General features: G+C 32.7%; 3 protein-coding genes across 4 annotated transcripts; 1 reads left to right on the forward strand and 2 right to left on the reverse strand.

Moving 5' to 3' along the window:
* Positions 1 to 4,576: 4,576 nt before the first annotated feature.
* LOC148598727 (eosinophil peroxidase-like) lies at positions 4,577 to 19,125 on the reverse strand. Its single transcript, XM_088560914.1, has 12 exons — positions 18,955 to 19,125; positions 16,550 to 16,714; positions 15,981 to 16,151; positions 15,243 to 15,282; positions 13,944 to 14,047; positions 13,647 to 13,748; positions 12,401 to 12,481; positions 11,525 to 12,017; positions 9,912 to 10,115; positions 9,323 to 9,489; positions 6,125 to 6,233; positions 4,577 to 4,733 (listed from the first exon to the last, which is right to left on the reverse strand). The coding sequence occupies exons 1-12, from the start codon at positions 19,019 to 19,021 to the stop codon at positions 4,631 to 4,633; spliced, it is 1,806 nt and encodes a 601-aa protein (XP_088417040.1). The 5' UTR covers positions 19,022 to 19,125; the 3' UTR covers positions 4,577 to 4,630.
* A 6,813-nt stretch (positions 19,126 to 25,938) lies between these two features.
* LOC148598728 (protein dhs-3-like) lies at positions 25,939 to 39,523 on the forward strand. Of its 2 annotated transcripts, XM_088560654.1 has the most exons (7): positions 25,939 to 26,159; positions 30,612 to 30,796; positions 31,546 to 31,677; positions 32,853 to 33,094; positions 33,957 to 34,082; positions 36,451 to 36,564; positions 38,921 to 39,523. In XM_088560654.1, exons 1-6 carry the CDS (start codon positions 26,009 to 26,011, stop codon positions 36,545 to 36,547), a joined length of 933 nt encoding a protein of 310 aa, XP_088416780.1. In that variant the 5' UTR covers positions 25,939 to 26,008; the 3' UTR covers positions 36,548 to 36,564; positions 38,921 to 39,523. The 2 variants fall into 2 exon arrangements, with proteins under 2 accessions (XP_088416780.1, XP_088416781.1); XM_088560655.1 differs by lacking the exon at positions 36,451 to 36,564 and having other exon boundaries at positions 38,921 to 39,153.
* Positions 39,524 to 45,200: 5,677 nt separating this feature from the next.
* LOC148598729 (very-long-chain (3R)-3-hydroxyacyl-CoA dehydratase 2-like) lies at positions 45,201 to 55,555 on the reverse strand. Its single transcript, XM_088561435.1, has 7 exons — positions 55,411 to 55,555; positions 51,863 to 51,980; positions 49,382 to 49,489; positions 48,768 to 48,889; positions 48,086 to 48,125; positions 46,344 to 46,482; positions 45,201 to 45,321 (listed from the first exon to the last, which is right to left on the reverse strand). The coding sequence occupies exons 1-7, from the start codon at positions 55,512 to 55,514 to the stop codon at positions 45,248 to 45,250; spliced, it is 705 nt and encodes a 234-aa protein (XP_088417561.1). The 5' UTR covers positions 55,515 to 55,555; the 3' UTR covers positions 45,201 to 45,247.
* Positions 55,556 to 72,089: the final 16,534 nt, after the last annotated feature.

The raw sequence follows: 72,089 nt of genomic DNA on the forward strand, positions 1-72,089 counted from the left end.
TTTGATTACCGCTATAACCTTAGTTCCCTTGATTACTCTTCCATATTGATTCATTTATTTAAAGCTGATGGTAGTTTTGATTTGTTGACAAACGTTAATCTGTTAAATGTTATCATGTTTGTTGCATTTATATCAATTTAAAATACTCCCAACTGATATTGCTATATTGGTATGATGGAAATATTAGTCAGTTTCCTATGCACATTTTCAAAACAATACACATAAAAACTGGGCTAAAATTTAATTACAATCGATATTTCTTGAGTGAAGAAGTGTCCTTTTTGGGCCAACATACATTTTTTCTCAACTAAGATGAATATGACATTCTCAATAGCTTACATATAATATTTGATTTTTTATATATATTTTGTATATTTTTCAAAATAGATTGCAGTAAATATCTTTGATAAGAATATAAAAGGTCATATTTTTGTTTGCGTTGATGTCATCTTTTTTGTAAAAAAAAAGATAATAGAGTTATCCTTCTTTATATGCATATGTATCCCTTAACTGTATGTTCACTAATTGTTTGTTGCCTTGAATGGAAAGGATATATATAGCTTTAAACTTTCTATTAAAAATCAAAATCATTTCATCTTATTTAATAAAATATGTTTAAAACCAAAACAATGTTTATAAGCTGCACACTAGTAACATGTGTTTCATTCCTAAATTTAATATGGATCTGTTGATTATAAAATAGTCTCAAGTTTCCCATTCACACCAGATGATTTTAGCATAAAAATACCTTCAGAGATACTCTAAAGGTAGTGTACGTTCAATTCGCTTGAATTAATCGTGAAATATACACTACAAAAATGAGGAAAAACATTAGATGCCAAGCACGTACATAATGTTTTGTCTTTCGTAAATACTTCTCTGTCTAAAACTGTGATAAAATGTGTATAAGTTTTGGCACATGAATAAAAAACCATAAAGATTTTATAGCCTTATCTAAGTAATTATACCTTATATCTTTGAGAAATAACCATCAAACTGTTTGTAAAATTTGCTTTTTCAAGATATTTTTGTAAATAATTATATTCTGTATGGATTGGAAACAATTACTTAAACAAGAAAGTGTATTTGTTCTGAATAAACATGACATTGCAATTATTCATGTAATATAAAATTACTAAAAGGCATCATTAGGCTATCCTTTTTGTTAGATCGTATTAATTTTCTTCGTCAACTCTTTGAAATATACACAATTTGTATGGATTGGACATAACGCCCTGAACAAGAAAGTGTATTTATATTGTAGAAAAGCATTCAGTTTCTCAATCCTGTCTACTCAACTGAGTTATACAATACTGTACAATGAATACTCGGCGTTGATGACGTCTGAAAGTGTATTACTTAAAGCATGCACAAAAAAGGACTTTTTCATTTATTTATTTTTATTTTGATGTTGTTGTTCTTATTGTTGGTGCTTTTTTGTTTGTTGTTTGTTTGTTTGTTTGGTTGTTTTGTTTTTGTTTTTGTTTCTTGTTTTCTTGTTTTTTGCTTTCATTATTTTAGTTTGTGTGTGTGTGTCATTAAGTCATTTTTATGCAACACATCAAGAAAGTTCATTTCTGTAAATTAAACTAAACATATTCTTGAGATATCATATTTTATGGTTTTCGTCGGTTTTGCAACCACGAAATTTTGTTTCAAATTTCATATTCATTTGTATTGATGGTATCCTAAAATCCACGAATATATGTTTATCAAAAGAGACAAACAGAAGTAACACCTACAAAATACAGTATTGTTTAACTGTATAATGTTCCCTGATTGGTAGTAGATTTTGTGGACTCGGATAAAACATTTCTATGAAAAAATATATTTTGGAAGTAACATGATGTGTTCATGTAAACTAACGAAGCCTATAAATCACCTACTTCTAGTTGTGTGCCCTATGGCAGATATTTCATGATTTCATTACTAGAGCGTTTAATCAATCGTGTCGACTCGGCTTTGTTCTAGCCCGACAAACTGAGCAAAACAGGTGTCACTCCTTTCATACAGTTTAGTGTAGAATTGGGGACTATAAATTTAGAAGTCTTTGGTTCCAGTCGGCCATGGATCAACAAACCAACAATTGAATAGGACTGATAACTCTTGGCATATCAATTTGCTGCATTCAAGCCATAAAATATGTTAAATTTAACAAACGACCTTCGGCACTCGAAGTGGGTAGGCTACCGAGACACCACGAAAGAGGTGGTTCTGTGAATGAATACATCTTTCACCCATAAATACAAAGAGTAATCAAGGGAACCAATGTTATAGCGGTAATCAAAGGAATGTAATCAAGGGACAAAGACCAGACATGGAAAACAGACATACACAACAAAGAACATAAAGTAACTAAAATCATACATACAAAGTAACAAAAGCAAATGAGCGACTCGGACTCCACTAAAAGCTGGGAGCATGGACCAGGTGCACCGGTAGGGTAAGCGTCTTCTGCTTTTCTAGAAACACCCGCCGAGTTGCTCATAAAATGTCAAGTCCGGGGTAGACAAACGAGGAAAGGAAAACTATGACCCGTTGAATAAATCAGTTTTCATGGTGCAGATGGATACCCCATAACGATCCACGAGTTCATGATGACGACCATAAAAGTTCTGTAGTGATGACTTCAATCTTGTAGCAACATAACCCTGTTCTAGAAGCTTATTTGTTAGAGTTCTAGTGTGATACAAAAAGTCTGCGTAGTTTCGGCAAGCTCTGGTATAACGTATGAGTTGGGATATGAATACTCCATACGCATGTGCTGAAGGGATGTTGCCACAGATGAAAGGAAAGTTGACATTTCTGAATGAAAAGTCATCACGTTTGTCGTAAGGTTTGGTCAATAGTTTTCTTTACCATCGATTTCTAAGTATAGGTCAAGATATGACGCTGATTTCACAGTATCTGTAGTATCCCTTATCTCAAGTTCTTTTGGGTAGATGCGATGTATCAAATCCCCGAAATTAGGATTGTTTAAAGAGAATACGTCATCTATATAGCGGAAACTGAGATTGAAGGATCTAGCCAAACGATATTCTTTCTTTCTGATCAGATCAGCTATAAAGTCAGCCTCATAAGAGTGAAGGAATAGGTCAGAAAGTAAAGGAGCACAATTTGTTCCCAATGGAATGCCGACCGTTTGTTGAAAAATTCATCCACCACACTGGACAAATGTTTTTTTTTTTCTTTTTTGTTTGTATAAACATTTTCCTGTGTATTTTCGTAAGATGATTTGGAATTATTTTTTACAAAGTATGATGAATCTCTACCAAGAACTATATATTTGTAACTAGATGTTTCATCTTTTTTTTTTTTGGGGGGGGGGGAACAACGAGGTATAATGTTATTAAGTCGGGATATAGTGTTGAACAAATCATAGGTTTTTAATGCTATTATATTCAGATAATAGTCTTCAACTAATTGTTTCCACAAGATCTATCGAATTTTTCAGGATCCACATTGAATTAATACCACTACGGGAGTAACAAGTGTTGTGGTAGGACTGTAGACCCTAATTGACAGTTGTGAGTATAGAAGTTTGCAGATCCAGCTATGAAACGTTGTTTTTATGGATTCTTGTGGAGTTTAGGAATCCAGTACATAAGCGGTAAATCACAATCATCGTCCTTGGAAGAGAGACCAAAAGAGGATAGCACAGATTTATGGTTTTCCACAATCTCTTTTTTGGAGAGTGTGGTAGCAGTATAGGTCTTATCACTGCTATTAATTTCTACGTCTACCTCTGATAATAAACATTGGATGTAAAACGTTTTGCAGACAAAAACATTGTTATTTTGGGCTTTGTCTGCTGGTACGACAACATATTTGTCATGTATAGTAGACAGTGTTTTTGCTACATCGGGGTCTTTAAAAACTGATGTAGCCTTGGCATTCATTGATCTACGTGCAACTTTCATTTGTTTCAAAATTAAAGACGTCACGGCCTTTAATCACTCTGACAGAGAATCAATGTCTTCTTGTTCTCGTTTTATCCATTTTCTTGCATAGTCCTCGACGGCATCCATAAGAACTTTAAAGTTATAATTCCAATTTATGGATCGTGGTTCACGGTACTTGGGACCTTTAGAAAGGATATTACACAGAGATTCGTTTTCGATAATGGTTAAATCTCCCGTAACGACGTCACCAGAAGGACCATATTTGAATGGAGAGGTTTTGCAAGAACAGTCAGGTGGTTTAGCCTTGAAGTCCTCAATCTCGAGGTTCTGCAATAGCCTTTTATAATTGAGAATTTTGAATGCAATGGGTGAAGTATAGGAATATGAAATAATTTGTATGGATTTGTCTTTGAAATATGTGGGAATTTTGTTGGTAACGTTTTTGTGATGGAGGATGTTAGCCAAATTAATTGCATCTATACCTTTGTTGACAAACGGTAGTGGAAGAAATGATCGTTTTTCTTCATCTTGACTTTTCACACAAACTGGTTTAAAGAGTCTGCGAAAACCAATATCCAAAATGATGGCAACAAGTCTGTATAATGACGAGGTGGGATCAGAAACAGGAGTGTCAAGACTTGTTTTGTAAAGGGAGTGTAGTGAACAATTACACATTGAAAAGAACTTATATTTTCTTTATTTATCTACTAAAAAAAAACTTCTTTATTTTATTTAGTCCAAAACTTGTTCATGTAGTAGTGATATTTTGATTCTGTTTCTTTCCAAAGCGATAAATCAATATCCGGCAGGTCGTCACAATTAACGATGCGGCTGAAAAATGAAAAATAATTTTCATTGATATAACCAATATTCATTTGGTCTTCACGATTTGTGATGCAGCTAAAAGAGTGACAATCTTGAGTAGTTTTCATTAAACAATATCCGGCAGCGTGGCACAATTTACTATGCAGTTAAATACGTAAACTCGTGCTCAACATTAAGTTAATCTCCGCCAGATTGTCACAAATATAAAATACATGCAGCATATCAAAATTCGTAATATATTGAAGATTGTTTTTGATTTTAGTTTTTTGTTTTTGTTTTTGTTTTGTTTTTGTTTTTTGTTTTTGTTTTATCGTCACCATTCTCGATTCGGCTTGAAGATTTACGTAATAGATTTTGGAGGCTATACATTTTTAATTTCCATAAAGTTGCTTTATAGGTTGTTAATTTCAATCTGCCTCCTCTTATGAGACATTCCCCATTGAAAATCCAACATCCTCTATTTAAGTGTCATGTACAGAATTATCTTCCTGAATTTTTAATTATCATTTTTCCTTTATTTTTTATGAAAAGCAAAATGTTAATTTCTGTTTATCGTAAGATTATAATCAAAGTATAAAAAAAATAAAAATATGTATTTTTGCAACAATGAATCAAATTTTTGCTTTACTTAACATCTTGTTCAATGACAAATCTGATAGATCTTCAAAACGTATTATCGGGGTCAACAACAAAGAAATATCAAAAACATTAGAAAACAATACCTACCTTATGCTTCAAATTTAGTCGGAAATTCAATAATGTTAAGATATTTATTTTTGCAGTGTACTAATTTTGCTATAATTTAATTTTTGTACAATTTATTAAAACGCTATGTTATACTAAATATCATTCGTTTTCAAAACTGCAAAAAAGAGAATCAAAAACAAATGTTATTTAAATCTTCGGAGAAAATGTCAAGTGGCTATAATAAGTTGTTGCAGACGAAAATTGGCAACAATAAAATTATGGGCGGACTGGCGGACACCCAGCTGACTTTTTCTGGCATGTGAGAAGATTAACGCATTTGGTTAAGACAACCTTGTCAAGATTATCCTTTACAAACTACTGCGAATTGATTTTTTTTCAGCCATCAATGGTAAAAAATTATACAATATGATAAGCAAGTAATTGCTGAACAACCATGTCCAAATCTATCTATCTATATAATTAATGACAGTTTATATATTTAAAAGTTTATTCTATACAGCTGTACGTCTTACTTTGGTTTTGAAAAATTACCATATTTAACAAACAGTTTTACCTTTGGATTCCGAACCCGATTTGTAGGTTTTGCTCGTTTCTAAGAAGGATCGAACCTTCATATATTAAAATACATACACGTGCGTCTTACTTATTTATATGATAGTACATTCTGTTATATGTAAATATATACTTACTTTCTATTTGAGGGAGTGGTGAAAATATCTTTTTGAATTTTCTTCAAGCCAAAATTCCTGCACCAAATTTTTGACAGTAATGTGTTCGATTTTATCGAATTAAGTTGGTCTGAAATAAAGATGTATATTAAGCTAACGGCAACAATGCGCACTGAACTAGAAGTAATCGAGCACAAAATGAATCGCTTTTGAACGGATGGAACTTAAACAAATATATGTACTAGAAACAATGTACCATTTTGTACCGTAAGAAGGGGAAATGTACTTCATTTTCATACAGAATGAAAAGGGGAGGGTATTCCATTTTCATACAATGTGAATGAGGAAGTAATTCATCAGGTGGGGTATTTTGTATTGGCATGTTCTGTAAGTATTTTTAAAAATCTTCTATTTCATCCCAATGGGCGAATGTGAACCACCTTATTTACAAAAATATGAAATACAAATACACGCTAAAATTTCATAAACACGTATACATGGACTTAAGATACAATTGTTTAAATATATGGTTTTCGAAACTGCAAAAACTTTTAACTGCTGTCACTCCCGTTTTTTTTTGTTGTTTTTTTTTTTTTTTTTTTTTTTTTTGGGGGGGGGGTGGGGGTGGCGTAGAGGGGGGGGGTTGAGGTTGGGGCGGGTTTTAGCTTTTTAGCAGTTAAGTATGCTAGCGCTTTTATTTTTTATGTCTTGTTTTCCAGTGTAGTGGACGCGTTTTTTTTTCAACAAACGGTTGGCATTCCCATGCGAACAAATTGTGACCATTTCCTTTACTCTTATTAGGATGACTTTATAGTTGATCTGATCCGAAAGAAAGAATATCGTTTAGCTAGATCCTTTAATCTCAGTTTGCGCTATATAGATGACTTATTGTCTTTGAACAATTCAGCCTGATATCTTGAACTTCACTTCAATAGGAGAACTATTGATCAAACTTTACGACAAACGTTATGACCTTCCAATTAGAATTGCCAACTTTCCTATCATCTGTGGCAATATCCCTTCAGTGCCTGTGTTTGGAGTTTTCATATCACAACTCATACGTTATGCCAGAGCTTGCGGTAACTAGGTAACTATGGAGATTTTTGTATCCGCTAGACGTCTTACAATTAGACTTCTGGAACAGAGTTATGTTGCTACAAGATTGACGTCATCACTACAGAAGTTTTATGGTTGTCATCATTAACTCGTGGATTGTTATGGTGTATCTATCTGCACCATAAAAAACATAGGACGCTAACCCTGCCGTTGCAGCTTTTTGTGGAGTCCCAGTTCATTTACTTTTGTTACTTTGTATGTATTATTTCAGTTACTTTATGTTCTTTGTCTGTTTTCCGTGTCTGCCCTTCGTCCCTGGATTACATTCTTCCGATTTCCTCTAGATTTTTGGTTCCATTGATTACCCCTCCTCATCTTCAGTTTTTATTTTAATTTTATGTTACGTTTGTAAGCAGATCATTTCTGTTTCTTGTTTTCAAGTTTAAATTGACGACGTGGATATGAAGTGGACACATGACGAAGAAGAACTAAACAATTTTATCGCTCGTGCCAACAATCAACATCTTTCAATTAAGTTCACTCACGAAACATCTGCTATTAACATCTCATTCCTCGATACCTCCAGCACCTTATCGGGGGGAGGGGGGCAGCTGACACACTGACACACATCAATATCTAAGAGTTGTCATCCATCTCACCTGACTAAGAGTATACCATTCAGTCCAGCTCTTAGGCTAAGACGCATTTGTTCAAATGATGAATCCTTAAAAAACGTCTAGGTCAACTGAAGCACAATTTAAGAAGAAGGGGATATAGATACAAGCCCATCAAAGAAGGGTTCCAAAAAAATTAATAATATCCCAATTAGTAGTCTGTTACAATACAAGGCAAGGAAAAATGTAAAAAAAACCCTTGAGTTCTAACATATCACCCCTGCTTTAAAAACAGCCACAACACCATTCGTGAGCACAGGGCCTCTGTCGAGAGAAACTCAACATTATCCAAAGTCTTTCCCGAACCACCTATGATTGCTTTCAGACAGCCAGACAGTTTGCGTAGTCTGCTTGTGAGGGCTGAAATATCTAAGCCCAACTTGACTCCGGTGAAAGTCGCTCCTGTGGTGACAAAAGTTGTGAATGTTGCAACCAAATGCACCACTCGTCATCATTCACCAGCACAGTCACGGGGAAACGCTGCAATGTTTTGCAACGTGCACTGCAAGAGTGCTAATGTAATGTATTTGCTCCACTGTCCCATCTGTGGCCTTCAATATGTTGGTGAATCTAAACAGCCTTTTTCACAAGCGCTTGAACGGACACAGGAGCAATCTAACAAAAAAGCCTTTACTCCCAGTGAGTCAACACTTCGGATTACCTAACCACTGCCTCGATGATTTTAACAAAACGAAAATCTTCATTGTGGAACAAAACACGATCTGGAGTGATCTACAGAGAGTGAAGCGGGAGGGATTTTGGATAAAAAAAACTCCGTGTTTTACACCCACACGGAATTAACAAAAAAACATTAAGTTCTTCTTATTTTGTATACTTTCTTATAATAGTGTTCGTAAATATTTTTAGTTTTATAATTCAGTATTCAAGATCAACACACAATGTATGTCTATAACACAATGTTCAAGATCTTTGTTACTGTCGATAAAATTTTATACGTCACAGGTATTCACAATCATTGTCTCTCTTTTCTGAAAATTATACTGATCGAAAAAATAACGAAATGACAAGGAAGACTAGATCTAGTAAATTCGTTTTTTTTTTTTTTTTTTTTTTTTTTTTTTAATCATCCTAGCGGCTTGCTGTGATATTGTAATATAAATTCTATATATCAGTAAAGCTTCAATTTATCCGCATTATTGCTTTAGTTTTAATTTTTTTTAATTTGGCAGTTCGTTCTTTTATTTTTTTGGTCGCAAATGACACATAAATAAGCTTTAGATTGGAAACAGATACAATTAGGAACCTGGTGAGCGGTTATTATTCGTGAAAGTAAAACAACTGAGGAGTTTGGAATGGTGAAAAACATAAGTTTTAAACGTTTGATCTATCAATCGTTATTATGTCAGGTCGGCTAGAAAAAAATGTGTTTTTATGTCTCTGGAGCTTTTTGATTGCTTTTATTTGTTGCTGATATTAATTTGATTTTTGTAGGAATGAGGGTGGAGGGTTTTTTGTTATATTGTGTTACCTTCAGTAAATGCGATGTGGTAATCATTTGTTTCGTACCAATATCGATCTCCCTCTTTCAGCGATGCGAATTGTTTTGCTATTAAACATGAAAAGGTTGGTCCAACAGATCCACGATTACCACATTCTAGAAGGCCTCCGACAAACAAGTCGACGTCTTCGATACTCCTGAAACACGGAAAATAGGCTTGCTTAAACTTTAATTCAAATTCAACTGTTCAATTATAAATATGGACTCATACATGTATGTATGAGAGGATTCGAATAACATCAAAATTTCTAATTATTAATAAACATAGAAAAGGGAAAAATTACACCTAAATTTATGATGGAGTATTTTTGTTTTATTTGGATTCGTAATCGAGTCTTACCTTTACTTATATGTTGATCGTTTGGTTTTAGGGAGCATATTTATACAATGCATACCTGTGAAGGTATGGTATTCGGGATTACCGATTTAACTGGTGACCAGTTACTTATCGAGCTCTAATTTTAACATGGGAGCCTTAGTTTGGCTGTACCTTCAGAAACATGTACATGATTTTATTAACTGATATTTGTATAATCAAAATATTAAACATGGAGCATACCTATAAAGTTTTCTTAGTTTGCGTTCAGCAGGATATCCGAACTGACGAAATCGTCTGAATGGTTTTAGACCACAAAAACGGCGCCATTTGTTGAAGCCCGGAATACCTTGGTCCCTTCCTCGGTTAATGTTTGTTGCATATAGATCTGCTCCAGGTGGTTTGTTTTTAAAGAAAAGCTTACTTCTGATTCCCTCTACTACAGTACTAGAAAAGATTTTGATTACATAGGAGAAGAGGTCAAGAAAGGTCAAAGTTATTTGTTATATGTTGAAGAACTGTCCTGTTGTTTAGGTTCATGTATCCAACAATCGGAATATTGACTACCTCCCAGAACCCGCTCTGTGACTGCTTTTAAAGTACAAATAATCACTTTCGAATTACGTACGTCATTTCTGAAATCTATACGTGTTTAAGACCACTCATCAAAATAAAGCAAACCTCGTTCCGATAATTAAATGGTAGCTAGTACAAAGTTTAACTTAAGGCAGTTTTAATATCGATGAAAATTTGTCCTAACAAATAGCAATGAAATAGTTCTTAAAGAATGTAACTAATGTCTGAATATATTATCTTGTATACAGATCTTAGGTTCGATTTACACAGAATAAACCGCGAAGTGTATATGTTATGCAGAAATCGAACCAGAGTTCTTTATACAAGATAATTAATTCAGGTGTTAGTTATTTTTTATATAATTTGGTAAATTCATACATGTATTAATTTATTCCAATACACGCTTTTTTTCATACAGATTTTGTCATTGGTAAAAAATAGTCCGGTTAAAAGGGGCATGGTTTAAAGTTCATGACCTTGTTTATTGGTTGTTTAGTGATTGGAAATTTTGTAAGCAAGATAAAATAAAAACGAAGACATTATTTCATACAGTTAAAATGATCATATTAAACTATTGTGCATTGGATCTGGTTAGGTGTACAAGGTCTTTGAATAGCAGTACTGACATCATCGTTTGACTCAAATAAGACTACATGTATATTGTAAAATATTGTAAATGTATTCGTTTGACTCTTTGGAGACCAAAAGAGGGACAAATTAAAGCAAATAATGTCGATGCTCTTAATTCATGTTTAATGAAACATGGATAAAGAAGTATGGCTGTCAAACATTCATTTGCTGAAGGCTTAGAGAAATTTAGACGGAAACAAATGAACAGAATCACGAATATTACACTGCAAGTGTTTATATGTATAGCAAAACAACATTTTCATTTATGCCTGATTAATGTAAAATAAACTCAAATTATTTCAAGCCATGGTTTAAAATAACATTTGTGAGGCCATCAATGGTATGTTCGAGTGGTACGTTATCTTGCAAAGTGTTTTGCATGTTTTTTACAATAACTGATCAATGAATTGTATGATTTTGCAATAATAGATATTCGGTGATTTAATAGATACTTTTTGGTAAATTGTGCAGTTGGTCATCAAATTTTCCCAAACAACACATTTAAACATGAAATTTTTGAAAGTCTGTGCGGTGAAAATTTAAGAACCCGGGAATTTTGTGCGAATTAAAGTAGAGTTTTCCTAATGTGGTGTATATGCAAACACTTAAACATGTCAAAGTAAATAAATTTTGATTTTGAAAATATATACCTGTCAATTCTGCAAGCTTTTGATGTCGCTAAAAATCTAGATAGTCCTTCATTCTTCTTTCCACAATTGTCTTGATATAATGAAGGATCAAAAAATTGGTCCTCTAAAAGATGAACCTTTTTGGTTTTAAAATCAGATTCAAGTTCGGACTGTTCTGGCACGATCTGAGAATGACCATAACGGAAGGCAGCTGCACCGAATACGTTCCGTACGCTAGGATTGACGGTATCGTCATAGACGTTCTCATAACCTCGCTTCTTTGAATATAAACCGTATCTGCGCATTGTGTGCCAGTCTAACGTCAGCGGAAGAAAATGGTTATATGTTATATGTTGCATTTGGGCAATGATAATTCGTCGTGTTTCTTGAAATACTTTTTCGTTGCTCCAGTGTGGATTTATTTTATGGAGTTCGGTCGATATGTAGTTATGCTCCCGAAGGTAACAATGATGATTAAGGGTCAGATTTGGAACTTCTTGTGCCCTTGGATCTCCTACAATTAACAAAGTTTTTGAGTCCATAAAAGTGAAAAATGTCTTCTCCATTTTCGGAATATCTAAGATTTAGTTTCGACATGTTTTATGGTATTATTGAGACTTTAGTTAAAACGTGAACTTTACTGATATATACAGCTTTAATTGATGACTGGATGCTTTTATGCTTCACTGTGTAGTAGGACTTTTTTCTCCGCCTTCCACTGTCTTTTTTATTTGTGTAATAGGTTTTGTATGCATTTAACGCTGACGTCCTCATTTTTCGAGTTTTCTGTCAACTACAAATGTCGAAGGGAATATTTCAAAATCATTGATAGCTGTCCAAAAAAAATGTGCTATATCGCTTGAGCTACCATATTTCATTCAATATCACTATACTTACCACCAAAGGGACACTTATTCGTTTTAAAACATCCCTTTTCTTTTGTCGGCAACAAGTTACATGCAGTAGTCTTCAATAAGTCTATAAAAACAATTATAGAAAAGAAATGAAACACCTTGAAAAAAGAACAAAGACACACACACACACACACACACACACATTCGAATGCACGAACAAATAAACTTATAAGAGTAAGTGTTTGAACTGAAAGGAGCCAGTAAAGCATTTCTAGTACCATCGGTGTTCAGAACGAACAAGTATTTCAATTGCAAAAAATAAAATGACAAAATACCGACAATAAACATTTTATACTCATAATTTGCTTGGGGTACGCATGAGATCCACAATCACTACTTTCAATAGTTAAACAGCGAGTCAGACACTCTCCCTCAAAACAATGGCGGACACTGACCGGTGCATAGAAACAAGTAATTTTTTTTTCAAAAAGCATCTGCCAAATACTATCAGATCAGGTATAAAAGTGAAGAAGGAAGAAAAAGATGAATGTAAAACCTAGAATATTGTACACTTAATAAATGTCACAATTGCATAAGCCAGCAATAAAACACCAGAACCACTTGCACTGTCAGCCGATGCAACCCGTAGCCCAACTTAGAGCTCCTTGCATTTAAATCCCTTTGATTCAATCTTTCCAAGACAGTTCAGGTTCAAGTAAAGATTTTTTTTTTCAATTCAATGCTACAGAGCCTAAATCGCGCACCTAGAAACATCTGTACGCATTTGATTAAACTAAAATGATTTGTAAACCATGTTATGATGATTATCTCATTCACTTTTTCCCTGCGCATTCTGTATGTTTTTGAGTAGTATCGAAAATGGAAGTTGCATCCCATGTTTTATTACTTCTAAATGAAAGGTAAAAAGAACAAAACTATTCTGCGTCTTTTTTAAAGATACTGTTTGTTTTATATCATTTACGTACATACAGCTTCAACCCAATTACGATTTTTTGTTTGTCTACACTTCATTTTTATTATTTAAAATAAAAGTATGAAAAGCAAAACATAAACGTTATTCTATCCTTTCAACATAATAACTTTTAATGTTGAACATTTATATAAAAATACAATTGAACTACAACTTCAAATACATTTCCGTTTCTGCTTTCTCCATGCTTCAAATACATATCGACAATGGTTTCATCCGAATCAAGGACTGTAACAAATCAACAAGTTTGTCAAGTAAATCATAACACCTATGCACATATATATGCGGTAATACTCACAATGTTTATTAACTCTAACTTTTGATTCTGTTTCTGAGTCAGAACCATAAACATGTGAAGCATCTATGAAAGCGGTAATTTTGTTGATATTTTCACGATAACCTGCAAAATAGTTCAATATAAGGTTACATTTTGTGATATTTAAGCAGTTGATAATATTGAATTTCCCTTAAGGACCATGATCATTATACTTTGTCAACAAAGTTTTGTTGTCTAAATGGGAAATGTTCCTAATGTAAAATCCCTGGATACCTAAAATGGTAGTTTTATGTTATAAAGAATACTAGTACCACATACCTCGGTGTCTGTTGTCTGGGGCTTTTGCTGATCTTACAAAATTCAAGCAGCCATGTGGAAGACTGTCATGAGCCGGGGCTGACATGGGAAAACATACATCAATGCTGAAAAGGATGGCAGATAAATTCTTTCTTGTTATGAATATAAACATAAACAGCCTATGTTGGTAATCAAAGATCATGAAATTGTATTGTCTCTACTCTATTGTTGTTGCTGTTCCTTTGATTTTTTTTTAAGTGTATTTCTTTTTATGCAAGTTTCTTTTAGATTTTCTAAATTCAAAATCGAAGAAAGGCCAATTTCAGTTAAATACTACATTGTTCTCATTTTCATTGTTCTACAAAATCATGTATTACCGGTAATTATGTGAGATAGGACATATATTTCCTCATTGGCAAACCGCAATTTCTTGAAAATGGTAAGACTTCAAAGAAATTAATCAATTTGCTGAATTAGATTGATTGATTGATTATTGGGGCTTAACGCCCGAGCAGCAATATTTCAGCTATTTTTAGGCGATGAACGTGAAAGTGATGATAAAATGAACATGAAATGATGATGATGAAATGAAAAATAGGGATGGGACACAAGGATGATAGGGTCGTTATATTTTGATTGCCACTGGACATAGGGGGAGGTGGGTAGGGTCGGGCAATTTAGCAGCCTCCTGTGGCGGAGCGCAAAGGTTCCTACTCCTATCGAATACCACATCAGGGTTCTTTAACGTGCGAGGAACGTGGCATTTTTCCCAACACGGTGCACGACTATGGTTTGCTGTTATGTTTTCCGTATTAAAGCCTGACAACCCCAGCATGTAACACGCCAGGGTTACCCCATTCAACCACCTGGGACACACATCCCAGTTGCTCTGTGGGCAGAGCGCCTAGCCCCCGGCTAGGTTTCTGAGCAATATTTAGTCGCCATTTACGACAAGCTTAGCGCTGCTGCAGGCCTATTCTTTTAACATCTGGACCTGCACGGGGCTGCTGAATTAGAAGCCGCCACATTCAATAATTATTTTAATTTTTTTATGTTATTAATATTTAGAGTCTGACCTTTACATTCTTTTGATTTCCGATAGAATTTTGGTTCCCTTGATTACTCTTTGAAATAGTTTCGTCGTTTTCTTTTGCTTTTAATTGGTGTACAGTTTGGTTTGTTTTTGATGTATGCTTATTTTATTCTGTTTATTTCATATTTGTAAATTCATTTTAATGTGGATGAATAAAATACAAAAAAAATATTGTTATAAAACGTCAAGCTAAAATATCAATGATTAAAATCTAAAGTTTAACTTACTTAGAGCTATTTTTGTCTTTACGATTGCAACAGTCAATGTCTGCAAGAACATGAAGTAAAATGCGAAACCAATAAAACCACTGCCTCACATGTAGTCTTGACGTTTAAGAAAAACTACTGTGTTGCATTTTTTTCGACCCAATATAAATTTGGCTGGTTCTTGTACTTTTTTGTTTTTTTAACGGATTGGATTTAAAAGGATTTGTAAGATATTCCAATTTGATTGCAGTATGTAAGTTTCATGAATGTGTATTATTCAATTGGGATATACTAGTAGTACTTTTGTTCAACATTTAGTACAGGAAATATTGGTCTACAATCAGACTAACATGGCGATGGATCGTAACAGATGCAGAGCATTACAAAAAAAGAAATAAATGAATAAACATTTTAAAATGTTCAACGTTACCAAAATATACTGTTAAAATAAACATTATTCATTCCTTGTAATGCACATTGTGGAACCTCTCGTTGTGTGGGTTTTATATCTGTAACTTCATTTTATACAATGAAAATAAGAGCGTTATATTCTAAATGGATATAGCTAATCATTTAACTTGTAAACATGACATGCGCACGTGCATTAAAAGTAATTGTTCGACGCATAGAAAATAAAATAAAATTAGTACAAACTTTTACGTTTTATTCCTACATAAAAGCTTCGGCCTTGTACAAGCTGTATAGCCACTACGAGACATGTTTACACGTCTGTACATTTGCTATCGTTTTGTAATTTACCTGCAGAAACCATGGGTGTTAAAACAATGTCATGTGACAGAAATTGACCCCAAGCCATATGTTGTGCTGTCCTTTTGTAATCGAATATGTCGTGGCCGTGTGCATTACTAAGTTGATTGCTTATTATTCTCGGATTTGGAAGTTGATGATATCCTCGAGGCACGTTACAATCTGAATTTTAAAAAGCAAAACCACTAAGAGATTTTCTACGAACTTTGTCACTAAAAATTTACATACAGTTTCTTGTAATACTATGTGGTGAAGCCGTATTATGTACGTTTCTCATTCAATATCAATTGACTCAGAGCATGAGTACCTTGATTTGACGTGCAAAGGATGGGGCGTGCTTTTTTATAGGTTTTATCTTTTAACTACGTGGATCTTCTTCAGTCTTTCTACAATGTGAACTAATTGAGATCTTTTAAAGAGTGCTTAGTATCGTCTGTCTCTCCTTTCAGAACATCTGCGGAGAAATAAAACATAAAACGAAAAATAATACTTTAAGATGGTTTTCGATAGTATTATGTCACTATAAAATATTTGATATTCAACTACGATATATACTTTACCATCATCAAACTCCACCATTGGCCGACCACGTTTGTCCTTAAATCTTGTTTGAGGTGTTCCGGTCTGTCCCCATTCCGGATGATTCAAGTTGTTACAGTGTCCGTTTATAGTTCGGTATTTTTCATTTATATATTGTCCACACCTGCGATGGTGCCAACAGTGTACTAGAATATAATCGCAGAATATATGTACAGTTTACATAATTGGACTAATCATTTAATTTTGAACGTAAATCAAACGGAAACAAGAAGTCACTTATGGAGAGGATCATAACCATTTGCCCATGAATCAATTGTTATAATCACATAATCATCCATTACATGTACTTCCTTAGTAATTACATAAAGCTCTAGATGATCAAATAATTATAAAGCGTTTTGTAAAGTAATCACATAGTACCTACAACAACAGTAAAGTAGTCATTAATCAAATTCTACATGTAACCCCATATGAATGAGTCATCAAAGGAGCCAAGAATCTAGCGGAAATCAAAAGAACATAACACAGGGACAAAGGCTAGACATGGAAAACAGACACACACAACAAAGAACATAAAATAATGCATACATGCTAACAAAAGTAAATGAGCAACTCGAACTAAGTACAGGGTAGACGGTAGAGGATAAGCTAGCCATTGTTATTAATATAAAAAAGAGAAATGAACGTGTTGATAAGAAAAACAAGGGACTACAAAACTGAGATTTTGTGAAATCAATCAACGAGCAGCGTATATCATGATTTTGTAAATAGTCAAGATACTTATGGCCAAGACTTTTTATGTATATTTGTATCAGAAAATGCAAAGAAAAAGATTGGATATGCCGTGGGCTTCTTAATTTGTACATGATCAAAGGACGGAAAGTTCATTAAACAAATGGCAACATAAAGACAAAATCCACAAAGTTGGAAACAGACGCAATGGTTCTTACTCAGTACAAATAAATTCTATGGAAACATTATTTCTCCCGCTTCCATTACTGTAACTAATAAATAAAGGCGTTGTATTGCAATTGAAACAGGCAGCACAAAATCCTACCGGCCAGTAGTCAAAAAGGACACAAGATTTATTGATGAAATCATGGGTATACGTATGTAAGCGAAATGCTTTGAAAGATCAATCGAACTTACAGCAATGTATTTATTACTAACCCAAGGCATTCAACAATTTTCGACTTGCATTGTGACAGCCTAAACCATCTCTGAATGCTAAACATATGGTGAAATTGCATTAATACAAATATGAGGAATGAACGACACGCACTTAAATCTTAGAAGTACAGGACCAGACAGACAGTGACACTGTCTTGTCTCTTGTTTACCTTTTCAAAAGTAATCAAGGTTATAGCGGCAATCAAAAGAACGCAATCCAGGGACAAAGGCAAGACATGGAAAACAGACATAGACAACAAAGAACATTGTTTTGCCAATGTTTTATTGACTAACAATAGAGTTTTATCCTAATTATGATAAACAATTCCAGTACAATACAATATACAAAAGTGCGCCAATACGTGATTTAGCCGACGTCTATAATACGATTTTTACCCGTCCAATACATCATATTGGCCTGGTTAAAATCCGTATTACCCTGGGCCAATATGCCTATTGGACTAATTAGTCAAAAAGGTATAATATCGCTCACATGAAATAATTTCTAAGTGAAAGGTTACTGTGTTGGTCATATTGATATGCTTAACGTTAAATGTCTTTTAAGTATAAATACATTTATGGGCTTCAAAGGTTATTGTATTAAAATATACATACACATTGGAAACAACCTGTATAAAACGAACCCTGCATAATCCCAAAACCTGACTAAACCAGACAATTTTAAAGCCTATTACATTAATGTATTTTGAACCTTTGTGAATTGAACTCTGTCTTAAGCAAACCAATTTCAAAGTCCAAAATGGGTTTAGTTAAGACATATTTCTCTATACAGTTTTAGCAAAATGCACTGCACTTTTCTGAAGGAGAACACATTAACGCATATGGCGAGTGAGAAAAAGAAGTAACCGTAACGAAAAGACATTCAAAAACTGCTAATCAAAAAATGTAGATGTTCAAAGTCTACAGTTTATGTAGCAATAAGGCCTAAAAAAACTGATCAATTTACAGTAACAGTTGACTTGGGAACATATTTTGTTTATTTTTAAATTATTCTTTCATACATCATAGTTGTTTAAGCCATATCACTTGTTATTTTCAAAACAACGCAAAGGTTACAAAAATAGCACGAAAATTGTCCAAGGCCTGTTTTCGTTTAGAATCGCATATTAAAGGTTTCCTAAAAGAGGATTTAAAAAAAATTGAGATTGTTTATCAAACCTATGCCAGAGTGTATATAATTATCCTTTAAAACTAAAATGAAAGTATCGATACTTGCACAAATGTAAAGACTTACCACATATTAAAAAGGTAATATAGATGATACAAATGGGGAGAAATTCATATTTCATCATCCTTTTCATAAGTCCATTTAATTAAAACGCTATACCATTGGCAACAGAACTGACTTAAAATCCTCAGTTTTATTATTTATACATCTGTATAACCACTGTTTAACCTATTATTTTTCATAATTTTTGTATCTAGTTCAAATTAATTTATACGCATATTTTAATTAACATGGCATTTGCATGTATCGAGTAATTTATTTTTTGCACCTGTTGTCAAACGAACTCCTTGTAGGCGCTTCGTGTACTAAAATGTAAAAATATTAAATTATACGAACTTCATATATCATATTGCATATGATGTGTAGAATTGGATCTTTCTAAAATATATTTGAGGCCGTCCCTAAAATCAGATACACGTGTTGATGCAGTCTCTTTGAAAACATTCAATAGCAAGTTTTTTTTCTTCCTTCTCGTGTTTTAGTCTATTCCTAACCTAGAAACAGTTATAAGCCGTATAACCAGCGAGGTTTATCATTCGGTTGTTGTAGTTTTAATTAAACAGAGATAAATTAATTGTGTATGAAACTGACACTCACTGAAAGTTATCTCACTTAATTGTGTATGAAGCTGACACTCAATGAAGGTTATCTTACTTAATTGTGTATTAAACTGACACTCACTGAAAGTTTACGTATCTCACTTGATTGTGTGTGAAACTGACACTCAATGAAAGTTATCTCACTTGATTGTGCATGAAACTGACACTCAATGAAAGTGATCTCTCTTGATTGTGTATAAAACTGACACTTAATGAAAGTAATCTCACTTGATTGCGTATGAAATTGACACTCTATGAAAGTTATCTCACTTGATTCTGTATGAAACTGACGCTCAATGAAAGTTATATTCCTTGATTGTGTATGAAACTGACACTCTGTGAAAGTTATCTTACTTGATTTGATTCATATAAATGAGAGATGTGTGCAACTTAAGTTTGTTTTTTTCCAAAGTACACGTTTCTATGCGTAAATAGAATATTCATGGATTTGTAGTTAAATGAATGCTTAGTAGTTATCAAATAGATTGCAAAAAAAGACCATTATCGTAAAGGTATTTTTATACAAGTCGCTTATGGCCGCCATCTTCTTCTGATTTAACCTAATTGTACTTAATATTTAAGTGTCAGTCTCTGTAAGAATCAGACAGTGGGTGAAACATAGTATGACAGACCTCAACATTTTGAAAGTTTAATTTGACTACAAATGTATTTGCACTATCAGAATCAAGGAAAAAAGACAATATTTTCCATATCATGTTGGTAAATTGAGTTTTAATTTCGTTACAATTTTTCCAACATTCTAATGAAAAAAATTCTGAGTAAAGCCAGTCATGCAGGGATTAAATAATAGCCTTTTCAAGTAGAGAAAATACCCTGGAGTGAGATTATGTTGTTAGATCGGTGGGGTTTTGACATGCATGTTTATGTTTTTCCTATTTTGCCTGATTCTTACAATTAACAATCCAAAATTATAATTAGTTATTAAATCTGAAGTAGCTGTATAACAATCGGAAGAAACTATTAATTTTATCATATCTGAATTGTGTTTTTTCCTTTCCGTCAAGTCGCCATTGTTTTGTCGCGCATCTGTTACTAAAAAAGCAACAAAACAAAATACAGTACTTGAATGTGTTGTCAAATGACCGATCACTTCAATTAGTGTTGTTCGACAATTGTCCACGTTTAGTATATAACAAAATTATCCGATAATGTTTTAGTTCATATTAAAATTCTACTTTTTTTCAAATAAAGATCCCACAGTAAAAACTTAACTTTTAAGAAATACTATATGGGGGCACACGCTTCATTAGTCCTGATTTGGTACAGGTATTTCAAAGTGAAAGGAAGGTTAAACCAGGGTTTTATAGTGCACTAAACCTTCCGCTTTCATTGCTTTTCGTTATTTCAGTATTTTTTAAACAAATGGGCAGTATGAATTTGCCACCAATCAATGCTGAGAACATTTGTATTTGCACTGGTGGATCAAAGATCCGAGTTAAAGATATCTCGACAATATTGTGTATTAAAACTTCGAAGGCAGTCCCAGCAAACAATCCGACGTTGGGAGGGCGTTGTCACAACGTAATACTTTACGTCGTGGCATCGCAATATTACCATTTATCCTGCAATGAGGTTATTTGTTAAACGAATAAATGTATACGGTTATTTTTTATTTTTTTGCTGTATCCGTACATTAAGCATGGCCGCTACCATAGATACGATATAAACAAATTGCGATTGCGTATCCGGTTAATCTTTTTTTTTTGCTGTTTTGTTTCGTTTTCACCTGAATGAAATAAGAGATTTTATGTAAACCAAATAATGATTTTGTTTGTATTTTTTTCACCGTCATATATATGGCAAATCCCAAATCTCGTTCAGATTTGATTCATTATCAGTTCGCACACGACTTCCCCTGTCATTTCAGTCATGTCGGACTCGGAGCCAGAGTGTCCGTCACAATTTAACATAAACTGGTCCCCACTTAAAGAAATCGAAGCATTACAATATGATAAAACTCTTGAAGAGACAAATGACCAAGAGACTGTTACGGTCTTGGATTTATTACTGCCTAAACCCCAAGATAATGAATCAGAGGAAAAATACATTATAGATCTGCCCATACAACTGTCTCCTCTTCTTAAAAAATCTCAAACAAGTATTTCAAATCTCAAAGAAACTAGTGCACAAATTTCACCCCTGCACTCTACTGCCATATACCAAACAGAAACAAGTCAGCTTCCACCTTCCTCGCGAAATTCAAAACTTTAATGTTCTTAAAATCGACTTTATAACATTCGAAATATTTGTATATATTGTTCATTATACTTATTTGTCTCTTGGAATTAAATAAATTTTGATACATTGCTTATTTTCTTCAAACAGCTTTGACGGATTTTATGGTGCGGATTGAATTTCAATGTTTACTGAGTCATGTGCCATGCGTATTAATTTTTTTCTTCGGGTTTAACGATCGGGGCTCCTCAGGGGATATGCATTTTAAAATTTTATTTTAAAGATGTACGCACGCACAAAACTATTAATATAACAGGATAAAAACAATATAGGTACATTGTCGAAAATTATTGAAGATATGTGTATTCGGCTTGGAACGGGGGAAACACTTTACGTCGTGGCAACGCAATACTACCATATATGTTATCTCAACGTAATTTTGTAGAGTCGATCCAGAGCACGTAAATACGACCATCCACAGAACGTCATCACATCGTCATATTGGTAATAAAGTTGTTTCATCGTCATAAAATAATGAACATGATTTTGGTTCATTTTGTGTATATTTTGCATCTATTGTTTGACTGACACAGATTTGTATTGATGTACAACAGTTTTTCCCAATTAAAGAAGTAAGATACCAGCAGTTAATCATAATGCATGTTTAGGTAAAGTGGATAAATCATTAGTGAAAAGATAAAGTGCATTAGCTTTATTCATTAAATCACGTATATCAATACATTGGTTAGTCTTTATGTTATTAAGATTATGTTGTCTCAACGTTATAAGGTTATTTAATAGAAATATGTCCACAAAATTTTGGTTGTGACGACGTATTTTCACGATATTACTTTCTCACGACCAATACCCGACGTCGGCAAAACGTTGTGTGTTTGCTGGGGTAACCCTACGGCACGAATTTAAATATTTACAACATATAAAGGCAGCATGTAATGGTTTTTGCTAGGTCAAATATTTCATTTTCTAATCAATTTATTGTAAACATTATGCTAAAAAGCCAGTGCATAGTCTTAATATGTTGGTTGGTAAAAATTGCATGTCATAAAAATGTTAATACATAATTATATTTGTATATTGGCAGGTTATTATAACTGTGTTACTGTGATATGTGTAATTTTTCAAAATTCCCAAAAGATTACTGTTATAACCTTGGTTCCCTTGATTACTCTTAGATAACAGGTGAAAGCTAAGTAAGTGAGGTAAAGAAGGAAATCAACGGGGTGGGATTTCGATCAAGAAATGTGTTAAAGGGGGAGGGGATGTTTCAAGTTACCATTTGCATGCTCATTTTTTAACACACACACACACACACACACACCCCTCTGTTTGCCGATCGAGCGTTTTAGAAAATGTATCAATTAGATAGTCAAGACATGCGGGCATGGCTCAGAGTTTTAGGTAAGGGGGGACCCCCAAAAAAAATCCTGACAGGATTACCGGTGAGGATCACGAAGTGAGTATTTTTCATGATTTAATTCACACAATAGCATGCATGATTGCTTTTCGTTGTACATTCTCAATTCAGTCAATTTCTTTACTTTTGTAGGGGCTCCAAACACTCTATATGTACATTTATATACCAACAATTTGGTTTGCCTTGTTGACTTGGATTTGTTATGTTATGCTTGTCGAATATTAAATTTCTATCGATGTTTACCCGACTGTCGTTCTCCATGTCAAATACTATTAATTCCAGAATTGTTGATGTGCCGCCATATTACTTCATTCTTCATGTATAAATGTTGTATCAACACATTTCAAAGCTGGCTGAAAATTTATAACCATAGAGCTAGCCATACCCACGCCCTCGATCCAAATCAGAACTGATTTCATGTTTTGTCATGTTGTTCTAAACCAGAGTGTTCACATTCATTATAATTCAAATGGACTCCGCTGAAAAAAAAAAAAAGTTTAATTTTAATTGTGCCAAACGTTTGCAAAAATGTATTCAGCAGATTAAGCCTCACCCTGGTCCACCATTATAAATCCCTTTTTCTTTCTATAAAATTCTACATGCATCCGCCCCTACCGTAATTAAGTGTGTTCTCTGCGTGTGTTCATGTTTTTGGAGACATGCACATGTGAAATCATATGATATAATAGTCAAAAATAACAAAAATGAAAAAAAAACACACCATCAAAATGAATTGCAGGAAAATGCAGTTTTCATCGTTTTTAAGAATATTGTTATGACTAGAAATTTTTTTGTCATCTCTGCACGTACAATACAGGATCACCTTTCTCTATATAGTGAAGTGTACACGTGGTGTTGATGTCAAGAATTATGTATTCAGGGGTGTGCATAGCTTAAATAATGGTCGAGATAAAGATGTGACGAATAAACACAAACCTTTAGAATGGGAATGGGATGATTGTGGAACATGGGTTTCCAAAACAACATCCACCAAAACTACAAATTATGTACGAAAAGTTGACGGCACTCTTCATTCATGTGTCAAAAAGAATGCCTTTATTGCGAAGAAATAATAAAAAGAATTTATTTCTTTAGAACCTCAACCAGACGTTTCTAATTTATTTGTGCTTAAGCGTTATTACGCATCCCTGAAAAGGGATAAGCAATACAAGAAGAGAATAAGTTGGTTTGAGAAAATGCCTGGCCATTCAAATGACACAATGTCTAAAACAGTTGCCGAATATATTGGCTCTGTTGCAAAAATGTATGTGCTGTGGCGGAAAGGATGTGAAGACATCAAGCAATGTTATAACATCTACTGAAGGGTAACTGGTGATTCCCAAAACAAGTGCTTGTGCCAGAAAGCCAGGCCAGCATTTTTTTGTTTTGTTTTTTCGTCCGATTTGAAAAAAAATTTTTTATAAATATTTTTGCAATGTTTGTACAGCTTATTATATCTTATAGCTAAAATAATTGTCAAGAGGTAATTAGACGATCATGAATACGTTGATTTAACAATATTTCACTACCAAATGTGCAAGCGCGTGTCTACTCTTTCAAAATACTTTGATGCAGGCACGCTGATCCCGATTTCACTAGGAAATCATTGCATATGAACAGACAGGAGTGCGCGCGAAAGGGGGGGGGGGGCTTTCTTTTTCCTGTTTTCTTTTCAACATTTCTTTCATTATTTTATCAGATTCGCTAAAATCGTATTTTTTTTCATTCATTACGTCCACAGTTGTAATAATTTAATGTAGTATCGTAACTTTTCAATACTTTTTTAATTATTTTTAAAATTGACGTTAACAAAAAGACTGATTGAACATTTTATATATATTTTCATTGGGGTTATTTAATAAATTGTCAATATAGTTAATAAAAGTCCCGATTAAAAATAAAGCTGTCAGCATAACTTTAAAAAAAAAATATCTAAAATTTTGTCTTCAAATCGGTTTCTTTCCATTTTTACAATGTCCACATCAAACGGGAGACATTTGTGATATTGTAATACTCTTTGATCTTATCATTATGTCCTGAAAAATTATGACATCGTCTGCAGCACAAACTGTTCTTTCCAAAAAAGTTGGTTTTATTAAAATACGCCAAGAAACAACTTAGATATATTGGTGAAATGGGAAGCAAGCATTTCTTAATGTTACCCGTCCACATATGAAAATGGACGTTCTTGTGATCGAATAATCCTTTCCCTCCAAAACTAACGGGGTCTTTCAAAGATTTATGATTGTAATTCTAAAAAAACTTTCGAACATTTTACATTTGGAACTTTGGTTAACTTTCCGCACGTGTATAACGCACAAACCACAATAAAATATAGCATCGGATGGGTAACTTTACTATTAAAGTCATAAAATTTAGTTGGCTCAAAGAATCATTTCCTCTTCATTCTTTTGTCACTAACTTTTTAATTTTTAACCTTACATGGCAAATTTATATCAACTATGCATGTACAAAAGTTTTATTTTATTTTTTTTTTATTTATTTTTTTTTAAATATAACTTCTTACAAACTTCTCCATTTTCAGTTTTCCTATTAAAAAAGATACTTTTTTCATCTTTTTATTATTCAAACTGAAAATAAATATAGTCTATATCCTCTTGTCGGTATTGTTTTAGTTTTTTGTCGCTAATTCAATGTTTCTTTTCGTTAATTCAAGTTTCTTGTCGCTAAATCAATTTCTTGTCGCTTCTTGACGCTTCTTGTCGGCAATTAGTGAGACCCAAATAACGTGCCATTTCCTGACCTTCCGGATATCTAGAGTCCAAAGTTCCTTGTCATTTAAAGCGAAGTTTTCTTCAAATTATCGATAATGACTGACTTTCAGACTGGCTTAAAGGAATTTCTAGTAACGTTTTTCTATATTTTCGTGTACTGGATCCAAGCTGTCTTTTTTGCATTCATTCCTGCAAGCTGGCGAGTCAAAGAAGTCGCAGGCGAAACAGTCCTTGTGACTGGAGCTGGTATGAGGTTTTGTGTTTATTTTATATGAGTTAACGCTTTGTCAAGCAGGGACAGACCTATTTGTATTGAATTGACATGTGGTTATCTTGATAATGCACCGATACGTTGTGTGGCATGACTGCCTACTATTCCCTTTTGGGATTCAGTGATCGGTTGTAGTCAAACAAAAAAAAAGAAAAAAAATATCTCCAACACCTAATGCAATAAGGGGTTAGACGGCCTACCTGCATTGTGGTAGGTAGTGATATTTAAATAGCCAGTTAATTGACTTTGCTAAAGAATTAATTCTTGGTTTGTCCCTGGCTTGTCACCAAGGGGTCTAGAGTTTGATCCTCGGTTGGGGAGTATAATTTTGTTGGTCAAAATTTTGTGGCAATATTTATTTGTGTAAACACCAAAATGGTTATGGCATGTTCAGCACAAAAAATACAATTACTAGAACTTGCTAAAAACAATAGTAGGTGTAAGACATAATACTATCTGGATGAAATCTGATCATGTGGAAATTATTTTCACATTAATTTTTTTCTGGAGGATATTATTTCACTATAATTCTAATCATGATATTCTTCATGCTTATAGCAGTTTTTGATTGGTCGAGAACATCTTTGACAGAAAGTTCATACTTGCATTAACCTTACCAGATTGTTCATACATGCATGAGCGTCAGTCAACCTGAAACCAATATAGCGGTCGTGTAGTTCGAAAGAGTGTGGCAATGAACTAAAAGGGCATAATATAGCCGTAAGAATAGTTTATTACATCCACATTGATTTACCGGTCAAGTTTGTTTACAAAGAGTAATTTTCAGCTCGGTGAAAGAAACTTATAAATGCTTAAAATCCAACTACCAGTTAATTCGCCCCCAAATTAAATTATCCCAGAACTAGATTTTATAAATACATTGACCGGTTTAACTCATTTAAAAAAAAAAAATTCCCAAATGTCAGGATAGAATTATAAGGATTAAACAGCTGTTTTTGGTCGTTCATGCATGTATAAAAGGATCTCTCCTCTCACAAACATTACATGAACTTCCTTCGGCCGTTCATTGAGTTTGGCACCTCCATGATCCATTCATCAGGGATTGATAATTCATAAAGCCTAATGCCCAGGACTAAAAAATTGAAACTCAGACTTGCCCTTTTTTACAATGAAATAATACTGTCAGCATGGCAATTCTAAAAAAAATAAAAACTCTTTTTTGAAAGATTTTGTTTTCATTATATGGACCATGTTTCTCAGTCTATTCCCTGACATATAAATAGTTATAACTTTATTTTTAGAATGGGTATTCATTAGAACGATCTCCTGTAGGTTAATTATTCTCAAGTATGAATCACACCTGTGCTTGATCAGGCACATTTTTTGACATACAACTAATTTTATTACTCAAGTGCTGGAATGATAAAGATCTACTTTCGTTGATAAACTTTTGAGAAAAAATATCATTGCTCAATTACAATTTCACAGTTAAAAAACCGCAGAAACGGAAAGCTGATGACAAAGCATTAGACCGGGAGACAGAATCAATTGACACTGTGTCTTCTCCCCTGCAAACATAGAAATATACATAAGAATATCAGATAACAAAATCGCATTTATATATCTTACGATTGGGACTTGACAAAACATTGTTTGGGCTTAGTGTACAAAAGATGGAAAAGTTCAGGGCTCGGGTCTTCCCAAAAAAAAATTCAACTCCTGTTCATACATGCATGAACAACTGAAAAAAGCTGTGTAATCCTATAATGAACAATTTTCCACACCTATTAAATTGTTTCCACAACATGTAGTTGAACAATGATATTTGCTATAATTTATTTAACAAAGGATATAAGTTCATACTATACAGTATTAAATGATATCCAGAAAATAGTTCACATTGAGTGAATAGAATTCATAATTATACAGAGGATATTATTTCATACTATTAAATAATATCCTGGATATAATTCATATATGAAGAGTGAACAGAACTGACTTACTCTTGATAAAATCCAGGAGTTAAATATAAACTTAAGCTAAGTTTATTCATATAATATGGTATTTACATTTTGTAATGATGTCTATAAGAATTTTTTTTTTAAATCCATGTGATTAATCTGCATTTGTAATTTTTTTTAATACACTGAATATGTACTTCAAATTGGTGATATCCTGTAAGTGAAGGCTACAATACTAATTTGAATTTCAAACTCCTCCCTTAAGGTCCTGAATTTTGACTTGATGTGGACATTTTTTATTACTGAGGTATTGATCAATGTATATAAAATTTTTTTTCCAAAAACCATATATTGAGAGTATTAACCAACAATTACAAGACACTTAAAAAATTTAAGTGACGAGTATGATTAAATCTTGCCACGCGAGATACATGTACATGTACAACAAGAAAGCTTGAGATTCCAACCCTGTCTCATTATAAAGATCCTTGATAAAATGGATAATATCAATTAAACTATATCCTTGGTTAAAAACTACATGTAAAATATTCCATGAAATATCATTCAGGATACTTATTAATATCTGAAAACATCCTGGATGAAAATTAATATCTAAAAGCATCCTGGATAACACATCATATAAAAAACTATCCAAATCGTTAACACTTATAACACTATAAACTCTTTTTACTCCACAAAGAACCAAGCCTAACTTTTTTTTATAGTACCCTTAAAGAAAACCTTTTTCAGATACTTGTATGTTTAATCATCATGAGGTTGAGTGTGGAAAATATTTAATAGCTATAGAAAACATTTAACTATTATACAATTTCCCCTGATTAAATTTGATATTATTTTTTTTTTTCGGTGGTCAGTATTTCACACTGGATACTCTTGGATGTTACATAGGGACATCCTACATATGTAGATTCTCTGTCAAAACATTGCTCAAAATCTTTCAGAAGTAAAGTCGGCCGTAAGGATGTGATTGTTTGAACTTTTAAAGCACATGTACAGTGAGCATTATACACTACCATCAACCAAAATTGCTCTATTCTTCACAGTGGAGTTACTCATGTCCTCCACTGTGACTCCATCAGAGTAAACACTAAGATAAAATTACTCCATTGTAACTTTTCTTTTTTTTTTTTCTGTCCTTAACTGAGAAATATTATTGACTGCTAGAACCATTAAATATACTTTGGTATAAAAACAGGACAAGTCAGTTATAGATAATTTTTTAAACAGGGACTCCACTGTGAGAGTGGAGACACTGTGACTCCCTTCATAATATCTCCACAGTGGAGAGTAGAGACACTGTGACCCCTCCCCCCTCATAATATCTCCGCTGTGGAGAGTGGAGACACTGTGACTCACTCTTATAATAACTCCACTGAGGAAAGTGGAGAAATTGTACATGTTTAGGTGTATTGTTACAGCCCTAATTACCGCCTCTTTACGTGAGGCCTGGGTAATATACAAAATGTAATATAATAATGTAAATGTTAGTAAATGTTCATTACCAATTGTTCCCTGCACGAATTAAATCTCTTACAGTTCTTGGTTCAAGGAATACCTTGTTTTCCCAATAATGAACTGACTATCCTATTTACTATTTCAAGCTCAATCTCAATAGTTTAACATTAATTTAGATAAAAATTGTGATTGACTGGTTATTTCAAATCCTCAATTGTGTCACAGGGTATGATGTTAACATACTATGAACCTTGTCTTATCCAGCTTAGGTTGATGAAGATTCTGCTTTCCCAAATTGAAAATAGGTTGTTCTTTAGTACGCAAATATTGAAAAATGAATAGAATTTTGTTTTCCTCCAGGAAGGTATAATTTACCTTTCACTTGTCTTAATGGTATACATGTATGTAAGTTTCACTTGTCCTGAGCAATAGGATAACCTTTGAAGTCTTAACCTGTGTCAAGTAAAGTTTATGTCACAAGAAAAAAAGTTTTGTAATGTTTTGATTTGAAAAAGTTTTATGGGATAATTCAGCTAGGAGTTTGGGACATATGGTTATGTGGAGCAGTCTGTTAGACTTTTTATAGAATTTCTTTTCAAATCTTTTACTTGTACATGTATCTTAACGTATCAAATTATTGAACTTATTTTAATTGTATTTAGTTCCTTTTATTTTCACTTTAAATATTTACTGTTCATTACTGATTTTACCAACTTTGTACTGCCTTTTGTATTGTAATATACTGGAAATTACTAATAGAAATGGAAGCGGGAGGTTTAGCGTGCTGTAAAACCAGGTTTAATTTTTTAACCCACCATTTTCGATGGAAATGACTGTACCAAATAAGTCAGGACCATTCCAACTTTGTAGTTTTTCCCTTGATGTTGACATTTGTAATGCAGACTTTCCTTTTTGATTATCCTTTTGATTTTTGCTAAGAATTGTTTGTTAATTTTGTTATTATCCTTCAATCAGTTTGTTAATTTTGTTATTATCCTTCATTGACTTTTATATGAAATTATTTTTCAGGCAGTGGTATTGGTCGACTAATTGCTGTTCGGTTTGCAAAATTAGGTTGTAGACTGGTCCTTTGGGATGTCAATGAACAGGGTAATGAAGAAACGGCATTGCAGATTAAGTCCTTAGGAGCTTATGTCAGGACATTTCAAGTTGACTTAAGTGATAGGGAGGCTATCTATGCTGTAGCAAAGAAGGTAAATATAGTCATATTTTGAACTTTACTGGACACAGTTTTATTGATACCTAAAAATCCAAGAAGGGTTTATACATGTCTTTTTGTGAGCATTCTCAGAGCTATTTTTCTATTGCTTAAGTGTGTTCTTCAATACATCAAAATCTGTGAAATTCTTAAACATTATTTTTAGGTTTTACAATGTACACAGGTTGAAAATGATGTAGGTACTTCAGAACATGGCAGCTTGCTTGGCTACTGTGATTTTAGGGTGTCCCAATACCAGTCTTAACTTGGTATATAGTGTCTTCTGGAAATTCTTTTAAATATAAATTGATTTTATATTTATAGATTTCATGAAGGCTTCTTTGCATTTAAAAAGGATTACTTTCCGTGAAGCAACTGAATTTGTCATTAGAAGGAACCATAAAAACTACAACAAATTATGCCCTATATGTATTTTAAAACAGTACCAGTATAGTAAGAAATGATTCAGGACAGTTTTGTATGGAAAAATAACAAAAGAACACACAAGGGGAAGTCCTTGGGGAAAAAAATAATACCATAACATCAAAAAGACAACATGAGAATACACAGTACAAAACAAATTAAAACAACCAAATAAGTATGGACAGAAACAGCAGGACCTCAACGCCAGGATACGGACTCAGTTAATTTGGAAGGGTGAGCAGTTCCTGTGTCTTGTAAGACACCTGCTGTGTTACTCCTGGAATGCCTAGTCCAGTTATTTTGTTTTCTTTTCATTTACAGACCAAAGAAGAAGTTGGAGATGTAGATATTCTAGTCAATAATGCAGGAATTGTCACGGGGAAAAAGTTTTTGTCTTGTCCTGATCATTTGATCCAGAAAACTATGGAAGTCAATACCATGGCTCATTTCTGGGTATGTATTACTTGTTCTCAGGGGATCAAATATACTTTTAAGAGTAGAAGGTCCTGGACTTTTTTAAGTTTCAAATATCAATAGTCCCACTGGAAGAAAAGCAAAAGTCCTCTGCATAAGGTTAATATTCCAGGTCTTAAATTAATTAATGTCAAAGGTTATAAGTCAGAAATTGATGGTCCTTGACCTTGGACCAACACTAATTAGAACAGCTTATTCCTAAGATTTATCAGAAGGAAGGTGATGTCCAGTAAAATTAGGTTTGATCCTGTGAATATTTTGCATTTTTTTTTCATTACATGTGATTTAATTACTCAAATGAAATATCAGTTCAGCCCTAATTTCCCCATATACACATATTTCAGACTAGAAAATTAGGAAAGGAAACATTTTGTAGACCTTTTCTTTGTCAGATAGGAAGTACATTGTGGTATAGGGAGCCAGAAAAAAAACAATGGAATGTTACATTTAAAAAACTATCAAAAATATTTGATCTCTCATCTCCACCTTGAACAAGTACTTTTGCATTGTTATGTACTTTATAAGTAGATTTTTTTTTACCCCATCACTAAGCTATACACAACAGAAAGTGTTGTATACAATGGATTCATAGAAAATTCATATGTTAATTCTTATGACTATTTTTTTTTAATAATTACATGTTTGTAAATTTATTTGGGACACTATTTCATAAAAAATGATCATGGGTAAAGTTGGTAAATATAAATAAATAAAATGGTGTTTTTTCAGCATTTTCCATTTCTCTGATCAATTGTTTCAACCACTGCCCAATTCTTACAGGAACTCAGGTATCACAACTCTGTTTTGAGTCAGTCTCTATAAGAATCAGGCATGATATGAAATAACCCATCAATTTGACAGTGTCACTAATTGTAAAATGAGTTATAATTTAAATGAACTGCTCTACAAAGTAACATTCATTTTAAGGGCAGATAACTCAGTCAAATAATAATTTTGTAACATTCTAATAAAAGATCAAAAAGGAGTCACTTCAAATAGAAAAGACTTCTTTGATTGAAATTATATTGTCAGATCAGATGGTTTTTGACTTGCATGTTTCTGATTTTCCAAATATGCCTGATTCTTACCAAGGCATGTACTCACATATTGATAAGTGAGGTATTACTGTAATTTCAATTTATTTTTATTTATAGACCTGCAAAGCCTTCTTGCCTGGTATGATGGAGAGAAATCATGGTCATATTGTAAATATTGCTAGTTCAGCTGGGTACCTAGGTGTGAATGGACTTGCAGACTATTGCGCTAGTAAATTTGCTGCAGTTGGATTTGACGAATCACTTCGATTTGAACTTGAAATGATGGGAAAGGAAGTAAAGACCACAGTTATTTGCCCTTTTTACATTAATACTGGGATGTTTGATGGTGCGAAAACTAGGTAAGAAGTACAATGCTGGGAAGCTAGGTCTTATATGATTAGATGATTTATTGATTGTTGTCTTTTCATCATCTGTTATCATCTAGCTGCAAATACTTCATTCATATCCAAGAGGAGAGATTAGTTGAACAAGGGTCAGTTGGTAATATAAAATGAAAGCAGGGTGCAATGGAAAATAAATAAAAACCAGTTTGGGACTGATATCGTAAAATGGGAGAAATGAGTAAGGGCTGAAATTTTTGCCATCTCTAATGGCTACTTGCAGCCTTCTCTGACAGAACTCTACTGATAAGGTCTTTTTAATACATGCATTAAGCGTGACACTTTCCATACATGTTAGCCCTTTATGGTTCATAGTTTTTCTACAAGGTCATGTAAAGTCCCCCATGCTTCACTCTTAGTTCCCTTCCCTTTATAAATAAGACATATAAAACGATAACCAGACTACTTTACCCTCAGTCCCCAACTCCAGAAATTCCTAATTCTTGATCCCACACATTCCCACTTCCTTCCCCTTAACTCCTGTGTAACCCATCCCTGTGTCTACCATATTCCTTTAATATAATTAGTTACAAAATTGAATTAAGAAATAAGTATACATCCCATTCAGATATAATAGTTTGTTATTGCATGTACAAAATAATTCAAATTTTCTTGGTACATTTTCTTGAAATGAAGAAACATCCTAGTACCTTAATTTAAATATCATATTGAGACAGTCGAGATCCAGATTGAGCTGATACTCTTTACTTTTTGAACTTTTTTTGCCTCGAAAACAGATCCTACTCAAAAAGAAGGGATACTAAAACTGCTTCCAAAAGTTTATAGATTAAATTATATTAGCATTTTTTTTTTTTTCTAGGTTTCCTTTCATCTTACCCATTTTACAACCTGAAGATACAGCCAACAAAATAGTAGATGCTGTTCTGTGTAACCAACATGTAGTTCTGTTACCAAAGAGTCTGTATTTCTTCATGGCGTTGAAAGGGTAAGTATAATAACCTGTAAGCTGCCTTAAAGTTTTTCTTCTAGTGTAGATGTAAGCACTTCTCTGTCTAAGAATCAGGGATAGGAATTACTCTGAGGAAAAATGACAGGAAAGTTTTCCCTCTCTTTTTTCTTTTATAAGCACTAAAATAATATTATGTTACAGATGTGTCAGTATAAATTTTAAACAGCTGTTTGTTTTCTAGATATATTGAATATATATGAGGCAAAAATGACCAAATTGGAAAAACCAATGTGCCACCAATTGCCTGGTTCTTATATAGACTGGTACCTAAAGCTTTTTTTTAATCAATTCATGTATCAGTAGTTGGTACAGATATGAAGGTCTTCTATACAGCTATACCAAGGCCTTGATTACACACTAAAGAGTACCTCAGTGCCATTCCTTGCTTACACATTGAAGAGTACCTCATTGCCATTCCAAGAGTACCTCAGTGCCATTCCTAGAGTGCCCCGTTGCCATTCCTAGAGTACCTCAGTGCCATTCCTAGAGTACCTCAGTGCCATTCCTTGCTTACACATTGAAGAGTACCTCAGTGCCATTCCTAGAGTGCCTCGTTGCCATTCCTAGAGTACCTCAGTGCCATTCCTAGAGTGCCTCGTTGCCATTCCTGGAGTACCTCAGTGCCATTCCTAGAGTACCTCGTTGCCATTCCTAGAGTACCTCATTGCCATTCCTAGAGTACCTCAGTGCCATTCCTTGCTTACACATTGAAGAGTACCTCAGTGCCCTTCCTAGAGTACCTCAGTGCCATTCCTGGAGTACTTCATTGCCATTCAGGTTTCATAATAAAACTCATTAAAAGGCCCTGCTTTGTTGGATTCCTTTATTTCTATCTTCAACTTAACTAATGTATCTTTAAGTTTTTTTTATGAAATCAGCACCATATTTTTTTTATTTCACCTAAATTTTGTTTTTGAGGGGCAGAAGTTTCTTCATTATTTTATACATGGTGTATACATGTACAAATATCAGTGTTAAACAAATATGAATAATCAGATGATGATGAACTTACCCTTGTATTGCCAAACTTAGATTTCAGTTTAGAAATTATAAAAGGTATTTCAGACAAGCATATTTCTGCCACATCTCTGGGGATGTTAATCTTCTGTTCTTTTCTATACATGCTACATATTAAAGTGACTAATTACATGTATATTTTTGGTGATCATACAATGTATGTTACTCGGTTTGTCAATAATCATATGCAATTTCTTATCTAAAAATCAAAGGCTTTATTCCTATATCTTTTACATCTTGGCCACACTCGGTACTTAACCTTATCACTTTTGCAAATTAGTACAGTACCTTTGATTTCAACTTGGTAGTGGTCATGCCTTGTGAATTTCTTCATCCCTATATAAGGAATTTCACTATTTCCCAAACTATTTAAATACTGGTATATAGCAGTTCTTATATATTTATGTATAGAATACTAAACTGACATTCTTTCATATTTCAAAAAGAAAATTAAGGGTCATTTGAACTCTTTTTGGTGTAAGATTAAAAAAAAACTAAAATTCCATTTCATTTCCATAGAACACTTTCCTGCCAATTTTCTCCCCTTTGAAATAAATTTTCCGCCATTTATCTCCAATTGGAAGAGGCTTTTTTAGGGGTTGTAATTATACCTACAAAGTTTTATGTACAAAATTGTTTAAGATAATTATATAATTTGAATAAATAATTTTTACATCATTTTAAAAAACACTATTAGTTACTTGAAATGTATATGCCTGTATGACTTATCGTCACTATGCAAGATCATAGAAAAAAATATGTTACATAATAGGTGATCTACCTGAATTCTATTCTGTCTATAAGTCCCTTTGCCTGTCACACTATTTCTAATAAAGGTTTTCTATACAACCATTTGTAGTATCACTTACTTAGTATGTTCATTTTACACTTCAAGTATATAAGTCTGTCATTTCATGTGATGTGATTTTTCACTTTTTCCTTCTGTTTGACTGTTTTCTAGCATTAGATATTTAATGTTTAAGATTTTTGTAGAAATAGTTTGCAAAAATTAGAGTTGTCTTCACTCAGATGAAAATAATTCTGTTTCAAAATGAATTAAATGGATGATCTTCATTAAAAAACAGTAAATACCAGTATGTGGTCTTTTCACTCACAATTTTTTTTCCTGCACAGTCTTTAGGAGGACATCTACTTAGTAGCATGCCATAGTTGTACATATACATGTACTATCTTATATGGAAATGATTTCTTATTTATACCATATGTGCATGTATCCTTTATGTAACTTTATCAACCATTAATTATATGCATGTTCTGTATATTTGACTGACATTCATATCCATAGTATGTTTACATTGTATTTCAGAGTATTGCCTGTTAAATGTCAGTTTGTAGCCAGTCAGTTTTTAGGTGTCAGTAATTTTATGGACAACTTCAAAGGGAGACAACCAAAATCAGACTGAAGTTGTCTTTTATCTAGGTCAGTCTTCTGCATTTTGACCTTTGGCCTAGTACACATAATATAGTTGCTAGTTCTCTTGTAACTTTCTGCTGACTAATTTGGAGTTCATAGTGCATCCATTACAAACAATTGAAACTGCATGTTTTTTTATATTAATCAGATTATATTATATTGATCTAACCTGTCATATGGCATGAAAAAAATGCAATTTTGAACAATGTTTTTTTTATTTTAAATTCTTCTATATCTGAAAATGCTATGAACAGTACTAATATTGAAATACTTTGTAAGGTATCTCACTTTGGTGTTAGTCCTAAAAATTACTCAAAATTTAAGTAGTACTCCAGATAAGAATCATGCAAAGTGTGATTCATGGTTGGAAAGCCTACATAATTTTATTTTTGATATTTTTTTAAAATTTTATAATAATCAGAAATTAACATGTGGCTTTTCATAAAACCCTTGTTTTAAGAAGATAAAAATTATAATAAAGCACTTTGAATTTCAAAAGTAAGGGAGATAACTCTTTAAACGACACTAAAATACACAAGAAACTGTTGGATTTTCAATGTGGATTATCTGCCAAGAGCAGACAGACTGGAATGGATAATTATACATTTCATTATATAGACCTATAAAGCAGCATAATAACAAAAAATAAAAATGTGTAGCCTTCTTAGGAGTGTGTCATAATTAAAACAGACTTTGCAAGATTATTACAAGACTACCACTTAATTTTTCCCTTAACACCTCCCCTAGAAATTTATTGGCCATACATATTGCTTCACTATTTCTTATTTCCATTGGACTGATTGTTATAAACATACTTATGATACCAAGCTAAAGATGTCTTATTATAAATCAATTAATTATGCACAATTAAAGCACTATGCAATACCTAGCATAATAATAATTTTTCCCTCACTGTTTTATGGTGCAATCTTATAATCTGTAAATTGACTTAAGATTAACCAATGATTTAGTTATATGATGAGAATAGGTATGGTGTATATGACAAAGAGACAAAAACCCCACTGGGATGAAAATGTCAGCCCAAGGCCACACATTGGTCTTAAATGTACAACATCATCATACACAGGCACAGCAAAATAGTTGCCCCGTTATACTCAAGTAACATAAAACATTGACTAAAGGTGAAAACTAAACAAGACATGCAGGGAACAGAAATTCTGACTTGGGCAGGCACAAAAAATGTGGCAGGATTTAAGTGTTTTGGTGTAATCACAATCCTTATAAAATCTGGCAGCTGTGGAAAAGTATCACTCAATTAAACACATCTAAAAAACAGTTAAAAAAGGGTCTGAGTCCCTTGTTACAAGGGAAATTAAGAAACTGAATATAAATTACACAAATGTATAAACTAACAACTACTAGCAGTTTACTAACATACCAGTTCTAGACCAGTTTGAACCTACAAAAAGTTATGTTCCTATTGTATGTAAAATAAATCCCAATTCTTCCCATACTGGGTTGAGAATCTTGGTACATCATAAGCCATACAATAAAGACACAACCCAAGTTATGCCAAAAACTGTTTTTAAATGTAGCGTTTTAATTTCTATGTAAAGACCCTATTAGCGAAACAATGTTAATATAAAAAAATGACCATAATATTACAACATTTGTATAACTATATCCCTTACTAATGATCCAATTCAACTAATTCAATAGTTTATATATATTATTATATAAATATATATTTCCAGAGTCAGGAAGGGATGGTCCCTGTTTTGTTAAAATTTTGTGAATTTTATTCTAAAACTGTGCAAAAATGATTAAATGATAGCCTGGAAACATCTCCCTTTATATAATTAGCAGGTTTAAAACTGAAATCCCTTTCATGAATTTATTTCTAAACCTGACCCAACAAGAAACTTCTTTGTACTAAGTATCATTAAAACCTGTAGAAATTTGATGCTTCTTCCTGTCATCCTTGTGTTACCATGGATTTTATTACTTTGTTTTTGTGGCCTTCCTAAGCTTACTTGAAGGTGTGTTTACACTTATTGAAGACCTTTTGTAATCTCTGTAAGTATTTACTATTTTTATAGGGGTTATACGATTGTGCATTCCTTGTATTTCACTATATCTGTTCTTTTTTGTATTAGGAATGAACATACTAGTATAACTTCAGGATCAAGATGAATACAAGTAGTTGCATTGCAACATAATTGGTGATTGGATAATGAAATTATAATAAAAAAAAAAAAACATTAAACCACCACTCAAATCTTCATATCTGAAACAATGATATTCTCATCTTTTGTTTTCTATTTCAGACTGTAAACTTGTAAGTTATATTAATTCTGTCTTAGAGCATGTAACAGTTTATTTTTATTTTTTTATTTTTCAGAATTGTTCCTACCAAAGTACTTTCTCTTATTTGTCTGTACTTTGGAGCTTCTAACTCAATGGATGACTTCAAAGGAAGACAGAAAAAAGTTGAATAAATGACTGCTTACTCTGACTATATTACCAGTGCCTTAGATTTTTATATGCTAGGTTAACATATTGTCACACCTTGCTAATAAGATAACCTCTCTTCACTCACAGCTAATCTTTTATAGGTTGATTAGGTTTTATTCAATTGTATTATAGCACATATAGTGATGATGTTCCGATGATAGAGTTGATTTTCTCTTGATTAATAACCATCCTCAGATTGGTACGGTGATTGACATGATAGTTCAGAAGGAGATGGCATCAATAGAAAGTTTAAGTGCCCTTATTTTTTCACTTATAAATACATGTACCTAAGGCAATTCATTGGAGGATTCTTATTTAATCAAGAGAAGACTCTATATATCCCATTAGCATCATCATTGTAATCACTATCGGAACTAGGTTTTTCAAAAAAAATATATTTCTTTTTCATCAATTGGTAACGCTAGCTGTTTACTGATTTTATGTTTAGGCATACGGGCTTGATGATGTACATTAAATAGAATACATGTGAGACTGTTTATGGTTTTTTATGTGTTATTTTAAGTGCAGAATCTTAATGAATAAGAATAGCCAAAGAAATTAGCCATTTAACTGCATTTATGAATGTTCCACTTAAAATTACCACAACAGCCATGGTGCCCAATTTAATACTTTCCATAGGGAATACATTGGACTATTCCAGTTCAATAAAGTAAAAGTCATGCACAATTTGTTGTAATTGTACAAATACACATAATATTCACAATTTCAGATTTCTTACCCTTTGAATATTACAAGCGTTATAGAAACAATGTTCTTGAACCATTTTATTCATGTTGTATGGAATGGTGTACACAATTTATTTTGTTTGGAACCATGTGATATATGTAGTATTGAACCATGTGACTTGTGTAAGATGGAACCATCTGATTTATACAGTGAAACCTGTCTGAAGTGACTTTCTAAGTTAGAGAAAAACCATGGTAACACAATCAACCTGTTTTAAGTGACCTTCCAAGAGAGTGCAAAATCATGGTCACGTAAAACAGGGGTATTTACATGTATATATAGTTAAATTTCAAATAAAATGCATAAATAATAATATTTCAAATACAGTCTTTTAAGACAGGTTTAAGGATGGTCACTGATAGACAGGTTTGACTGTATTGGAACTTACCAGTATATTCACAGGCAATGCAGTTGAATGGGTTCTTTCTATGAAGTGGTCAAAAATCTTGGACCCTAGGACCCCCTTTTTTTATGAACCCCAACTGGCACTCCTCTTTTTCAAAGTATCTGGATCCATCACTGCTATTATTAAATTGTTAAAGTGTTTAAATTGAGCTGAGTTTGGTTATATTTCATTATGTGCATAGTGTAGGTTACTTTATGGACATGTTTCTATACATGTACCTGTATTTTTTATTTCTGGGTGATACTAAATTACTAGAAATTTGTAATCAATACCTCATTAGCTGTTATCAGTTTTGTAAATGTTAAATATATCATAAGATAATTAAGCTGTATAGATAAAGGCCATAGTTTGGACATGCTGCTATGGTGTTAATTAACAGCAATATTTCCATGGATAAATATTTTTCTTAAATTACAGTGAAACCTTTTTAAGCAAAACCCCTTTTGGACCTGAAAATGTTTTTGGTTTATACAGGTATTTGGTTTACCAATTAAGGCTCAAAATATATTTAAGTAGTAGTCTTTGTAAGAATCATGCAAATTCTGTTATATGTGATACACCCCAAAAAAGGCTACACATTTTTTTTATTTTTGTTACTAAGTTGCTTTGAGTTTTAAAGTTTGAAACAAAATATAAAATTTTAAAATATGTTGACTTTCCAACCATGAATCACATTTTGCACGATTCTTATCTGGAGTGCTTTTTATCTATTGATACATGTATAGAGTGACTTTAAAAAGTCTGGTATAGACAGGTTTTAGGTTTGGTTTACACAGGTTTCACTGTATTTTAGTTTGTTACACCTGTGCCACATTTAATTACATGGATAACAATCTACAAGTTAAATATGATGAGGGATTGTCAAAACTTATGTTATCATATTTCTGTAGACAATTATTGATACTGGTGTAATTTCAATAATTAGTTGAGGAGTCAGAAAATTCATTGATCATGTTGATTTTATATAACAAAACAACTAACAGGTGATTCATAGCAAATTAAAGCTGTCTGTGTATTAAATTTTACCGATGTTTCTAATTGTTCTATAAATTGTTAGGAGCTAAAACTCCTCTGTGTCATAATATCTTTCTCCATTAATTTGTAATTTAATATCACAGTAAAAACTGTCTAAAACAAACCTTGAATAATCCTAAAATCTTCCTAAACCATGCAGTTTTACAGTCCTTTTTTATAAATTTGTAAGTTGTACCTTCTGAAGCCAAACTGATTTTAAAATACAAAAGGGGTTCCATATAGAGAATAGAAAAGGAAACATATATGGTGAACCACAACAAATGCACCATTATATAACCCCTATAAAAAATAATAATTACAGAGATGAACAAAAGGTTTTGAATAAGTGTAAACATTTCTTCAAGTAAGCTTTTAAAGGCCAGACAAAAGTAATAAAATCCATGGTAACAGAATGATAACACTCCTTCCAATAAAACAGACTTCCTTGTATTTTTACTTGCAAACTCCAACAATTTTCTAAGCCTCATAAATTACATTTTTATTAAAGGACTGCTATTTTAAATACCTATTAAAACAATATTGAGGATTCTGTGCAAATTTCTTGGAAAAGCCAAATTGTAGTTTTTAAATCAGATGGGAGATTTCAGTAGCAACCAGTTGTGCACCAATGCATTTAAAATGACTAGGCCTAAAAATATGCTCTGCAATAAAGCTTTTGTTAACCACTTGTTGATCTTAATTAAGCTTAACTGTTAAGTGTTAGTATTTGTAAGAATCAGGCAAAATAAGAAAAATCAGAGAAATGCATGTCAAAAACCAACAAATCTGACAGTGTAATTTCACTTAAGGATGCTTTGTCTATTTGAAAGACTACTATTTGATCTCTGCATCACTGGCTTTGCTCACAAATTTTTCAATACAATGTTTGAAAAATGAGGTTTTTAACCGAGTTATCTGCCCTTAATGCGATTTCAAACTATTCTTGGGCATTAGAATTAAGTACAGATACTCAAAGAACATATTTGCACATAGCTTAATTCATCATAGCATATTTTGACATCATTGTTATAACTTTGGGTTGACGCAGACTTTAGATGTGAAGGTTGAGCAGCAACATTTTGCCCCTTAATCAATGGTTAAATATGAGAAGATTGTAAACTGGAATCAATCATTTTTTTTGTTTTCATCAAATGGCATATCATTCTTTGTTTAGATGTTGTACCCCTCGTGGATATCTTATAGCACTGACAGGAAACCATTTTATATCAAATATTGATGATGTATCATAATAGTTATAATGTATTTTACTTACTTGCACTACACCAAAAAGTGTATAATTTCCACTGTAACTGATTTTAGGTAAACAAATACCTTCTTTCACAGACAGTATTTCTTTTCATTATACCTTCCATAAAAAATTAAACTGTGATGAATCTTAATGACTCAGTCCATCAGTATTTTGATATTTACTGGGTCTTCACCATCGGACTTCATTTTGTTTATTTTTCAAAAAGTAGGAAATAGGAACAAATTATAGGAATTATGGGTAAAGTATGAAAAAATACTGAATTCTGTTTGTTCAACCTGCAGCTTTTTATGCTGCTGTTAAAAAAATAGGAAATAAAAGAAAATCCTGACTGCACCACAGACTATATAATGGTTTTTGTAAGAGAGATATATATATATATTGATGTCTTAAGTCATTAAATATAACAAAAATGGATATAGTTAATATGTCAGAGACAACAACTGTGCCGAGATAAAATATATGTTGTCAGCTCAAGACTATTGAAATATGTTATTTTTAATTATTCAAAACTATTTAAGCAGTGAAGCTTTTAAATTTGCTATACATTCTTTCAGAAATTAACTTCTTTGAATTTTTATTTTTCAACAAAAATTTGGGGCTAATTAGTCCTCGGAGATATTCAGTTGGTCAGGAAAAAAAAATCATTTGAAAGTCTTCGCCTGAAATACAGTCTTAGCAAAAGTAGCTGGATGGTAGCATTTGAAGGACTTTGATAACCAAAATGGTTTTTAAACAGTCTGTGATGTTGTGGATACTATATTCTCACATTCTAATCTGATAATTAATACTGCAGACGACTTTCACTACCAGGTGGTGATTAAATCTTGCAAGAGTTTTCATGCCATTTAAAGTATCAAAGTTTAATACAGATTTTATGGGAGAAACAGATTCTCCTCCAATGCTTTAGGAGATTACAAGATTTCTCCACTCTCGATAGTCAAATTTTAGAATCAATTATATCTAGTGGAGAAATTTTGTAATCTTGTCGAGACCAAGGAGAATCTACAGTTGTTTCTTTAATCCATGTAATATGCTGTATATCTAGTATATTCATGGTATACTGTAAATACTTTTCACTCCTTGCAGTAGGGAAATTGTCAGGTCCAAAACTATGTTTTATAGTGCAAATGTATATTATATATCCTTTGCAAAAGTTAGCGACTGTGAAAATAAATGTTTGCAGTAATTGTATGTTTCAATCAGTATTGATAGTTATTTTATTATTGATTATTAAATTATATTTTTTGCAATAAATTTGATTCATTAGTTTTTTTTTATTATTGTTTTTCTTTTACCCTGCCTTTGTAATGTGACTACAAATACATGCAAGTGTAAGTTTTATGTAAGAATCAGATTTGTGCATGTCAAAAACCCACGGATCTGACAATATAATTTCAATGAAGGATGCTTTCTCTGTTTTAAAAGACCATTATTCGATATCTGCATCACTGGATTTGCTAAGAAATTTTTCAAAAGAATATTAGAAAAATAAGGTTTTTGACAGTTATCTTCCCTTAAAATGTTCATATTCAGTGCATTTCAGTGAAAGAGTAATCAAGGGAACCAAGATTCTAGCGGAAATCAAAAGAATGTTATCCAGGGACAAAGACCAGACATGGAAAACAGGCATACACAACAAAGAACATTAAGTAACTAAAACCTGGGAACATGGACCAGGTACACTGGTAGGGTAAGCGTCCTCTTAATTATAAGTCAATTTACCAAAGGGATATGGAATATCTTGTCTGGTTTCCTCGATTCTGATGGTGCAAATATTCAAATTAGAATATCAAAATTGTAGGATTAATAGGGTACTGATCCAAGCACCTCAAAACTTGAAATATATAACTTAGTCTGAGAATACTCCTACTTTCATGGTAATTTAACTCTAATCAAATTTTTTGCAACAGGTGACATCAATAATAGTTAAAAGAAGTTTTCTTGGACTTCAGTAATTTTTCAAGTTTTGTGAAAAGCTGCTGCTGGGGTCTGGTAAAGTGGGACATTTTCATGGGATGCTCATTTTTACATATTTTCAAAGTCTGTACAAAAAAATCAAGATGTATTTTTTGAAATATTGACACTGGCTAATGAACATGTACTTATATATTATAGTTCAACATTTTGGCAAATGCCAACATTTTTTTTTTGTATTTCTCAGATTTGTCAAAATTTTCACCCACCAAAAAAAAATGAACTACCAATTTCTATCACAACATTTACCAGGAAGCATCAATGAAGAATGTTTAAAGCTCTGTTTTTGTACTAACAGATTATTCTAGGTCTGTAACATGATTTAAAAGATACTAAAGAACTAAATAACTCAAAAACTAACAAACAAATTCTAAACCTGGATAACCCTATAATACATGGGGGAAAAACACATGTTTAATAGGTAGATCTGCAATTAAATGTAAATATCAATAGTACTTTTATTGAAAATAGTGTGAATGTGAAAACTTATTTACCTAAGGCCAACTAAAATACTTTCTTGATTTTAAAGTCATCCATTCCCTCTTTTAAGGGTGCTTCATTTAAATCCTAACCATACCAAGAAAATGAAGAAAAAAAACAAAAAACCAAAAAAACATTTTGATTTTGACCAATGTAAAAAGTACTCTCATTTTTTGGCATAAAAGAAATGCTTTCCTCCTGTACTATCTTTTGTGAAAATTTGTCTGAGAACCAAGAAGTTGACTTTGAAGGGCCTTGATTAAGAATGAAAATTGGTTTACTTCAAAGATTTTAATATAAATTGTAGAAAAGAACTCTATAGTTTATTCTGATTTAGATTTTCCACCAATAACTTTCTTCCTCTGGGCCAGCATATGGAAATACAGTTGGGGGAAAACTGAAAAATAAATGATAAAAATGTATAACAGAAATAAAAATGCTTTACCAAACAATACATAAAATTACTAATGACAAGGGTAATATGTACACTGATGAATGCTTGAAACATTTCTATTATTTGTCCAACCATCGATGTCAACAGCTGACAGCTTTATTCATGTTACTCAAAAACATTAAAACAGCTACACAAAATACTTGATATACCTGTCCCATCCATTTTTGTCAGTGTTGAAAGGACATAAAATCAGAAATGAAGAATTAGTTCGCTAGAAAAAAAAAAAAAAAACAACAGAAAATCAGAAATTTCATAGCTGGAAAAAAACTCAGCGATAGGCGGCTGATTTTACTGGCTGCCGGCTATTATTAAAAACAATGAGCTCTCAAAATATTAAGTGATACCCAATTATGTGGTTAAAATTGCTATTACCGATACATAAAAGGACTTCTTGATGGATTAGTCATGTTATCTTCTTCTTGGACAGAAGGATATTTTAAGATACACACTTAGGACAAGTATTATTAATAATCTGCAATACAATTGGCTGTTGAGTGATTGTGATGCATTGTCTGTTAAATCTGATTGGTCAAATGCAACATTGTAACATTTCTAACTTTGTTCTACCATAACAACTGTTGATGTAATAGATGGTCAATTACTTTGATATCCACAATGGTAGATGCAGAAAGTCTTGAGCACCCAACTACTCAATAAGAATCATAGAGAAAAAGGTTGTCTAACTTGAAAGACTTGAATATCACAAAGTATCAACTTGCCTTGTTCAATTTCAACACCATAACAAACCCTCAGAAGCTTGTTTGTGATGATGATGAAATTAAATAATTTGAGTTAATATTCAGCAATATCAAACTCTCATATGAAACCTTATAGATACATAGTATATCCTCTTTCTTTAAAGGTGTTTAATACTTCCTGTGGGTGATATATAAATGAATAATTTTGTTTTTTAAATGATGGTAAAAATTCCACTTTCACAGCAGACTAAGATACAACAGACTAACCTGGAATATAGGCTAACATTGTAAAAATGAGATAGTAGTGGAAGTTAAAAGCTATATTGGCTCTGTTTGGCAGCTCCACATAATATAGCTTCTTCTGTGTCACTTCTGGTAAACTGCTATATATTGATAAAAGTTCTCCCTGAAAAGAAATGGACTAAAACTTCATAAATTCAGTAAATAGTCAGGTCCAAAAACATGTGTTATCACTGGAAGGCAATACAAGTACACATATGCTTGCATTTCAAGATAAAGATTCATGGAACAAATGATATTTGATTAAATGTCCATGGACAGGCATTGCCAGATTTTTTTAAAGTGCAAGGTCACAAGGAGGCAAATTGTACCTTAATTATCAGTGATGCACTAATCATCAGGAACATTTGAGTTATCGGTCGATTGGTGAGCTTCGATTCAATGATCGATTTCAAGATCAATTTGTTCATGTCTTAAAAATATGAAGATTTTGTCTTTATCCATGTTTTCTCTTGTCTAACTGGACTATTTATCCTTCTGTTAACAGACAATTTGTTCTTTTTTTTACCATAACATAGGAAGATTCTATCTGCTTTCTGTTGGCCAGGGATGGACAGGCCTCAAGTCAATATGTGGCTTTATTGATGATTCCTAACACTACTAATTATATAAATTATTCATAGAGACCATGCAAACCCATCACTCAATCTGTTACATAGTGTGTGCTTTGTTGAGAAGCAGGGACTAACAACTTTAAAGTTTTGCGACCACTGGACTAAAGGAGTTGAGCACAAGACAACTGAGGCAGTCAATGGCATTTAACCAACACAAAAATTTCTGTCACAAAAATATTTTTAAAAATGAAAAATGAAAAATCTTGTCTACTGATATATTCATGAAAAAGAAGTTAAAAAAAAAGTTGTCATAATTTTGTAGAAAGGTAGTTTGTAACAAGAAATATTAATTACTGCTGAGAAAAGAACATCTAACTATTGTCTATTTATCAGATTATAGCACATACATAGGTTTCAGAAACAAACATTGTTATCTCCCCTTCTATGCTGTTATAAATTCATTTTGATTATGGATTAATGCAGAGAATGTACTTATTTAACATGATCATTATATCATATATTTTAACTATCGTTCATTGTGTGTTATGTGTAGGGGTGTTATATAGGTCTAGAGATGTCAAATACATTTGTAATTTAATGTGACATAGGGTTTAAATAAAACATTATAATGCATATGCAAAAAAAGGTGTATTTCAATCTAAATATTGGATATAAAACCTTAAAATGGCTAGTAGAAGATAATGAGTTAACAAACTTTCTCATTAAAGGAACATTATAATGCATGTCATTGACTTTTTTCCCATCACAAGAAATAAATACATGAAACCGATGTTGAAATTAAATACTATGTAGCGTTATCAATAACACCATGTGCATATCAAAAATAATATGAAACTCCAGTGCATAAATTACTCCTACATAATGCTAAAATGAAAATGCACAACTTCTATAAAAGTATGCATGAACTGATGGACTCGGTCAACATGGTCAATGCAACTAGATTTTTTCAATGGGCTCTACGTTGAACAGTTTGTTTTTTAATTCCATTTTCCATATATTGTTTGCATTTAATTTGTTTCCATTAATTTTCTCCTTTGTCTCTGCCCCAAATAACTATGTTCTGTGGTTTTTGCTATTTATAATCTTTACTTTCGATTTTAATCTTCTTTTGGTGAAAAAATAGTCAATGCTTACCGTTACTCCTATGGGATAAAGTACAATGAAAAATGTGTACCTGAAAAAGAAAGCCAGTCAACTTTAAAGTATTATTGTACTTAATTGTGATAAATTAATTAGGTATACAGTAAGTTGATAAAGGCTTTATTTAACATGCAAACATTTTTGCCTACAGACCATATAATTTTATAAATAATGTATCACAATAGTAATTTGAGAACTTCAGAAACATGGGAATGTGTAATAAGGCATTAACAAACTTATTGGGAAAATTAATACAACTCTAATTGTTATAGATCAAAACTTTCACTTGTCCCTGGGGCCTCTTCAACAAAAAGCCAATTTAAAATGTTTGTACAGAGTGTCCGAGTTACATATTCATTTACATTTAAATATGCCAAAGTTTCAACTAGAATCAGCATAAATCTAAATATCAAGTACTCAACTAATAATATTCTTTATTTGTATAACTGTAATTAAGTTAATTGACTGTCTCTGTACTAATTATATATAATCATCTAAAGAACACCTTTCTTCCTTGAATCTTTCCAAGCATATTTATGAACACTTTGCTACCAGTTTCAGACATAAAATGGAAACTATTGAGCCCTGTATTACCATTTCATTATTTGTATCATTGAAAACATTTTTATCCCTTGTTAATATTCAGTTTCTATCCCCCTATGAAAGCCCTTCTTACCTGCACCACTTCAGAATATAAGGTACCTCCCCAATTAATGCCAGGAGATAAAACATATATCTAATGATCTCTGTGATGGTCCATGCTGATACAAACATACAGACACCCATATTGTCATGTGACTGAAATAGAAGATGGAGACACCCACATTGTCATGTGACTGATATAGAATAGAGATACACCTACATAATTGTCATGTGACTAAAACAGAACACAGATACATGTACACTTACATTGTCATGTGGCTGAAATAAAAGAAAGAGACATCCACATTATTGTGTAACATCCAAACCTGGATTGGTACAGCAAGAATGACAGTGTTCTGGGGGCAGTCGTAAAAATACCGTATTTCTTATTTAAAAATGATATACATGTAGATCAAAAATGAAAATTACATCATGACTGTTTGAATGTACACACATCTATCAAAGATTACTGAGTAAAGATTGAATAATATTACACGTATCTTCAAGTTATAGATTACACAAAATTGAGCCGTTATTAGACATGCTTTTATTATTGGTGACACAGGTAATAAGTGATGTATATCCTCAACCATCTGGCAGAGAATATGATTATCCATATAGCTGAACTACATGTACATGTATACTTACAGATGGAACACTGTATGATATTCCCCAGACCAGGAACACACGGGAGTAGACCTGGAAGGCGGTCAAAACAACATTTGATCTCACAAAACCTACAGCACAATGCAATACCTGGAATATATATAAAATAAACAAGATGTATGTTACACACTATGTCGTGCTAAGGAAATCCCCACTCAAGTGTCCTGGGTAGAGTAGACAAGAGGCTCCCAGGAGCCTGAATCGCTCACCTTCTTGAATTTTGCCTTTCAAAGGCAATAAATTAAACAAGAAGTTGTCCAACAATTATCATGCTGAACACTTTACCTTTGTCAGAATTCAGGTAAACCTGATGGTTTAGGAGATATATGCAAAAAACTATATCGACGACGGACGCCAAGTGATGGCAATAGCCCACATGGCCTTTGGCCAGGTGAGCTAAAAAATGACAAACCTTGAAAGACGAAGCATGGTACAAGTCATCATGAAGAAGCAATACCAAATATGTAGCATTCCCTCCAATAGAAGCTGAGAATTCTGTTACGAAAATTTCCCATAGGCATAAAAAACGACAAACCTTGAAAGAGGAAGCATGGTACAAGTCATCATGAAGAAGCAATACCAAATATGTAGCATTCCCTCCAATAGAAGCTAAGAATTCTACTATGAAAATTTCCCTTGGGCATTACATGTCCCTAATAAATTACTAAATCCATTGGTAAACAGCAGGTAGACCAGCAATAAACCTGAAAAGAGGAGACCTGTACCAGAGTAATCAAGGGAACCGAGATTCTAGCGGAAATAAAAAAAATCCAGGCACAATGACCAGACATGGAGAAAACAAACAAACACAACAAAGAACATAAAATAACAGAAATAAAACTTACAAAGTAACAAAAGTAATTGTGCAAATATGACTTCATAAAAAAAAAAAAATTGGAGCAAGGACAAGTGCACCTGTAGGGTAAGGGTCCTCTGTTTTTCTAGAAACACCCAACAAGTACAACTCATCATGAAAAAGAAATATACTAAATACCTAAGCATTCCTTCCAATAAAAACAGAGAAATATGTTACAAAAACTTTCATAATATGCATCACCTTATGTCATCATACAGTAAATAGGCTGTAGATGAGCTAGTGTATGAACATGGAAAAGCGAGTCGGTCACAAAAAAACAAAATACACGTTTACCAAATATCTAAGCATTCCTTCCAATAGAAACCAAAAAAGTGTATGGATGGACGGACAGACAAGGTGATTGCAACATATAATTCCACTCTAATGAGTATGTGTATAGTTAACACATATTGCAGTTTATTTACTTCCATATAAAAAAGATCAGTAAATATGTATAGTATGAAAGTACAATGATGAAAAGATATATGTATGGAGGTAATCAAGAACACATCCATCAACAATGAATCCAAAAGATACATGTATGGAGGTAATCAAGAACACATCCATCAACAATGAATCCAAAAGAAAAGATCATAAAAAAACAAAACAGGAGAAAAATCAGGCTATAAGCACCACTTTAAGATATACATTTGTACATATGAGTAGGGTTCACACTTAATAGCATGCTTTTATTGCTCCTTTAAAATAGCTTTTATATATCATATGATATATGTATTTTTATGAATCAAATTCAAGAATATATTTAACACTGATTTGCTATTATTGTTCATATCACGACTTCAGTATTTGTAAAAGTTATTGGAGATTTTATTGTGATTGTTTATTTATCCATTTCATTTCCACACAAGTAATTTCTGTACACTCAAACTTACATGTACAATAATGTATTTTTCCATAATTTATTGAAGCTATCCACTATGTTGTTCTTGATATACACTACTGTCAATAAAAATTTTAATTTCTCCATTCTTCACAGTGGTCACTCATGTCCTACACTGTAACTCCACCAAAGTAAAAACCAGGATAAAATTGCCAGTTTTTAATATTTTTCTCTGTCCTTTACAGAAATGTTATTAAACTACATAAGAACCATTAAATATATCTAGGCTTAAAGACAGGAGAATTTAATTACAGACAATATTTGAAATGGTGACTCCACTGTGTCTGTGGAGAGTGGAGACACTGTGACTCCACTCAAAATACATGTCTCTCCACTGGGGAGAATGGAGAAATTAAAATTTGTGTTGACAGTAGTGTATCTAACAATGTTACTGACTTTTTCAAAGAGAGAATGATTATGAATATTGTTGTATCTACTATTGCCGTTACTTCATGTTTTTCAGGACAAGTATGATCGACCAATCAAGCATACCCTGCTTTGTACTAGCCTGACATGCTGAACCAAATCTTTATTGTGCTAGCTCAGAGAAGCATCCTCTCACACGAGGCATGCATGCTACCCTGAAATCACAAAGACACTTCTTTTTTTAAAAGACAAAGCTCCCTAAAATTAGTGAAGTTAAAAGTTTATCATTGTCCAGTTTTGTATTTGTAAAGGCCATGATCTATTTGGTCATGAAACTCACCTCTAAAACTGCAGCAGTCTGAAAAATATACAGCAGGGTTGCTACATCTTTGTAAAGACCAATATATGTCCCCTTTTTCACTAAATGATTGACTGAAATGATACCTATGGCACTCCAACTGGAAAAGAAAAAGAATTTGCTGACCATGCTAAAAACTTTTCAAAGGATAAAGTTGTAAAAGTAAGGGCAGATATGGCTTCATATATACTGAATTAACCCCATTCTGGTGGTTGAATGATAAGCCTTCAATACAAATTCAAAAACAACAATTGATGGGACATACATGTACATTTTTGTATTTTGTTTTTATACAAGTAGCCTCAGTATTTATGTATTAAATGTCAAAGAAAATTATCATGATCATGATTGGTGACCTACTTAGGGAATGAATGAATGACAACTGTCATCCATTGCCATTATTGTTTTTGCTTAACTTGGTTCTGGAGCAAAGGTGAAATTCTTGGTCATGAATGCATTTAAATATCATCTGACTCCAGTTAGGAATGTGTCCTACAGTACATAGCAGTTCATCAAAAAGTTCTGTCGATTTTATTGAAGGTTGAAAAAATATAGAAATATGAATTAAAATTTGGAATGCATATAAGGATTTCAAGGGTGTACAATAAATCACAATGGCCAACTCACATATATAAAAGAGTAATCAAGGGAACCAAGGTTATAGCGGTAATCAAAAGAATGTAATCCAGGGACAAAGACTAGACATGGAAAACAGACATACACAACAAAGAACATAAAGTAACTAAAATTATACATACAAAGTAACAAAAGTAAATGAGCAATTCAGACTCCACTAAAAACTGGGAGCAAGAACCAGGTGCACCGGTAGGGTAAGCGTCCTCTACTAAAAAACATATTGTGTACGTACATGTAAATACCACATTGATTTGAATATGTAAGCAAACACCTCTTGACCTGACCTTTAAGATGTACAATTCACATGTGCAGGCCTATTCTTCATTACGAAAAAAATATAATATATGATTGCACTGGTAACAGATTGAGGTACAAAAATGAACACATCAGAAAGAGTATACCTATGTAACCTTAAAAAGTAATTTCAGGGCTGAAAAATATTTAATCCTTTTACAGTCTCCTGAGCACAGGAAAAATTGCAAAAGATTACAATCACTATTACACATTTACGTATATCTGCAATTTTCAATTTGTTAAATCCTAATTTAAAAGGTAATCTGGCTACTTAAGAATGAAAACCTTGATATATTGACTAATATACATGTAAATTTGCAACCTCATAAAAAAAGCAAAATATAATAGAACTGTAAAATAACTCAATATTGTGTGTATCACTGTGTGTTGTTATATTTTGAAAAGTAAAATATATATATATATTATATTTTATGGTGGGCAAAGTCTGGGAGTTGCCATAGAGCATTGTCCCTTGGCATCCTTTACAGGCTGGTTACCTAATACATACATGTAGCTAACTTATCTGCATATGACACAAGGATGGCACTCCTTACAGGCCTTGGAGCACCTTACTAGAAATTACACAGAGGTGGTCATCCAATGAACTCATAATTTTAATCTTTTTGAATTGAGAAAAGTTTGCATTTGTTATATAAAGCATCATTCCTTGGTGTCCTCAGCATTTGGACCATCCAAAAAGCTGCACTGGACACAAGGATTTAACAATTTGATCCTTGAAGCCCTTAACAACTCAAAAATGGCAATGTTCATTTGGGTTATATTAACAAGAGGCTCCCACGAGCCTGAATTGTCCACATGGTTGAATTTTGCCTTTCAAAGGCAACAAGTTTAACAAGAAGTTGTCCAACAATTTTGACTCAAGAAGACTTTGGTAGAGCTTATCATAAGGCTCATTTCAACAAGGTTATTACCAAGGGTCTGGAAATTTTGACAGCCCATGCCACACATTTTATCGAACTTCAGCAGACGTTTTTGTCAGTCTGTAATATGCTCAGATTGAAAATAAACTTAAAAAAACATTTGTATGTAGTTATTTTCAGATAAATATTGGAAAGTGTGTTATTTCATCACATACTCTGTCTTTTACAAAATATCACAGTGAGTGAATGAGTTCGTTTTCGACTACACATGGACGTTCTAACATGTAAACAAATATTGTATCTCTCGAACTTCTTCATCACATAGGCAAACAGCTGAAAACTTCCGAGTGATGAAAAAAATGTTAATTATTTATAAAAAAAAGACTCGCGAACACATTTTGTACATTGACTTAGATGGTCTGTTGACTTCTGTGTTAAAACGATTCAATCGACGAATTGATAATTACAAACTACAACTGATTCATAGTTTCAATTCCATGTGCTTTCGTTACCTCTGAAAGATCAGCGGGAAAATGGTGGACTTGTCAATCTTTTTTCTTAATTAATCAACTAATAAATGTATGAAGATTCCCTGAGTTACTTCAGTTAATTTGTATATGCAATGGGGCTCCACGTGTACCATTAATTCAATTAGACAATCAACTAATCAGTTACAGGCAAGTCAGAGTCACATGTAGCAACAAATCGGCTAAAATTGACAAACACCTGTCAATTAATTTCAAATAAACAATTAGGAGACTATTAGGCAGGATGTTTACACACTAATAAAACCACACAGACTGTAATTTATAAGGGCTGACAATTTTTTTATGTCCGACATTGGAAAACTGTCGTCGGTCATTTGCAAAATTTGTCGAATCCATGGTTATTACATGTATTGACTAAATTTTCCTTAAGGTTCCCCAATATACTAACGAAAAAAAAAGTCATGTCCTGGAAGATCAGTAAAAATAAATTCATCTTTTCTGATAGTTTCAAGTCTCTCTACTTTTTTTACTAATTAGAAGAAGTAAATATGATATTTTCAAAGTGTACATGTGGATGTGTGTACATGTCTCTTCCCTGTTCAACTGTCGCTGCTGTCAAGAACCTAACAAACCTTGGGAAAAAATGTAACTTCAATTATATTATTTAAATCAAAGCATAGCTTTTCTAAGATAGGAAAGGCAATCATTTTCTTGTTTGGAATTTGCAGATATCGTCTGAATTTTGTTTACATCACATGATATGTGTAAAATATTCCCACCATCCGTGGAGAACTGTAAGGTATATGTATGGTAAAGCTCACAGTGCTTGCTGATTTAGGCAATGCCCCATATTAGATATGATTTAATAACTTTGATTGTATTTGTATCATTTTGTATATATTTGTTTAAAATGAAGTTCACCCAATTTCCACATTACTAACGCAACTTAAGTGTTTCCGACACTATTCTGTGTGTTATTGATTCAACCTGGATTTCTGGACAATTAGAATGAAGAGGCTCTACATCCCAAAATGCATGGACAAGCAGCAACTGCTTTACCAAATTTTCTCTCTTTCAATGATAATTAGGAGAAGACAGCACAGACAATGCAATGGGAAATTAATTTTGATCCTTTCTCAAATGTATATTCAAGGGTATATTTCTATATTTGGTCAGTGAATTCCAACTCTCAACAAATCCTCATTGTCTTCATGGCACTTAACTAGCATACCCTAACACCTGTAGAACGTTATAAGCGATGAGATAAGCAGTTACACATGGATTCTTCTTCTTTTCGGAGGCCGGTCGACCTTTGCTGTCTGTTGTCGACGCCATGGCGATTGTAAACCAATAAAACAGCAATCGGATAAACAAACGAGTATATTCCGGATAATGCTAAAACTGGCCGATGCAAGTCGTTTCGGCCACACTACCACCTCGGCAATAGTTATCTCGACACACTATATTTCGTCCATACATTTTTTAAATATTGTATACGGTTATAAATATTACATAAATTTGCAATTAAGATGAAAAATACGAATTTCATTAAATGAGGAATAAACTGTAATGCGATTTTAGACTACGGAAATCGAATTAAGAAAACTGAGTAAATTTATTTGAATTGTTGACAACTGGGTTCTCTCAAATGTACTAACAATGCACCAGAAAAGCAACTTTAAATATATGTGCATAAGAACTTATAATTTTGATCATTAAACTGATTATCACACACCAGAGGCAGAGGCAGATCCAGGTGGTGTCTATTGTCACCCGGCAAATTAATTATAAGGATGGGTAGAAATAAGACCAGAAAAGTCCATGCAGAAATCGGAAAATATATATAAATTCAACGTCTCAGAATGTGCCGACTCTATTTGCTACACTGCTCCATCGGATCAAATTGATACAGGGAAGATATGTAAACGTATAGAAAGGTCTGAAAAATTCCCAACGATGTTAGAACTGTCAAATTTGCATCGCAAATTTGACAGTTCTAACATCGTTGGGAATTTTTCAGACCTTTTCTATATATATATATAATGTTAAATATGGTGAAATATATTTATTAAGACATTTCCCATACATTTCGGTTTTCGGGATTATTGACTGAAAATATGATTTAGCGGGGAAAGACCAGAAAATGGTAGAAATAAAGACAAGAAAAATTGATGAGTGTTAAATTTCTTTTTCTGAAGTAATTGCAGTGAATAGAATTGTAAGCGATCATGATACCACAACAGTATCACTGACAATACCCTATAACTTTAAAACGTCATATCAAAGAGATGTATAGATTTATAAAAAAACGGTAATTTTCATGGATTTAACGACAAAATTGACAGTATTAATTGGGATGATTTTTTTATGGTATCCCAAGATGTTGATGTAAGACATCAAATTTTACCGCTAAATATTTAGAAATTGCCAAGGAGTTCATTCCCTGCAAAAAGGTTACAATTAGACCTAACGGCAAACCATGGTTTGACTCTTCAATCCGTAAAGAAACGAGAATTCGTGATCGATTTCACAAGCAATTAAAAATCAAGAAAACTCCACAATTAAAAGCAAAATACAAGCGTTAAAGAAACGAAGTCGATAACTTGATGTCATATGCTAGGGAACAATACCTAATAAATGCAAATGAACTCGACAAAGAAAATAAATCCAAAATCCTACTGGAGTTTAGTTTTAAAAAAAAACGCAGAGGTGAATACAAAACTCTCCTCCCCTCATAAACAATACAGGTGAATTCATAGTAAATGAAAAAAAGGCAAATCTGCTAAACGAATTATTTTGTTCGATATCCAACATAGACAATTCATCCCATGACCCACCACATTTTGGAACTCGTTGTGTAAATAATCTAGATATTGATTAAATTACCCCAATGAAGTTCAAGATGATCTTGAGACGCTACAGTTAAGCAAAGCTACTGGCAATGATTGTATTAGCCATCATATGTTTAAATATACTGTTTCAAATGTATGTCACCCCCTGTGTATTATATTCAACAAATCACTAAGAGATGGTAAATATCCGTCCACCTGGAAATCTGCAAATGTACTAGCTCTTTTCAAAAAAAGGTTAAAATCAGATCGCATTAATTATAGACAAATTACATTGTTAAGTTGTGTTGGAAAAGTCTTCGAACGTATTATTTACAAATATACGTATAACTTTCTGTTAGATAATTCCTTAAGTAATTTACCGGTTCCAATTTGAATTTATGCATGGACACTCTACAGTTCATCAACTGATTGAAATTTATCATAATATTAATCTCGCTCTTGAAATGACACAAATTGTGTGCACTGTTTTTTGTGATATATCGAAAGCGTTTGATCGAGTTTGGCACAAAGGCTTAATTCAAAGGATAAAGGCATATGGTATATCTGGAAATTTATTAAAATGGATTGAAAATTACATGGAAAACAGGAACCAAAAGGTATTGATAGGAAATTAGCTATTAGATATAGGTAATATTAAAGGAGGTGTTCTTCAAGGGTCAGTGCTAGGACCCCTTTTTTCTTATTGTATATAAATGACAATACCGCTAGTCTATCCAGGTTATTTGCTGATGATACATCACTGTCATATGCCCCCAGAAATATAAATCAAATTGAGGAAAACATAAACTCAGATTTAGAAAAAAATAAATAACTGGTGAAAAAAACTGGCTAGTAAATTTTAATCCCTAAAAAACAGAATATTTGTTAATTTTCTACCAATAGGCAACTGGATAGACCAAGTATTAGATTCAATGATCAGTTGATTGAATGTGTTAAAAAACATAAACACTTAGATGTTACATTTCATTCAAATTGTAAATGGGTTTGTCATATTCAAAATAAAGTAAATACCGCTTCCAATCAACTTTCCATGCTGCGTAAATTTAAATTTATTCTTAGCAGACAGAACCTGGAAAAATTTACTTTGCCTGTATTGTACGCTTCTTGGAATATGCCTGTGAACTTAGGGATGGTTGTACACAAAATAATATGAACAAAATTGAACGAGTGCAACATGAAGCTGTAAGAATTGTCACTGGTCTTCCAAAATATGCAAATATTGACTCCTCTTTATTTTGAAACTGTTTGGGAAACCCTTCAATCTAGAAGGAAAAGAAGAAAACTTTGTTTGTTTTATAAAATTCACCATCAAGATTGTCCATCTTATCTCAATGACTGTTTATCACCGTATCAACAAGATGTAAGGCAAAGAAACTTGCGAACTGATTCTGACTATCGGCAACCATTTACATTTACACTTATTTTCCAACTTTTTTTCCCGTCCGAGATTAGACTTTGGAACAATTTGGAATCAATATACGTAATCTTCCAACCATTTCTAGATTTCACAAACTGGTCAAAGGTGGACTACAGTTATTGGGATAAAGCCTCATCTACATACGTCTTGATTCAGATGTGGATTTTTAAAGTTATTTGAAGTTATTTGAAGTTATTTTAAGCATACACATTTTTATATTATCTGATAAGTTCACGTTTCTACATGACAAGCTTGATACAGTCTTACGTTATCTAAACCTAAAAGACAGCATTCAGACTATTGCATATCATCCAATCACCAACTCTTAATTTTTATGTTTAAGTATTGAAACTTATCTTAAGTCAGCGAAATGAATAATGAAAAAACGGATTACTATTCTTCTATTCCTATCTAAGTTTTAAAACCTCATTATCCATTCGGTTTACATTTAACTGTACATGTTTATCTTTTGTTTCACGAGTGTTACTGATGGTTGCAATGTTATTTTAATTTATTTTCTGAATTCCATTGTTCTACAAAGGTTGATCAGAAATATAGTCTCAAGAAAAACAAATGCTTGACATGTTGCAGCTAGATACGCCCGCAGAGGTAGATATTTCAACAGATGGGACAAAAATGGACACAAAGTTCAAGCTTGAAATAACTCCTTTTTATTGTGACTTAATATTTAAAACATAGAAAAATGTAAAAAGTAGCCTGCATGAATAATAACAATATCAATAATTAAACGAAGTTTAATGAAGTTTGCTTTTAAAATTTTGAAATAATTGTGCAGTTATGGAAATCCATCCTTTTTATATTAATAAGGCCCCAAAAATTCAAAAAAGGAAAATTAGAAATTCAAAACAATAGAAGAGGAAGCCAACTTTAATAGTAAGTTTAATGAAAATGGGCGCAACCACTACTGAGTTATAGTCAGAAACAGTGCACTCCCAATATTTTATGAACAAAATTCCGTAGCTCTTTATCGTAACAGCACAAAATTGACAAAAAATAAAAAGGAGCTTTTATCCATAAAAGTAATATAGTATGTTCATTTCGCTCATTGTTTTTAATGCGGCGCAATGTGCGGCACCCAATGCGCATGACATCACATCCGGTGGCCGTGAACCGGGAAGAGGACAGGAAGTGAACCTTGGGTGACTGGAAATGGACTTAGATGGGGACCCTTGACCAGTGAATGGAACATAGGGACTCTTGACCTAGGATTTGGCATTAAAGGTGGGGGTGGAAATGACACACATGAACCCCCTTCAGTGTCCTAATTGGTGTTATCCAATGGTGTAGTGTTTTATAAACAGTAAGTAAAAAGGGGAAATTATTAAAGCCATCTTTCTTTGTATATTTGGTTTGCTTTGTTAATACATTTTTATTATTTTTAATCACCTATTTTTTATTTGATATTTTGTATGAAATGAAGTTTAATTATCATTTAAATAATATATATATTTTTTTACTTTATTGACCTCAGTCGCTTGCATTTTTTTCAATTATGTATTGCACTTTATGAATACATTTATGTTTTTGGTGAAATGTTCACATCTCGGACTTATGACTTTTTTCATTCACTTGTTTTAAATATTGTTGTGTAATGCAGTTGTTTGTTTGTGATTTAGTTTTCTTTGTGATAACCTTAACTGATTGTGTAATTCAATATCAATACTTAAGTAGATGTCTTTAAATATGTCCATTGTATTGATTTGTTGTCGCTTTAAATTGTACATTATGAATAAATAGCGGTTTTCAGGAGATTATGACATCTTCCCATGTACAATATTTACAACTGGGAAATTTAACTTTTATCAAATTGTTTTAATTATTTTGGTGTAATTATATTGCGATGTTCACATGTACGTGCACTCAACTCATCTGTATTATAGGGCTCTTGACTTGAGGATTATGTTTCTCTCCACTTCGTCCATTTGAGGCTTGTTTTGACTCATTTGATTTTGTTACTTTCTATGTATGATTTTAGTTACTTTATGTTCTTTGTTGTGTATGTCTGTTTTCCATGTCTGGTCTTTGTCCCTGGATTACATTCTTTTGATTTCCACTATAACCTTGGTTCCCTTGATTACTCTTTAATAAGTGTAGGTATGGTTGACTGTTTAATGATATGATGAGCTTGCATTCGATTCTAGGGGTACAACTATATCTTAATTTTTTCAATGTTTACATGTCGCTTATACTCAACATTTTCATTTTTTATTATAGGTAAACTTTTTTTCTGACCCTAGGTATGGTTCGTGCAGTCTAATATTTTTTATATGTAATCTGCACATAAACTTGATTTGATCCGTGTCATGGGGCTGTATTGAGTAAACATTTGTCTTGAGGATTTTATTTTTTACTCCATATTTTCATTCGTGGTATGTTTCCTACCCCATTTTTTGTTTAAATGTAAGCCGACCTTGTATGACCGTTTATATGTCACCATCACACTTGATTTGACCTGTGCAATAAGGCTCTATTGGGTAAAGATTTATAAACAGTTTTTATGTTTGATTTGCTGTCGCTAACAGTTTTTCTTATAGTTGTCACCGGTTTTGAATAATCGAAGTCGAGGTACCTTATTTCATATGGAGGGGGTAAGTCTTTCTTTATTAGTTTTATTACAGAACAAGAATTTCATTTTCTTCTATGTTTAATTTACAATTTATATTCATTGTTCCAATCGTTTTGAAGTTGTCTATTCTCCTGCATATTGTGTTTATATTTCGCAATTGATTCGCAACGCTAGACAAGTACTAGCTATTCTGATTTCCTTGAATGCCATAAATATCTGCGAAACAGACTCCTGAATCAGGGGTTATTTGACACTTTTCATGATCCGATGCCCTTTAATGACCGTTTACATGTCGTTGTTTTGTCATAAGTTTGTTCTTAATACGAGTCTTCTTGCTTCTGTCGTCCCAGTATTGTTGACGTCAAAACTGTTTTTACTAGGTGATCTCAATTTGACCTTTATTTCCTTGTTCCGCGATTTACACGCCATCTGGTCTTGGTTTTCCTTGTCTTTCCTGTATAGCACTTACTATTTCTGATGAAATATCTTCTTATTATATCAAGCCCTTGGTTCCCAAAGCCATGTGTGTCCATTGCATCCAATATAACTTTTTTAATTTCCTCCGCTTGATTAATTAAGATCGTTGTTTCGAAGATGTTGTTCCGCTCTGGTTTCCTAAAATATTCAATATCTTGAAGTTGTGTTACTTTATAGTAGTCGTAAGACATATAGGCGATCTTTTGTCTGTAATCCTTTTATACAGTTCCATTTATAGGCGTCATATCTGTTTTCTGGTCGGCCTTTTACTTTCCTTCGGCTAGTCCTCCCCGAGGCTTTTTGGGGGGGTTCATTTTTTGTCAGCGTATTCCTTGATTTAAAGTAGATACATCATTTCGTCCATTGCACGTGAACGGCATTACGACTGGTGACATTTTTGAAATTTATTTCTCGACAGGGAACTACATTGTGAATCTTTTCTTGCCTTCGATACGTCAATCTCCATTGCGAATGGTCTAAAAAGTGACCAATCCATTCTTTTTCATCTCTTTTTATCGTTCTCTGCTTCCTGGAACACATCATGTTTTCAACCGCGAAACTGTTGTTGTTTCTCAATCTCAATATGTCGGGAGTAGCCTGTTTCATGTCGATCAGACATTTAGAAAAGTTTCTTCTGCTTGATAAATTAAGGTCATTGTTTTTACTCGAGGATATCTGCTCGTCGCTCAGCTCTGGTTTCCACAGAAAATTCTCAGATGCGCATTTATTGATAACTTGTAACGTGAAAACATTGTAGTTAGTCGAAAATTTACATTTTTACATAGAACATTAAAAACTCTTCCGTTTTGCAATAAATAGTAAGTTAAGAAATTACAAACCCACGTCAACGTTTATTTTACCAGAAAAAACTATTGTTAGAATACGCATTACGCCAAAATTTGGTCCATTTCGCTCCCAGTTACGGAGTACTGAATAAATCAAACAAACATACAGAGAAGCATATATCTACCAATCGGCAATCATTTCATAAAAAATAATTCTTCATTTACCTACTCGTCTTTTAGCAGATTTTTGTACGGTATATCGCTGTCGTTCTGTCAGCTTGGCAGAAAATAATTATTCAATAACCTTTTGATGCATTTTTAATATCTGATATTAATCACTATTATCATATTTTATACTTTATTCCTCTTCAACGGAGATTGATAACCATGTTTATACATATACACTAGGCAATTCTATTGATGCCACATGAAAAACATATAAAAATGAGATAAAACATTTTCAAAATCAGCACGTGAGACCTATATACACTGTAGGTAAGGGCGAAGTGTTTCCGCCGTATTTTCTGACAAACAATTACACATTACTCCATATGCTTTGTTAAAATGCAATCATTTTGACAGACCCCTTGCTTTTTATAAAAGTTGTAGTTTGTTGTAACTGTTGAAAACTAATCATAGGTTCAAGGAACTTAACATCCTGTGTTCACGATCTGTTCACGGTCAGTTCTCGCGCTTGACAGTGTGACAATGTAACAAGGTGATGATGAAAAGTAATTACGATAACACATTTAAGCATGCCGAAAGTGTAAGTATGCATTATCAAATCTGAATTTGACCTGAAGATTTTTAATGCATAATGAATTCTGCATGTTGTCTGTTATTTTACAGACTAAAATAGATTATTCCGAAATTACGGTGGTATTATTGATGACCACGTATGGACGATACTATATATACACTTCCGCGAGGGGAATCTGTTGTTCTTCCCAAGCCTTTTTTCGTGCAAGTATATGTCAAGCATGCACACCGACCTAACAAGAAAGGATCTATTGTATACGTTAACTGTCGGAGAAAAATAATTTAACTAAAACTCAACGTGATACGTTACCATATTGTACTTTTCGAATTTTCTTTTTTCGTCCGATGAATATTGGAAATTTCCTTTTAGGCTTGAAATAGCACGTTATGAGAGTAAAACCCCACGTCAACCCATTTTTTATAAGAAAATATTCGTTTTACGATGTTTTTTAAATTGCCTCAGAATCTGACCCGTTTCGCTATCAGATTGCGGAGTGCTGATTAAAGCAAATTAATACTAAGAGAACATTAACATAGATTTACCAATTTTAACTACTCCTTTTAAACAAATTTTGAATGGTACAATTGCTGTTCATTCGTCTATTTATAAAAGAAGTCGTTTATATATATATACGTCTCAGAATGTGACGATTCTATTCGCTACACTGCTCCATCGGATCAAATTGATACAGGGAAGATACGTAAACGTATAGAAAGGTATAGAAATTCCCAACGATGTCAGAACTGTCAAATTTGCGATGCAAATTTTTGGTCGTTCCCTCCGCGGGACTCGAACTCGTTCCGCTGTGACATCTATGGCAACACCGCCTACACAAAGTCCAGCGCCCTAGACTACTTGGCCAGCTAGGCTATACAAAAATATAGCGCTGGCCGGATCATTCCTCCTCGTAGGATTAATCTTTGGCTGTAACTTAGTACACGATGTATGGAAGTACGGGACAGTTCATTTACATGTTATTATGTAGAATAATATTGATTTGTTGTGACATGCATCATTAATTTGATCCTCTATCCTAAATTTTTTTGCAGACCTTTCTATATATATGTGTTGCAATATAGTTATAGAAGATGAATGCCACTTTGTACTTGTCTGTTCTCTTATAGATTTTTACGTATACAAATAATGCAATACTTATACGTGTATCGTGTAGACTAAGGCAAGCTTCAAACACATGTCTTACCTTTAAACTTTGTAACTATCTTAAAGCTCGGAATACTAGAACTCATTTAATGACACGATTGCGGTTATACCTCAGTTTATTTGAAAATATTGTTCTCTGTGCATATTTGTTGCAATACACGTGACATGTATATGCTTTAGGCAAATATAAGATCATACTATGAATAATATTTTCACTATATATGTACAAGCATGGTACATGTTGGTTGGGTGTATTCATGTCAGTATTATTTCGTACATCTATGTGATATATGGATTGATTAAAGTACACGCACTCAACACTTCAACATGTAAATGAAAAAAATATCAAACAAACAATCAATCAAGCACCTTATACTTTCTTTTCATTTGTGTGGCTTAAGTAATTGTGATTAATGTACAGATTGACTTGTAGCTTGATGTTCATTGCAATTTTTGCTTTTTGCGTTAATTATTGTATAAACAATGCGACAATGTCCGAATACTGAGACTTGAAACAATGCTACATGGTTCTATTGAGTATTTATTCTTCCTCATCGTAGATATAAACAACAACATGTATATTTGAGATCGTAATACAAATTAAGGCTTATGAAATTACAAGTATATTCATCTTCAGATAAGTACAACTCGATGTGTAGCTACACTTTTCATGTTTTATACTGATATAACATATGTTTCATAATAGATGACGAAAATATCTTGCTTTAAATACAAACGAAAGCACAGATTGTTACACATATGTAAAATTATATAGTGCTTTATGAATCCCTACTTACACCAAATATATAACTGGCATATTATTCATATTATTTTCCTATCTACCACATTTATAGGTGTCGATGATATTGTACTATACTTTTCATAATATACAACTATCTATGCAGTGTATGATAGATGTTTAAGATTACTAAACGTACATTTTGTTTCATATAGCGATCTATCACAAGTATGATATGTGTCTAGTTTATAAGAGACTATTTAATTTTCTAAGTCTTCCACTACTATGTTTGCTATAAATATGAACCTGTGTGGACACGTTTAATTTTAGTATTCAAGTTTTATACCTTCATGTTATAACACATGTATGATAAGTGTCCAAGATATATTATTGTATACAGGTATACAACTGTAACAGGTAGTCAGTAATGCAGTTGACAACATAAATTATATAAATTTACAATGACATTGGTTTATTATCATTGTCAACTGTTAAAATAGAGCCGAAGTTGTTATACAAAAAGAAGCCTTGTCACCATCAATTCTATAGAAGAGCAAGACGTCTTAAAATGTGTAGTATTTACCAGTAATGTAAGTTTTAGTTTTGTGAAATGTTTTAATTCTTCAGTCCATGAATTTATTGGATATTGTACAAATATTATTTAAAAACGCTTTCAAGGTGAAGATTATAGGCGGGAAATTGTTTATAGGAATGCAATGTGAATTAATAATAAGAAAATAGTTGACTAACTTTCTTTTAAGAATTTGAACTATTGTTTAGATAGATTTTAATTCACATATTTGACATATATTTACAAATTTCTATTGACTAGGTTTTAAATGTTTTAGTGACAAAAAAATCACCAACACCAAAGCTCAATTGGTTCTAAATCAAATTTGATAATCTATGGGTTTTTTGTACATGATTCCAAAGTATGTGGTCGAAAAATCACCTTTTTCTTTTCTTAAATAGTATTCATTTACTACATGTAAAAGCATAAGAATCGCTGTTCCATTTGAAATTATACCACTAAATTACAAACCGCATTGGGCGAATGTTGTTGGATTCTTGGGGTTACAACAGTTGCTGGTTACGAACTAAGGGTTTGAATAGCCAAAATGCCACGCTTGATCTTTATTCTCAGTTTCCGCTATATAGATGATGTATTTTCTTTAAACAATTATAATTTCGGGGCTTTGATACATCGCATCTATCCCAACGAAAATGAGATAGAGGAAACTACAGACACTGTGACGTCAGCCTCATATTTTGACCTATACTTAGAAATCGATGGTAAAAGAAAACTATTGTGAAAGTTTTATTGTTCGTTGGGTACCAATTTGCGTGGTTTTCGTGGGTAGACTAAACCACGAAATTAAGTTCCCGACGAAAAGTAGATTTCCATTGATGGGTATACTGAAATCCTCGAAATAACGAATTTAAAAATCCACGAACTTGTATTTCTTCCCTAATCCACGAAAATTGGTATCCACGAATTAAAGTACTTTCATAGTATTGACCAAACTTTACGACAAATATGATGACTTTTCATTCAGAATTGTCAACTTTCCTTTCATCTGTGTCAACATCCGTTCAGCACCTGGGTATGAAGTGTTCATATTACAACTCACACGTTATGCTAGAGCTTGCCGAAACTACGCAGACTTTTTTGTATCGCGCTAGAACTCTAACAAATAGGCTTATGGAATAGGGTTATGTTGCAAATTTGAAGTCATCACTACAGAAGTTTTATGTTCGCGGATCGTTATGGTGTATCGATTTCCACCATGAAAACTGATTTATTCAACGGAACATAGTTTTCTTTTCCTCGTTTGTCTACCCCGGACTTAAATTTTTATGAGCAACTCGGTGGGTGTTTCTAGAAAAGCAGAGGACGCTTTCCCTACAGATGCACCTGGTGCATGCTCCCGGTTTTAAGTGAAGTCCGAGTTGCTCATTTGCTTTTGTTACTTTGTATGTATGATTTTATTTACTTTGTGTTCTTTGTTGTGTATGTCTGTTTTCTATGTCTGGTCTTTGTCCGTAGATTACATTCTTTTGATTACCGCTCTAACCTTGGTTCCTCTGATTACTTTTGGTATATATTTTAGCCAAGGAATTCGCTCAAAGTGTCTCCAAAAGTTATCCGTGTCTCCTTTCCCAGTTTGAGAGACTAGCTTACAACAACTTGTTTGCAGAAGCTTTATACAAGTATGCAATATTTCACATTCGAATGATATCTTCTTCCTGTGAGACGATGCTCTTTGTAACTCTACCACATGGTTTATGATGGTATTGGACAATCTTTAGTGACATTAGGTTTGCTTTTTGTTTTGCTACGTGTATTTAGAAAAAGTAATCAAGGAAACCAAGATTTCAGTGAAAATCAAACGAATGTAATCCAGGGATATTGACCAGATACGGAAAACAGACAAATACAATAAAGACCATGAAGTAACTAAAATAATACATACAAAGTAAAACAAAAAGTAAATGAGTAACTCGGACTTCTTATTGTTTCTGTCCTGATGCCTACTTGTTATTCTGTTTGAAATTGTAAGTTTTGATGTGTACACCGGGTAAAATAATATATCGATTTAAAGACTTTTATTTTTTTGGTTTTTTTGAATGAAGCTTAAAAGAAGAAAGGCCGCATATTTCATCACAGACAGATCGAAAAAAGAATAAAAAAGACACAGCGATTAGATGAACAAAACGTCAACACAAATAAACGTGTTAGCGAAATGAGTAGCAGAATAGAAAATTAACAAGTTTCATTGAAGCATTTGAGGAAGCATTTATTGATCAATATGTTTTTCACATATATAGCTATTTTCAGCATCGATGCAATGAGTACTAGACCACTCGTACAGGTTCCCTTTTGCCAATGCTGCACAATCATTCTCTGTAATCGTGGTAGGCTCATTGTCACTGAAGAATGATTTAGTCAAGTTTTCTCCTGAATCCCATTGCCAAGTTCCATGTTTGAATTGAAGTCCTGTCAGCCATGGATAGTTCGGTTGCTTATCTGAATCAAATCAATTAGCAGGTTGCTGAATGAAAGGAGCGAAAGCTCATCATTTAAAAAGTGATATGTTACAGAGCAAATACAATATAACAAAATGAATTCTTCGTGATTATTTAAAAAAAAAATAAAGCGATTTAAACGTCCAAGAGAATTCAAAGTACCTTCAATATTAACTTTACTTAAAGTTTCATTTCAGGCTATTTCGTCAATTTTTCTTTTGAGACAAAAACGAATTATCAACGGTCTGTGCTAACTATTGTTCGTGCAAGTGCATACAACTATAAACCATTGGCATTGAATCTTAATACTGGCAAAAATATTTTTTTTATTATAGGCAAATCCTATTCCGTATTAAATTGAGTTCTTCAAATTCCATCATTCACTTAAATTAGTTAAATATTTATGATATGTCATGAAAGAAACATAAAATTGAATGAAGAATTAATGCTTTCTTGTGATGGTTTCTTGCCATTTATTATCCAACAAGGTTTGAATACTTTTAGTTTTAAACAAGTACAGATTTTAAAAGCCCAAAAACAGACTATATACACACAGAGCAGACAAATGAATACTTCTGCCCTATGCCCACCACTACCTCCTAAAAAGGTTAAAAATCAAATTGAATTTACGTAAAGGTGAATCTATTAAAAGAATATAGGTCCTTTCCTTTGCTTGGTGACGGTTTAGATGCATAGATAAATCTTCCAATTGATATAAGCTTATATTAATGCACTAAATACATAAATTGAATATAAAAAAAACCGTCATCACAATAACTTTTAAAAAACACGGATTTTGAACATTTTAAACGATTTCACCAAAATACAACTTACATTTCTGGTCAATTTCCCATACCACACATTTTAAGAAGTCTTGTTCTTGTTTGTTTTTGATGGTGACCAGGCTTCTATTTGTATTACTACATCGCAACTATAATGTAATATGCACTTGCAATACATTAAAGAGAACAACAAATAAAGTTAAGTAGAACTCCAGCTAAGAATCATGCAAAATGTTATGCACGGTTTAAAGACCTACATATTTTTATTTCTTTTTTTATATTTTGTTTAAAATGTTACAAAATATTACATGTATATTTTCATAGTGCCCCTGTTCATAAGAGATACATTATATATAATGTACTGTGCAATTAAAAATTTACAGGGAAATAACTCTGTAAATGACACCACGATACTGTTGAAACCATTGGATTTTTAAATATGAATTATCACCCAAAAGAAAGCAACTTGATATCATCTGTAGTCTTTTTTGGGTTGTATCACACACTTGCATGATTCTTACAAAGGCTGATATTTGACAATTGAAGTTAACATTAGTAATGTTTCTTTGTTTTCGAAAATAATACGACCTCCAATAAAAGCTAAATAAATAAAATGATTACAGGGTATTTTTTAATGATGAAATTAATTCTACCGATTATTTCCCCTTTTCGATTCCAATGAACAACATCTATTGTAATGCACTTTTCAAATTGTACGTTACGATACATAAATTTTCCGGAATTCCAACCAGTTTATTTTCGAACTATTTTTTTTTTAATTCGACTGAATAAAAGTATTCCAAATTCTGATTGTTATTTGAGTATACATTGAGAATTCTTGTTTTATTTATAAATATTCCGTGATCAGCTATGAATAGTCATCATGATGTAGTAAATGTAATGCCAGTAGCCAAGAGGAAACTTCTTTAAAGTATATCTTTTTTTTATTTTGGATTTTTTTAATAGTGACAATGAAGCTACAAAGTACCATTTATCTCAAGTCTTGATCATAAAATGACGCGTGAATGCATAGGAAAAGTAAAAAAGGGAGTAAAAATATTATTAAAAAGACTCACACTAGCTTTGCTTCTGACTTCCCCCTCTTTTGAAAAGAGATATGAATAATTAGCATACACCAACTCAACAGTAAACTTTGGATAAAAACCTGTTATTGGAATAAAAATCCATTAAAATTGACATTGAAAAACAACAAATTCGTATTTGCAGTTTCACTTTAACAAGAGAGTCAGACCTTTTTGAAATGATTTTAAGGTTTGTTAAATCTTTTTATTTTATTTTATTTTCACATTGGCCAGATTTATAAAAGGGAGAGTAGTGATCACGCCAAGTATTAAAATCCCGCCGCTTTTAATTTGCCTGTCCCAAGACATGAATTACTGGCACCTGTGTGTCTTCTTTCGTTTTCACATTTAGTTTATTGTTATGTTACTTGAGTATATATGCACAACTCTTTCGCTGAGCCTGTGTATAATGATGTTTTATGGGTCAGCTGCAGCCTGCCCTTTGGTATGAGGGTTCCCTCCTCATTCATTGAAGACCAATTGGTGATCTTGGGCTAAAATGTTCATCCCAGTGGTTTTGTTGTCTCTTTTACATATACACCATACATATTCTCGTTATAATGATACGTATAACAATAATTAATTTTAAAATTCGTTTTGTTATTTATCACAATGCATAAAATTTAATCATATAGATTTTATTTAAGCATTATGTGTAGGAATTTGCACAGGTACATAAACCTTACTGTACTTACATACAGGTACTGGATCGCTCCATTGTAATTTAGATGTACAAACAATTTTCTCTGCGCCACAGAGTGTAAAATTTTCAGCACATGAGAACGATATGATGTCACCAATAGAAGTTCCATGAATATGTGCCATACCATTAGCTGGATCAGTAACATTAGGACACATTCCTGAAAAAAACACAGTGTAAGTTATTGGTGAAATAGCTTTTACGGACATTTCTTTTTCTTTTACAAATTATCTTTAATATTATTACATGACATAGATTTAGTTATAAATCTTTTGAAACCTCGTTAATATCTTTTTCTTCTTACGGTTCAAAAACTGTGTTATAACCATTCTTAGTTTCAGGTTTTATCTATTTCCAATACAAGGCCTTCTGCAAAGTTGTTCGAAGTTCAGACAGTGATGTTTGTAGTTGCAGTTGATAATTTTCTCGTCTTGATTATATTTAAATTTTCTTATCTGTATGATTTTTACTAAATTTTCTGAAAGTAAACTTTGGTTGGTATATCATGATAGGAAATTCACTAAACCAAACTTATGAGGATTTTATTTAGTTACGCGTATTTCGCAGCGTTTTTTGGTTCTGTTTTTGTTTTTTTTTTTGTTTTTTTTTTTGTGAATTGTAAGAGTTTTAAGTTTAAGGAATTCAGAATTCGCTGTACTTGCCTTTTTGTGTGGCCGGGCATTTCGGATGTTCCGGACATTTTAAAGGCATCTGATAGTACCACCAATAACGACTTAGCCAATTCCATGCATTAAATGTATAATAGTTGTAGTTGTAAAATGGAACGGCTGCCTGTCTGTATCTTTCGTGTCTATATGATCTTGCTGAAAAAATCAACATACTACTTAGTGAAACTTGAAAAGGGCATTTTTTAATACTTTCGACAATATTTATTTTAGTTGACTAAAACTATAGGCCAACAACAAAATATCACTTATCAACCAAAATGTGTGTTTTTTTTTTAAAGAAAACAGAATTCATCAAGGACAAACGGACCGTAATTTTTTGTTTAAATTAAAAGTGGAACAAAATGAAGGAAACGACACATAATATTAATTGTTATAAGTATCCCTTCATTGATTTTGAGAATGATGCGTTGAAGATAGACTGTCTTTGATCCGTGGATAATGACCAGGTAAAAAAATTGAAAAATGAACACCATGACTAATACAACGTACACTCTTTGAAACGTTCACGTTTCCTATTTTAGCGTTCGTGCATCGTTTATCGTGCAATTACATTTTGTTTTGCGTTCGTTTAAACGCATGATGAACGCACGATTGAGGCGTTCGTTTAAATGCACGATATTTGTTAATATTATTATTTTCATCGTTTGTTTATCGTGCGATAGAAGCTTTCGTTTAAACGCACGATAGAAGCGTTCGTTTATTTTGAACTTTGACTATTTCCATTATTTAACTGTTATTTTTATATTATTTGCTATTATTGATTTAAATATTTTCATAAATTCAATTTTCTATTTTTTCTTTCGTCATTATTTGCTAATCTCATTTATGTTTCATCGTTCGTCTATCGTGCGT

This window comes from Perna viridis, chromosome 14, assembly GCF_037379345.1.
Source record: "Perna viridis isolate PV_CMFRI_1.1 ecotype Kerala chromosome 14, ASM3737934v1, whole genome shotgun sequence".
NCBI classification, from domain to species: domain Eukaryota; kingdom Metazoa; phylum Mollusca; class Bivalvia; order Mytilida; family Mytilidae; genus Perna; species Perna viridis.

Excerpts from the sequence above, each read along its gene's own strand:
- LOC148598729 (XM_088561435.1), bottom strand. The coding sequence starts at position 55,514 with ATGGCGTCGACAACAGACAGCAAAGGTCGACCGGCCTCCGAAAAGAAG. Across the intron at positions 48,890-49,381 it reads TATCATACAGTGTTCCATCT|TCACATGACAATATGGGTGT; the intron begins GTAAGTATACAT and ends CTTCTATTTCAG. Across the intron at positions 48,126-48,767 it reads TATATTCTGAAGTGGTGCAG|GTACACATTTTTCATTGTAC; the intron begins GTAAGAAGGGCT and ends TTTCTTTTTCAG.
- LOC148598728 (XM_088560654.1), top strand. The coding sequence starts at position 26,009 with ATGACTGACTTTCAGACTGGCTTAAAGGAATTTCTAGTAACGTTTTTC. Across the intron at positions 31,678-32,852 it reads ATACCATGGCTCATTTCTGG|ACCTGCAAAGCCTTCTTGCC; the intron begins GTATGTATTACT and ends TTTTATTTATAG. Across the intron at positions 34,083-36,450 it reads TTCTTCATGGCGTTGAAAGG|AGTATTGCCTGTTAAATGTC; the intron begins GTAAGTATAATA and ends ATTGTATTTCAG.
- LOC148598727 (XM_088560914.1), bottom strand. The coding sequence starts at position 19,021 with ATGAAAAGGATGATGAAATATGAATTTCTCCCCATTTGTATCATCTAT. Across the intron at positions 16,715-18,954 it reads TATTACCTTTTTAATATGTG|TACACTGTTGGCACCATCGC; the intron begins GTAAGTCTTTAC and ends ATTATATTCTAG. Across the intron at positions 10,116-11,524 it reads AAAGCTTGCAGAATTGACAG|TACTGTAGTAGAGGGAATCA; the intron begins GTATATATTTTC and ends AATCTTTTCTAG.